At 33.6% G+C, this 72,089-nt stretch overlaps 1 protein-coding gene across 2 annotated transcripts; it reads right to left on the reverse strand.

Moving 5' to 3' along the window:
* Window positions 1-27,957: 27,957 nt before the first annotated feature.
* Window positions 27,958-31,835, reverse strand: LOC139876814 (ras-related protein RABA5a-like). Of its 2 annotated transcripts, none has more exons than XM_071864182.1 (4): window positions 31,650-31,835; window positions 30,627-30,721; window positions 29,372-29,739; window positions 27,958-28,397 (listed from the first exon to the last, which is right to left on the reverse strand). In XM_071864182.1, exons 3-4 carry the CDS (start codon window positions 29,709-29,711, stop codon window positions 28,036-28,038), a joined length of 702 nt encoding a protein of 233 aa, XP_071720283.1. In that variant the 5' UTR covers window positions 29,712-29,739; window positions 30,627-30,721; window positions 31,650-31,835; the 3' UTR covers window positions 27,958-28,035. The 2 variants fall into 2 exon arrangements, with proteins under 2 accessions (XP_071720283.1, XP_071720282.1); XM_071864181.1 differs by having other exon boundaries at window positions 29,372-29,809.
* Between the last annotated feature and the right edge of the window lie 40,254 nt (window positions 31,836-72,089).

Below are 72,089 nucleotides of genomic sequence, written 5' to 3' on the forward strand. Positions count from 1 at the left end.
TTGGTTCAATTTCTATAACTATAACAATCTTATTTCAAGTGATGATCTTACTTGAACTTGTTTTCGTGTCATGATTCTGCTTCAAGAACTTCGAGCCATCCAAGGATCCATTGAAGCTAGATCCATTTTTCTCTTTTCCAGTAGGTTTATCCAAGGAACTTAAGGTAGTAATGATGTTCATAACATCATTCGATTCATACATATAAAGCTATCTTATTCGAAGGTTTAAACTTGTAATCACTAGAACATAGTTTAGTTAATTCTAAACTTGTTCGCAAATAAAAGTTAATCCTTCTAACTTGACTTTTAAAATCAACTAAACACATGTTATATATCTATATGATATGCTAACTTAATGATTTAAAACCTGGAAACACGAAAAACACCGTAAAACCGGATTTACGCCGTCGTAGTAACACCGCGGGCTGTTTTGGGTTAGTTAATTAAAAACTATGATAAACTTTGATTTAAAAGTTGTTATTCTGAGAAAATGATTTTTATTATGAACATGAAACTATATCCAAAAATTATGGTTAAACTCAAAGTGGAAGTATGTTTTCTAAAATGGTCATCTAGACGTCGTTCTTTCGACTGAAATGACTACCTTTACAAAAATGACTTATAACTTATTTTTCCGACTATAAACCTATACTTTTCTGTTTAGATTCATAAAATAGAGTTCAATATTAAACCATAGCAATTTGATTCACTCAAAACGGATTTAAAATGAAGAAGTTATGGGTAAAACAAGATTGGATAATTTTTCTCATTTTAGCTACGTGAAAATTGGTAACAAATCTATTCCAACCATAACTTAATCAACTTGTATTGTATATTATGTAATCTTGAGATACCATAGACACGTATACAATGTTTCGACCTATCATGTCGACACATCTATATATATTTCAGAACAACCATAGACACTCTATATGTGAATGTTGGAGTTAGCTATACAGGGTTGAGGTTGATTCCAAAATATATATAGTTTGAGTTGTGATCAATACTGAGATACGTATACACTGGGTCGTGGATTGATTCAAGATAATATTTATCGATTTATTTCTGTACATCTAACTGTGGACAACTAGTTGTAGATTACTAACGAGGACAGCTGACTTAATAAACTTAAAATATCAAAATATATTAAAAGTGTTGTAAATATATTTTGAACATACTTTGATATATATGTATATATTGTTATAGGTTCGTGAATCAACCAGTGGCCAAGTCTTACTTCCTGACGAAGTAAAAATCTGTGAAAGTGAGTTATAGTCCCACTTTTAAAATCTAATATTTTTGGGATGAGAATACATGCAGGTTTTATAAATGATTTACAAAATAGACACAAGTACGTGAAACTACATTCTATGGTTGAATTATCGAAATCGAATATGCCCCTTTTTATTAAGTCTGGTAATCTAAGAATTAGGGAACAGACACCCTAATTGACGCGAATCCTAAAGATAGATCTATTGAGCCTAACAAACCCCATCCAAAGTACCGGATGCTTTAGTACTTCGAAATTTATATCATATCCGAAGGGTGTCCCGGAATGATGGGGATATTCTTATATATGCATCTTGTTAATGTCGGTTACCAGGTGTTCACCATATGAATGATTTTTATCTCTATGTATGGGATGTGTATTGAAATATGAAATCTTGTGGTCTATTGTTACGATTTGATATATATAGGTTAAACCTATAACTCACCAACATTTTTGTTGACGTTTTAAGCATGTTTATTCTCAGGTGATTATTAAGAGCTTCCGCTATCGCATAGTTAAATAAGGACGAGATTTGGAGTCCATGCTTGTATGATATTGTGTAAAAACTGCATTCAAGAAACTTATTTTGTTGTAACATATTTGTATTGTAAACCATTATGTAATGGTCGTGTGTAAACAGGATATTTTAGATTATCATTATTTGATAATCTAAGTAAAGCTTTTCAAAACCTTTATCTATGAAATAAAGGTTATGGTTTGTTTTAAAAATGAATGCAGTCTTTGAAAAACGTCTCATATAGAGGTCAAAACCTCGCAACGAAATCAATTAATATGGAACGTTTTTAATCAATAAGAACGGGACATTTCAGTATGTGTAAATTGGATTCCCGAATCATAAAATATGTTTTAGGAACTTGAAACTTTGAAAATAAACCTTTCTTGATCAATTGACGAGTTTTCGGTTATTGTAATTGATGTTTTTGCTTTTGAAAGGTAGTTAATTGTATTCCTTATCAAAAGAGCTTTCCAATGATATAAGATGCGTATTCTAAGTGTTTACGGTTTGCGTTTTGTGCTAAATTGAATTTTGGATCAAGACTTGAACTTTTGAAACTGACCAGGTACCAGGCCACGCCTAATGTCGCGGCGCGACACCTCTGGCCGCGGCGCGACAATAGGCATGGTTTGATTCTGTCTTGCTTGTCCAATATACGAAAAATGTTTGCTATGCTATGGACCTCCGATTCACATGTAACTTGTTCTAACATGCTTATATATGAATAAAAACCTCAGAAAAATAGTTCGGGACCCGACCCGACCCCGTTGACTTTTTCGTTGACTTTGACCAAGTTTGACTTTTAGTCAAACTTAACAAAACACTTATACAATCGTTCTAATCTTATTTTATACTTGATTCTTGCATGAAACTTGACAACGTGATTCACATGCTATATAATTGAGTCTTAATGAGCCATAGGACTAATTGAACACATTTCGCTCGACCTTGTGTCGTAACCGGTTAATTGATACAACTTACTTGTTTAGGTCAAGGCTAAGCAACATTCATGCACACGTTTACTTTGTGAAGTACATTTATACTCGTGCACTCGAGGTGAGATCATAGTCCCATCTTTCAACAACTTTTATACTTTTAAATCATGGAATGAGAAACATATACGGTTTTATACTACATACTTTTACACTTTGAACACACGTACGGAAACGAACATTCCACGTACGGGTTTGAACAAAAAGCCTCAATTCAATTATCATTAGTTACACTTGCAGGGTGTAAACGTGAACTTATATTATGTGATCACATGGGCTTGACGAGCCTCATTCGGACGGTTCGCTACCGTTAGCGAATGAAATATATTTTCGGGTCTAGTGTATGTTCTAACACTACGCAAAGGGTGCAAAACAGTTAAGTTTGATAATTGGGTGCTGTAACATCCCGCGTTTTTCCGTTAAATTTATTTTTTAACACTATCTTTTTTTTTAAATAAAATCTTTCGCTATTTAAATTCGTAGTTTCCGTTGACCAACGTTCTTAATTTTTCCCGTTATTTAATTATAACATCACCCGTTTACTCGAGCGTTTTTAAAATATTCGTTTGGTTAATTCCCGCACCCGCTTTGAAACTTGAGGGACCGAGGTTGCCAAGTGGGCAAACTAGTTGACTAGGTCAACTAGTCAACCCACCTTATCCATCCATTCATTTCACCTCCCACCTTCTCCCTCTTTTCTCTCTACTTCCCTTTCATGAACTCAAACACCCATCCTCACAAATTCATCATCTAAATCCGATTGGAGAAGCAAACATCAAAACAAATTACTTTTTCGTGATTCTCTCTTCATCCTCTACATTTTGGTACCAATTTCATCAAGTTTGGGTCAAGGCTAAGCAACTTTCATGCACACGTTTACTTTGTGAAGTACATTTATACTCGTGCACTCGAGGTGAGATCATAGTCCCACCTTTTCAACAACTTTTTATACTTTTAAATTGTGGGCTGAGAAATATACTTTGTTACATTTTGTACTACTTACTTTTATACTTTGAACACAAGTACAAGGAAAACAAACATTCCACAGCGAGTTAGAACAAAAATCCTCAATTCGATTATCATTAGTTACACTTGCAGGGTGTAAGCGAGAACTTATATTGTGTGACCATACGGGTTTGACAAACCCTCATTTCGGACGGTTCGCTACCGTCTACGGATGAAATATATTTTCGAGAAACAGTGTATGTTCTAACACTATTGTGATAGGGTTCTATGGAAGGAAACGTTAAGTCTTGATAATTGGGTGCTCGCGAACAATACTTTTGGAATGCAAACGATTTTGATAATCAACGTTATGGGAATACTAAATCTTGTGGTTCAAAAACAACGTTTACAAATACACCTATGATTTCACCAACGTTTTTCGTTGACAGTTTTCTATATGTTTCTCAGGTTCATACTCGGCTACTTGATACATGCTTCCACACACTTTGATTACTTGCTTGAGGTCAAGCATACATGCATACGCTAGTGATAGCACTTTTGGATTAAACCTTAAAGCATACATACTTACGCTATTTATAGCAACTGTGATTTTCAACTTATATTATGTCGCAAGTTATTTCATTTATACTTTACAATTTTTGTAATCTTAAACTTGTTGTCGAATTGTTTGTAAACTAAACTTTGCAAGTCTTGTACGTTTCAAATGAATGCGACATAATTTTGGTCAAACGAGTCTCATATAGGGACTATGACCACGCAACGGGACCTAAGTAGTCGGCGCCGTCAATGACGATTTTGCCGGGTCGCTACAGATGGTATCAGAGCGTTGGTTGTAGGGAACTAGGATGTGCATTAGTGTGTCTGACAGAGTCGTTAGGACGCATTAGTGAATCTAGACTACAACCGGATAGTTAATCATTGCATCCTGACTTGCATTTGCTATAGATAGCACTTACTTGACTATTTGTGCATATATACTTGAATCTTTCTTAGGTGAACTCCATAATGGTACCAAACATTCATCATACGAATCCGTATTCTGCCACTTCCTGGTAACACACGTAAATTCGAGATTCATGCGCGTAAGGATGACAACGACTTCATTGGTCACACTTGTCCTGGAACCCTGTCTCCCAGATTATGATTCGCCACCGTTTCAACTTACTATCGGTGTCACACCGGTGTTCCTTACTATCTAACACTTCTTGTTACTACCATCACTACTCTAGGTGAGTATCGTCATCGCTAATTATCACTACGGTTGCGTACTTTTTGTTATCATGATTCGTTACTCTTTTCGTGCCTAAGGGCATTATCGCTTGACTTGAACCGCAATGACGTGAACAATCATTTATACACTTCCCTCGGGGAACGCTTCTTTAGAGTTGCACTAATTCTTGCGATTAAATACGAGTCACGTTGGTGATGTCGCTATGCCTTGTTCATTTTAAAACTTCACGATTACACGAACCTGAATCTATGGAGTGATGTGGGGATGGAGGTATGAGTTAGCGTAATATAACGACACTCGATCAACGTGGTTATATTACGGTAATTCACACCAAAGTTCTAGTGACACGTGATGGTGATTGGACTCGATCAACCTAATCACCACCATGTGCCATGTACATGACTTCATTTTTCTTGTTTGAACATCCGACAACTCCGAGAATACTGATGACAACCATACCCAGGACACATCATCGATTATTATCGAACCATACTTATGCTTCCGAATGAATGACAAATTCCTTCGACTTCAACCATATGCTATACGTGTATACTATCTCGTTTTCGCACAATTTTATCGATGAACTACAAAATGCTTGGTATGCTCACATCGAGGCGGAAACCTCTCTTGCCTTACACTCGCACTTTCGTATAAGGAAATCTTTATTCTAAATTCTCAATGGAGGGAGAGACTCCTCACGTTATACTAGTATTCGCCTCGAGGGTGAATAGTCCTAACGAACATTTTTAGAAACCGATAAATCTTCCGCGGCGAAAAATTCTTGAGAAACAGAAACTTGTTCCAACAAACGTTTTCAAGTCCAAACAAACTTTTTCAAATATACCTTAAAGAAATGTACCTCGTTTCGGATCGAGATTCTCATTTCACTTCTAGATTTCGGAGTGCCTTACAAAAAGCCTCAGGACCACGTTTAAACATGAGTACCGCGTATCATTCACAAACCGACGGACCAAGCAAACACATGATTCAAACCTTGAAAACCATAATACGAGTTTGCGTTATCAACTTCAAATTTACTTGAGAAAAGTTTTTGCCTTTAACCAAATTCTCTTACAACGATGGTTATCATTCAAGTCTTAACGTCACACTTTTCGAGGACCCGTATAGCCGTAATTGTCATTTTCTTAAATTGTTGAACCGAAGTAGGTGACAAGCGAACCACCGGACCCGAAATCATTCATGAAACAACCGGAAAATTTTTCAATTCCAAGAAAGGCTCAAGGCGGATCGTAGTCGCCAAAAGAACTATGCCGATGTTAGACGTGAACCTCTCGAATTCCAAGTGGGTAACCGCGTAACGTTAAAGTCGCACCTTGAAAAGGCGTAGTCCGTTTCGGAAGCGTAGAAAGCTAAATCCGCGATATTTTTAATCCTTTTGAAATCTTGGGGCGTGTTGTGCCCATTGCTTACCGTTTCGAACTTCCGACTCAAACAAATTCCGTTCATCCTACATTCTGTGTATCAAACTTAAAGGTGTGTCTTGCAAAACAAGAACTTGTTATCCTCTTCGATGAACTTACTATCAACGATAAACTTCACTTTCTAGGAGGACCGGTTGAAACTATAAATCGTGAAACCAAACTTTAAAACAACGTAAAAATCCCGACTGTCAAAGTTCGTTGAAGTGCCCGAGGAAGTACCTTCACGTAACCGTAGAATTTGCAACGCAAGGTTTCAAAGAAGAAACAACAACCACTACTTCCAACTAAATTTCGGGACGAAATTTCTTTTAAGGTGTAGGTAATGTAACATCCCGCGTTTTTCCGTTAAATTTATTTTTTAACACTATCTTTTTTTTTAAATAAAATCTTTCGCTATTTAAATTCGTAGTTTCCGTTGACCAACATTCTTAATTTTTCCCGTTATTTAATTATAACATCACTCGTTTACTCGAGCGTTTTTAAAATATTCGTTTGGTTAATTCCCGCACCCGCTTTGAAACTTGAGGGACCGAGGTTGCCAAGTGGGCAAACTAGTTGACTAGGTCAACTAGTCAACCCACCTTATCCATCCATTCATTTCACCTCCCACCTTCTCCCTCTTTTCTCTCTACTTCCCTTTCATGAACTCAAACACCCATCCTCACAAATTCATCATCTAAATCCGATTGGAGAAGCAAACATCAAAACAAATTACTTTTTCGTGATTCTCTCTTCATCCTCTACATTTTGGTACCAATTTCATCAAGTTTGGGTCAAGGCTAAGCAACTTTCATGCACACGTTTACTTTGTGAAGTACATTTATACTCGTGCACTCGAGGTGAGATCATAGTCCCACCTTTTCAACAACTTTTTATACTTTTAAATTGTGGGCTGAGAAATATACTTTGTTACATTTTGTACTACTTACTTTTATACTTTGAACACAAGTACAAGGAAAACAAACATTCCACAGCGAGTTAGAACAAAAATCCTCAATTCGATTATCATTAGTTACACTTGCAGGGTGTAAGCGAGAACTTATATTGTGTGGCCATACGGGTTTGACAAACCCTCATTTCGGACGGTTCGCTACCGTCTACGGATGAAATATATTTTCGAGAAACAGTGTATGTTCTAACACTATTGTGATGGGGTTCTATGGAAGGAAACGTTAAGTCTTGATAATTGGGTGCTCGCGAACAATACTTTTGGAATGCAAACGATTTTGATAATCAACGTTATGGGAATACTAAATCTTGTGGTTCAAAAACAACATTTACAAATACACCTATGATTTCACCAACGTTTTTCGTTGACAGTTTTCTATATGTTTCTCAGGTTCATACTCGGCTACTTGATACATGCTTCCGCACACTTTGATTACTTGCTTGAGGTCAAGCATACATGCATACGCTAGTGATAGCACTTTTGGATTAAACCTTAAAGCATACATACTTACGCTATTTATAGCAACTGTGATTTTCAACTTATATTATGTCGCAAGTTATTTCATTTATACTTTACAATTTTTGTAATCTTAAACTTGTTGTCGAATTGTTTGTGTAATGACCCGCACTTTTTCGATCATTCTATATTTATAAGATTAATATTTACATAAATTAAACCTTACCAACATGATAAGCAATCCAAATTGTCGAGATTTATATTTCCGAAAAGAGTTTACACAACGTTTGACCGTCTAGTTTGACCGATGATATCACGAACTATATAACATATGATAATTATACGTTTGTGTATATATATGTATATATACATATTTAACATGATCTAAGAATGTTTTAATATCTCATTTTGTATTAATAACAATAAGTTATAAGTATATTTTAAAACTACTAACTTAAGTTTTCAAAACGATAACTATACGTAATGTTTTTCGACGTAAATACTTATAACCTATATTACTTATACATGCATCGTATAGATATGTATTTTATCACTTTTAAAGGGCTTACATACATAAAACAATATAAGTATATTTACAAAAGATAGCTATATTTGAATCCTCGTTCCGTTTCCTCAAAGATTTCTATACGTATACCTAGAGTATATGTACCCGTATCATACGCAGCTTCTAGATGTATTTACTATTGGTATATACCAATAAAAATCTGCTCCTTAGCAGCCTTAAATGATTAAGAAACATGTGGAACCAACCATTTGTCAAGTAGCATGAATTATTTAGCAAGAAAACAAAGTTAGGTATCTTTTTTTTCCTTTATAACCTAAAAACGTTTTTATGCATGCACACCATTTCTTCACCCCATTTTCTCATACTTACACTTCCATTTCTCTCTCAAAATACTCTTAACTTCATACTTGATCATCTCCAAGCATTTTCCCCATCATTTAGCTTCAAAAACCTTACTTAATCACCATAAGAAAACCATACAAAAACACTTCAAGAAATCCTTCCAAGAACACAAACTTACTTCCAATCTTTCATCCAATTCCATCACCCTTTTGGTTCTAGCTTTTTACTCCTCTTTTACAGCAACCTTGTCCAAGGAACTTGAGGTAGAATCTATGTTCATAACCTTATTCGATTCATATATATATATAGCTATCTTATTTTGTGGTATAAAATTTTAACAACAAGAACATAGTTTGAATGTTTTCAAACTTGTTTGCAAACTAAATAGATCCTTCTAACTTAACTTTTAAAATACTTCAAGACCTGTAATATATCATAAATATATGCTAATTTAACAAGGTATAACTTGGTTTTTCAAAGAACACCTTAAAAACTGAATTTACGACGTCGGAGTGCAACCGGGGGCTGTTTTGGGTTGGATAATTAAAAACCATCTTAAACTTTGAATTGGAGGTTTATTTTCTGGAAAAATGATTTTTACTATGAATATGATAACACATAAAAATTTCATGATTTAACTCAAAGTATAAGTATTTTTAGAAAAATAATCATTTAAGGTTGTTTACATGATGGAAAATGATTAACTTCATAAGTTTCACTAAAGTTTGACCTATGACCTGTGATTTCGAATACAAACTAAGGTATTTACAGTTCATAGTATTAAAGAGGGACTCGATCCAAGGAAGTGACAAGTTGAATCAACGAAAACGGAGTTGTAACGAAGAAACTATGACCAAAACGAGATCGGATATCTAAGACTTATTTAACTTCGGGATTAATTGGGAAAAATTAAATAAAATCACATATTTCTAAGATAACATGATATTTTATATATATGTACTTATAATTCAATTTTATATGGTTCAGGATCACCCGCAAACAACACGAGAAGATTAATCATAAGATCCCATGTTTGTACGCAACACGTCATTTGACAACACCGGTACTTTATGTACGCAACACGTCATTTGACAACACCGGTACCGTGGGTCAAGATTAATCTCGACCAATACATATACGATGGGGTTTTATTTATTTCGTTAGGGGGTTTTATTTATTTCATTGCGGGTATATTAAACATCTAAAAATGAACCATTAAAATTGAATTACTAACAACGAACTGCTAACTACGGACTAAGGAATTATTCAAAGTATTAAAAGTATAACAAGTATATATATGTGACGTTTGTTTAAAAAGAAAAGGTATTGATATATTATATATGGATAGGTTCGTGATATCAACCGGAGACCAAGTCAAATTATATATATCTTCAAGACAACAGTGAGTATATAGTCCCACTTTTAAACTCTAAATATTTCGGGATGAGAATACATGTATTTTATGTTTTACGATATGGACACAAGTAACTGAAAAATATATTCTACGTTGAGTTGTACCACTGGCATACTTCCCTGTAGCTTGGTAACTGTTATTTACAGCGGTATTGTAAACGCGAATCCTGTTGATAGATCTATCGGGCCTGACAACCCCAACCGGACTGGACGACCAGTATTCAACGGTTGCACAGTACTTCGTTTCGTGACTACACTTGGTACGGTGTAGTAAGATTTCATAATAAAGGGAATATGCGACGTGATTAAATGTTAAGTATGGTTACCAAGTGCTCAACCACTTAGAATATTTTTATTAAAATGTTTATATATGAAATCTTGTGGTCTATATTTATATCGCTGCCGGCATTAAACCTATATCTCACCAACTTTATGTTGACGTTTTAAACATGTCTATTCTCAGGTGATAATTAGAAGCTTCCGCTGCATCATGTTGAATCTAAGCAGGATCTTGCGTACGCATATTTGTGTCAAAAATAAGACTGCATATCCAAGAACTTGTGTTGTAAAATATGCTAGAAATCGGGTTGTTATTATCATTTGTAAAGTTTGTAAGTCGAAGATTATCGCTAAACGATAATCATCTTTATTTTGTCCAAAGCTTGTATCAAAAATAAGGATCATGGTTTGTAATGTATAATATATGCAGTTTTTCTTTAAAAAAAATGTCGCATATAGAGGTCAATACCTCGCAATGAAATCATACGTTATCTAACACGTTCTTATGGTTAAGGACGGGTTATGACATGTGGTATCAGAGCGGTGGTCTTAGTGAACCAGGTTTGCATTAGTGTGTCTAACCGATAAGTCGTTAGGATACATTAGTAAGTCTGGACTTTGACCGGGTCTGATTTAAAAACCATTGCTTATCATTGTTGGTTAAAATTTATATGTAAATATTATGTAGTACTAATGGGTTAGTTGTTGTATGATAGATGTCGGGCTCAAAACTTGTTATCACATTCAGCGACTCCGAACCAGAATCTTCAGATGGTGTTCCAGTCATTAACCTATCCGATGACGAAAATGATATCTTTGGGGAAGACTCACAAATTCCGGATGAACCAACTATAGAGAACCCGGAAAGTGAACCCGAGGAGGAAAGTGAACCCGAGGAGGAAAGTGAACCCGAGGAAGAAATACAGGAAATTACAAAAGACGAGTTCGAACTAGGAAAGAAACGAAAGGCTAATGAATTAGAAAATTCAAATCCTGAGTTTAATAAGGATGATGTGGCACCAACTCCACTAGACACTACCACCCCTATTCCCGCTATTCCTATTCGTTCTATCCCGGCATCCAGTTCTTCAGTCCCACAGCCAAAATATAGGCAGACAGCCAGGATAAGCGTTAAGCGATTCTTTGAACCTAAACGTCCTAGAAAATAGACTAAACGATGCGCTGCCGTATTAAACCATGGGATCATATAATGTTTTGTATAATATTATTAGTGTGGTTTGCTTAATGTTCGATGTAAGATAAGCATATGTAAAATAGTGAAGTGTGAAATGCAATAATTTTCCATGGTTAAGTATTATTTAGATGGTAGTAATTGATTCTGTACTAAGCTATTAAGTATGGACATTAACGGGTAGGTACTACCCTAGATATAATTATAAAACGCTAATAAGAAGAAAAGGCTTTTATAATAATACCTGGTTCATATTATTAATAAGCTATAATGTACTGTAAATATACACTACATCTATAATATTCCATGTGAATCATTATTTTCTTTTCATTCTTATAGAAGAATATGGCGCGATTGAACCGAATGACGGAACAAGAAATCCAGGAACTCATCAATCAACGAGTGAACGACAGAATGTTATGGGTCGAGGCTGCAAGAGGTGCTGCAGTTAACCCAAATCCTCGTGTGGGGTGCACTTATAAAACTTTTCAAGCTTGCAAGCCCTCATCATTCAGTGGAACAGAAGGACCGATCGGTTTAACCCGATGGATAGAAAAGATGGAGACTGTGTTTAAAATCAGTGGTTATGTTGAAAAGGACATGACCAAGTATGCATCATGCACTTTACAAGATAGTGCACTCACGTGGTGGAAAAATTATGTGAAGGCTGTAGGAGGAGATGTAGCTTATGATACTCCATGGGAAGAATTCAAAACAATGTTAATCAACGAATATTGTCCAAGGAACGAGGTTAGGAAGTTGGAAGATGAATTACGAAGTCTGAAGGTTGTTGGTACTGAAATCACCAACTACAATCAGCGATTCATGGAATTAGTTTTGCTATGTCCTGAATTGGTTCCAACCGAAGAACGGAAGATTGAAATGTACAAAGATGGTTTGCCCAAAAAGGTCAAGGCAAACGTTACAGCATCGAAACCTAAGACAATTCATGAAGCTATAACCATGGCAAACGAGCTAACGGATCAGGTCATCATGGATAAGAAAGTATCCAATACTGATGTGAAGGTATCAGGTAACAAAAGAAAGTGGAATGGAAATTATGATCTAGGTAACCAACAACAATCTTTTAAGAAACAAGAAATCACGCAAGGTGCGGGTAGTGGTTTAAGCTTTGGTTATAAAGGACAAAATCCTTTATGCAACCGATGCCACAAACATCACTCTGGTTACTGTAATGTGGTATGCAACAAATGTAATCGAAAGGGTCATCTTGCTGAAGATTGTAGGGCTCTCGTTATAAATACAAATGGTACCAAGACTCCTGCCACCAATGCAAATAGAACTGCTTTGGCTACCATTACTTGTTATGGGTGTGGAAAACAAGGTCACTATAAGAGCCAGTGCCCGAATCCAGAGAAAAATATCGGACCTGCACGAGGGAGAGCATTTGTTATTAATGCTAGAGAGGCGTGTGAAGACCCGGAGCTTGTTACGGGTACGTTTACCATTAATAACTTATCCGCATCTATTATATTTGATACTGGTGCTGATAGAAGTTACGTGTGTAGAGACTTTCACGCTAAATTGAATTGTTCATCATTACCTCTAGATGCTAAGTACATGATTGAGTTAGCTAATGGTAAACTAATTAAAGCCGATAAAATTTGCCGTGATTGTAAAATAAATTTAGCCGGAGAAACATTTAAGATTGATTTGATACCCGTAGAATTAGGAAGTTTTGATGTAATAGTCGGCATGGACTGGATGTCCAAAATAGGAGCCGAAGTTGTGTGCGCCAAGAAGGCAATTCGCATTCCTCGTAAGAATAAAACGCCAGTAATGATTTATGGAGAGAAGGGTAACTCAAAGCTAAAACTCATTAGTTATTTGAAAGCTCAAAAGTGCTTGAAGAAAGGGTTCTATGCTATCTTAGCACATGTTAATAAAGTCGAAAAGAAAGAAAAAGAGAAGTGCATCAATGACGTGCCTGTGGCAAGAGATTTTCATGAAGTATTTCCGGAAGAGTTGCCGGGATTACCTCCATTTAGATCTGTAGAATTTCAAATAGATATTGTACCAGGAGCTGCACCGGTTGCCCGTGCTCCATATAGACTTGCACCATCCGAGTTAAAAGAACTTCAGAGTCAGTTAAAAGAATTACTGGATCGTGGATTCATACGACCAAGTACTTCACCGTGGGGAGCTCCAATTTTATTCGTCAAGAAGAAAGACGGATCTTTCCGAATGTGTATAGATTATCGTGAATTAAATAAGTTAACTATCAAGAATCGGTATCCACTACTTAGAATTGACGACTTATTTGATCAACTCCAAGGATCATGTGTGTACTCGAAAATTGACCTAAGATCGGGCTATCATCAATTACGTGTCAAAGAAGAAGATATACCGAAAACTGCTTTTCGGACACGCTACGGTCATTACGAATTTTTGGTTATGCCGTTTGGATTGACGAATGCGCCAGCTGTATTCATGGACCTCATGAATCGAGTTTGTAGTCCATATTTAGATAAGTTTGTTATCGTTTTCATTGATGATATTCTTATCTATTCCAAGAGTGAGCAAGAGCATGAGCAGCATGTAAGGTTGATATTAGAGTTGTTAAGAAAAGAACAGCTATATGCTAAATTTTCTAAATGTGCTTTCTGGTTGAAAGAAGTGCAATTTCTTGGCCACGTTGTTAGTAGCAAAGGAATTCAGGTTGATCCAGCAAAAATTGAAGCCATTGAAAAATGGGAGACTCCTAAGACACCAACGCAGATACGCCAATTTTTGGGTTTAGCCGGTTATTATAGAAGGTTTATTCAAGATTTTTCCCGAATAGCTAAGCCGTTGACAGCATTAACGCAAAAAGGGAAGAAATACGAATGGACCTCGGAGCAGGAGAACGCATTTCAATTACTGAAGAAGAAGTTAACTACGGCGCCTATTTTATCGTTACCTGAAGGGAACGATGATTTTGAAATATATTGTGACGCTTCGCGACAAGGTTTTGGTTGTGTTCTTATGCAACGAAAGAAAGTTATTGCATACGCATCTCGACAATTGAAGATTCATGAGCGGAATTATACGACGCATGATCTAGAACTGGGAGCAGTCGTGTTTGCGTTAAAGATATGGAGACACTACTTATATGGGGTTAGATGCACTGTGTTTACTGATCATAAAAGTCTTCAACATATTTTCGATCAGAAACAGCTGAACATGAGGCAACGTAGGTGGGTCGAGCTGATAAACGACTACGATTGTGAGATTCGCTATCATCCCGGGAAAGCGAATGTAGTGGCTGACGCATTAAGCAGAAAGGAACGAGAACCAATTCGAGTACGAGCGATGAACATAAAAATTCGCATGAATCTCAACTCACAAATCAAAGAAGTTCAACGAGAAGCACTTACTAAAGAAAATATAGGAAATGAAATAATGAAGAAGTATGAGAAGCAACTCGTTATGCGGGAAGATGGAATTCGATATTTTGCAAATCGTATTTGGGTACCGAAGTTGGGTGGATTAAGGAAGTTGATATTGAACGAGGCACATAAGACAAGATATTCGATACATCCTGGAGTTGGAAAGATGTACCAAGATCTTAAGACGCATTATTGGTGGCCTAATTTGAAGACAGACGTTGCAACATATGTTGGGGAATGTTTAACTTGTTCCAAAGTCAAAGCAGAACACCAGAAGCCGTCAGGGTTACTTCAACAACCAGAAATTCCAGAATGGAAATGGGACGGTATTACCATAGATTTCATCACGAAGTTACCAAAGACTGCCTGGGGATACGACACCATTTGGGTAATTGTTGATCGTCTTACCAAATCTGCACATTTCTTGCCTATAAAGGAAACAGATAGAATGGAGAAATTATTACGATTATATATAAAGGAAATAGTTTCAAGGCATGGAATACCTATTTCCATTATATCTGATCGTGATAGTAGATTTACCTCAAAGTTCTGGCAATCACTACAGGAGGCACTAGGAACTCGTTTGGATATGAGTACCGCATATCATCCGCAAACGGACGGGCAGAGTGAAAGAACAATTCAGACTTTTGAAGACATGCTCAGGGCATGTGTGATCGATTTTGGAAACGGATGGGATAAGTATCTACCATTAGCAGAATTCTCGTATAATAATAGTTATCATGCGAGCATTAAAGCTGCACCATTCGAAGCATTGTACGGAAGGAAGTGTAGATCTTCTATCTGTTGGAATGAAGTAGGAGATCGACAATTAACTGGTCCCGAGATCATACATGAAACTACTGAAAAGATAGTACAAATCAAAGAGAGATTGAAAACAACCCGTAGTCGCCAAAAGAACTACGCCGATGTCCGAAGGAAACCATTTGAGTTTCAGATCGGTGACATGGTTATGCTAAAGGTTTCACCTTGGAAAGGTGTAATACGTTTCGGTAAAAGAGGTAAACTGAACCCAAGATATGTAGGCCCGTTCAAGATCATCGAACGCATTGGACCGGTAGCTTATCGACTCGAGTTACCGCAACAACTCGCCGGAGTACATAATACCTTTCACGTCTCGAACCTTAAGAAGTGTCTTGCAAAGGAAGACCTCACCATTCCTCTTGAAGAAATCCATGTCGACGAGAAACTACAATTCATCGAAGAACCAATCGAAATCATGGATCGTGAAGTTAAACGGCTCAAGCAGAGCAACATACCGATCGTTAAGGTTCGTTGGAATGCTCGAAGGGGTCCCGAGTTTACTTGGGAACGAGAGGATCAAATGAAACAAAAGTATCCACACTTGTTTCCCGATGACGCAAAATAGGTACAATTTTAAAATTTCGGGACGAAATTTATTTAACGGGTAGGTACTGTAATGACCCGCACTTTTTCGATCATTCTATATTTATAAGATTAATATTTACATAAATTAAACCTTACCAACATGATAAGCAATCCAAATTGTCGAGATTTATATTTCCGAAAAGAGTTTACACAACGTTTGACCGTCTAGTTTGACCGATGATATCACGAACTATATAACATATGATAATTATACGTTTGTGTATATATATGTATATATACATATTTAACATGATCTAAGAATGTTTTAATATCTCATTTTGTATTAATAACAATAAGTTATAAGTATATTTTAAAACTACTAACTTAAGTTTTCAAAACGATAACTATACGTAATGTTTTTCGACGTAAATACTTATAACCTATATTACTTATACATGCATCGTATAGATATGTATTTTATCACTTTTAAAGGGCTTACATACATAAAACAATATAAGTATATTTACAAAAGATAGCTATATTTGAATCCTCGTTCCGTTTCCTCAAAGATTTCTATACGTATACCTAGAGTATATGTACCCGTATCATACGCAGCTTCTAGATGTATTTACTATTGGTATATACCAATAAAAATCTGCTCCTTAGCAGCCTTAAATGATTAAGAAACATGTGGAACCAACCATTTGTCAAGTAGCATGAATTATTTAGCAAGAAAACAAAGTTAGGTATCTTTTTTTTCCTTTATAACCTAAAAACGTTTTTATGCATGCACACCATTTCTTCACCCCATTTTCTCATACTTACACTTCCATTTCTCTCTCAAAATACTCTTAACTTCATACTTGATCATCTCCAAGCATTTTCCCCATCATTTAGCTTCAAAAACCTTACTTAATCACCATAAGAAAACCATACAAAAACACTTCAAGAAATCCTTCCAAGAACACAAACTTACTTCCAATCTTTCATCCAATTCCATCACCCTTTTGGTTCTAGCTTTTTACTCCTCTTTTACAGCAACCTTGTCCAAGGAACTTGAGGTAGAATCTATGTTCATAACCTTATTCGATTCATATATATATAGCTATCTTATTTTGTGGTATAAAATTTTAACAACAAGAACATAGTTTGAATGTTTTCAAACTTGTTTGCAAACTAAATAGATCCTTCTAACTTAACTTTTAAAATACTTCAAGACCTGTAATATATCATAAATATATGCTAATTTAACAAGGTATAACTTGGTTTTTCAAAGAACACCTTAAAAACTGAATTTACGACGTCGGAGTGCAACCGGGGGCTGTTTTGGGTTGGATAATTAAAAACCATCTTAAACTTTGAATTGGAGGTTTATTTTCTGGAAAAATGATTTTTACTATGAATATGATAACACATAAAAATTTCATGATTTAACTCAAAGTATAAGTATTTTTAGAAAAATAATCATTTAAGGTTGTTTACATGATGGAAAATGATTAACTTCATAAGTTTCACTAAAGTTTGACCTATGACCTGTGATTTCGAATACAAACTAAGGTATTTACAGTTCATAGTATTAAAGAGGGACTCAATCCAAGGAAGTGACAAGTTGAATCAACGAAAACGGAGTTGTAACGAAGAAACTATGACCAAAACGAGATCGGATATCTAAGACTTATTTAACTTCGGGATTAATTGGGAAAAATTAAATAAAATCACATATTTCTAAGATAACATGATATTTTATATATATGTACTTATAATTCAATTTTATATGGTTCAGGATCACCCGCAAACAACACGAGAAGATTAATCATAAGATCCCATGTTTGTACGCAACACGTCATTTGACAACACCGGTACTTTATGTACGCAACACGTCATTTGACAACACCGGTACCGTGGGTCAAGATTAATCTCGACCAATACATATACGATGGGGTTTTATTTATTTCGTTAGGGGGTTTTATTTATTTCATTGCGGGTATATTAAACATCTAAAAATGAACCATTAAAATTGAATTACTAACAACGAACTGCTAACTACGGACTAAGGAATTATTCAAAGTATTAAAAGTATAACAAGTATATATATGTGACGTTTGTTTAAAAAGAAAAGGTATTGATATATTATATATGGATAGGTTCGTGATATCAACCGGAGACCAAGTCAAATTATATATATCTTCAAGACAACAGTGAGTATATAGTCCCACTTTTAAACTCTAAATATTTCGGGATGAGAATACATGTATTTTATGTTTTACGATATGGACACAAGTAACTGAAAAATATATTCTACGTTGAGTTGTACCACTGGCATACTTCCCTGTAGCTTGGTAACTGTTATTTACAGCGGTATTGTAAACGCGAATCCTGTTGATAGATCTATCGGGCCTGACAACCCCAACCGGACTGGACGACCAGTATTCAACGGTTGCACAGTACTTCGTTTCGTGACTACACTTGGTACGGTGTAGTAAGATTTCATAATAAAGGGAATATGCGACGTGATTAAATGTTAAGTATGGTTACCAAGTGCTCAACCACTTAGAATATTTTTATTAAAATGTTTATATATGAAATCTTGTGGTCTATATTTATATCGCTGCCGGCATTAAACCTATATCTCACCAACTTTATGTTGACGTTTTAAACATGTCTATTCTCAGGTGATAATTAGAAGCTTCCGCTGCATCATGTTGAATCTAAGCAGGATCTTGCGTACGCATATTTGTGTCAAAAATAAGACTGCATATCCAAGAACTTGTGTTGTAAAATATGCTAGAAATCGGGTTGTTATTATCATTTGTAAAGTTTGTAAGTCGAAGATTATCGCTAAACGATAATCATCTTTATTTTGTCCAAAGCTTGTATCAAAAATAAGGATCATGGTTTGTAATGTATAATATATGCAGTTTTTCTTTAAAAAAAATGTCGCATATAGAGGTCAATACCTCGCAATGAAATCATACGTTATCTAACACGTTCTTATGGTTAAGGACGGGTTATGACAGTTTGTAAACTAAACTTTGCAAGTCTTGTACGTTTCAAATGAATGCGACATAATTTTGGTCAAACGAGTCTCATATAGGGACTATGACCACGCAACGGGACCTAAGTAGTCGGCGCCGTCAATGACGATTTTGCCGGGTCGCTACAGGTGCCCGGGATACAAACAACAACTTTGGAATGCAAATGATTTTGATAATCATCTTATATTAAATCTTGTGGTTCAAAAACAACGTTTACAAACACCTATGATTTCACCAACGTTTTTCGTTGACAGTTTTCTATATGTTTCTCAGGTTCATACTTGGCTACTTGATACATGCTTCCGCACACTTTGATTACTTGCTTGGAGTCAAGCATACATACATACATACGCTAGTGATAGCACCTTTGGATTCAAACTTTTGTCTACATACTTTCGCTATTTATAGCAAACCGTGATTTTCAACTAATTATGTCACAAGTTATTTCATTTATACTTTATACTCTTGTAAACTTAAACTTGTCGTCGAACGGTTTTGTAAACTAAACCTTGTAAGCATGATACGTTTCAAATGAACGCGACATAATTTTGGTCAAACGAGTCTCATATAGGGACTACGACCACGTAACGGGACCTAAGTAGTCGGCGCCGTCAATGACGATTTGGTGGGGTTGCTACACAAAAGACAGATTCGACGAATTGAAGACGCAAACGACCAAAAAGCTCAAAAGTACAAAATACAATCAAAAAGGTTCAAATTAATGATGAAGAACGTCTAAAAATGACAAGAGTACAAGTTACAATGGATGATATTGGTTCTGGCAGTAAGCCTAGTGATGTTTCTGCATTGGCTGTTGCTGAAGCTTTTGTTGTCTCTCAAACTATTGAAAGAAGAATGAAAAGAAAACTGGAGAGACATCAGAATTTCGCTAACCAGTTTAATTTCTCGATTTCGACATATATTATCTGTTGAAATTAATTTACCATTTGCTAATTCGAGTAAAAATTTACTATCCAAAGGCGTCAATGGACAACTTAATTTAGCACAAAAATCTCTACTCATATAGCTTCTATCCGCACCCGAATCAAATAAAACGTAAGCAGGTTTATTGTCAATAAGAAACGTACCCGTAACAAGCTCCGGTTCTTCCTGTGCCTCTGCTGCATTAATATTGAAAACTCTTTCGCGGCCTTGTCCATTCGTGTTCTCCTGGTTCGGGCAATTTCTAATAATGTGGCCCGGTTTTCCACATTTATAACAAACTACATTGGCTTAACTTGCTCCGAAACTACTTGCTCCGCCATTACTCATTCCGACACCATTTGTTCCTTTTGTTCTATTAACCCCTGGTCCGTAGACCTCACACTTCGCCGCGCTATGACCATTTCTTTTACACTTGTTGCAAAATTTGGTGCAGAACCCCGAGTGATACTTTTCACACCTTTGGCATAGCTGCTTCTGATTGTTGTTGTTGTTGCGGTTATTATTGTTATTGGGATGATTGTTGTAGTTGCTGTTGTTGTTGTTGTTGTTGTTGTTGTTGTTGGGCCATTTGTTGTAGTTGCGATTGATGTTGCGATTGTTGGGATAGTTGTTGCGATTATTGTTGTAATTGCTGTTGTTGTTGTATTGGTGATTCTTATCTCCGTTTTCCTCCCACTTTCTTTTGACTTGCTTCACATTGGCCTCTTCAGCAGTCTGTTCTTTAATCCTTTCTTCAATCTGGTTCACTAGTTTGTGAGCCATTCTACATGCCTGTTGTATGGAGGCGGGCTCGTGTGAACTTATATCTTCTTGGATTCTTTCCGGTAATCCTTTCACAAACGCGTTGATCTTCTCTTCCTCATCTTCGAATGCTCCCGGACACAATAGGCACAATTCTGTGAATCGTCTTTCGTACGTGGTAATATCAAATCCTTGGGTTCGTAACCCTCTAAGTTCTGTCTTGAGCTTATTGACCTCGGTTCTGGGACGGTACTTCTCGTTCATCAAGTGCTTGAATGCTGACCACGGTAGTGCGTACGCATCGTCTTGTCCCACTTGCTCTAGATAGGTATTCCACCATGTTAACGCAGAACCTGTGAAGGTATGCGTAGTGTACTTTACTTTGTCCTCTTTAGTACACTTACTTATGGCAAACACCGATTCGACCTTCTCGGTCCACCGTTTCAATCCGATCGGTCCTTCGGTTCCATCAAATTCCAAAGGTTTGCAGGCAGTGAATTCTTTGTAGGTGCATCCTACACGATTTCCTGTACTGCTAGATCCAAGGTTATTGTTGGTATGTAGCGCAGTCTGTACTGCGGCTATGTTTAAAGCTAGAAAAGTACGGAATTCCTCTTTATTCATATTCACGGTGTGTCGAGTAGTCGGTGCCATTTCCTTCAAAATAGTCAAATGGAACAAGTTAATCATACAGAATATTAAGAGTAGTTAATAGTATTTCGTAGCATAATATGAACTCATTTATAAAAGCTTTTTCTTCATATTAGCATTTTATAAGTTTAAATTCGGGTAGTACCTACCCGTTAAGTTCATACTTAGTAGCTAATATACAATTCAACTACTACAATTCTATATGAAAAACTGATTATAATAATATTTCGCGTTCAAACTTTTACACAATATTTTACAAACTTACAATACCGCTTATTTTACATATAGCATGAAATATAGCACACAATAAATTTGATACAAGATGGTTGTGAAGATAATTCTAGCTAGTACACAAGTCGTTCAGCAAAGGCAATAAAGACACGTAATTCATACGTCCAGAAACAAGTCATGCATTCTGGTTTTACTAGGATTACTTCCCATCCTTGGTCTTGTGGAACATAACCGTTTTGGCCGTTGATAAGATAGCGTGTTGTAACGTCGTCAAAGGGACGAGGGTTACGTAATGTCCAACAGTCCCGTAACAATCTAAAAACCTCATTTCTTACCCCAATTACCGACTCCGTCACTTGTGGGAACGTTTTGTTTAATAGTTGTAGGCCGATGTTCTTGTTCTCACTTTGGTGAGAAGCGAACATTACTAATCCGTAAGCATAACATGCTTCTTTATGTTGCATGTTAGTCGCTTTTTCTAAATCACGAAGTCCAATATTCGGATATATTGAGTCAAAATAATTTCTTAACCCATTGCGTAAAATAGCATTTGGGTTCCCCGCAATATATGCGTCAAAGTAAACACATCGTAACTTATGGATTTCCCAATGTGATATCCCCCATCTTTCGAACGAAAGCCTTTTATAAACCAAGGCATTCTTGGAACGTTCTTCGAATGTCTTACAAACTGATCTCGCCTTAAATAGTTGTGCCGAAGAATTCTGACCGACTCTAGACAAGATTTCATCAATCATGTCTCCGGGTAGGTCTCTTAAAATATTGGGATGTCTATCCATTTTATGTTTTTATACTGTAAAATAGACAAGAGTTAGATTCATAAAAAAAATACTTATTAATACAAGCAATTTTTACATATATCATAAAGCATAAGCACACTATATTACATATATTACACCACACGAATACAACTATCTTATTCCAGCTTGCTTGTTTCTTCTTCTTCAGTTTTGGTTCGTTTTGCCAAGTTTCTAGGGATATATGATGTTCCCCTAATACGAGCCGTCGTTTTCCACATTGGTTTAGAAAAACCTGGTGGTTTAGAGGTTCCCGGGTCATTGTTACAACTTAAGGACTTCGGGGGTTGACGATATATATAAAGTTCATCGGGGTTGGAATTAGATTTCTATATTTTTATGCCCTTTCCCTTATTATTTTCTTTTGCCTTTTTAAATTCAATTGGGGTAATTTCTATAACATCATCGGAATTCTCGTCGGAATCCGATTCATCGGAGAATTGGTAATCCTCCCAATATTTTGCTTCCTTGGCGGAAACACCATTGACCATAATTAACCTTGGTCGGTTGGTTGAGGATTTTCTTTTACTTAACCGTTTTATTATTTTCCCCACCGGTTCTATTTCTTCATCCGGTTCCGATTCTTCTTCCGGTTCCGATTCTTCTTCCGGTTCCGACTCTTCTTCCGGTTCCTCTTCGGGAACTTGTGAATCAGTCTACGAATCATTCCAATTTACATTTGACTCTTCATTATTATTAGGTGAGTCAATGGGACTTGTTCTAGAGGTAGACATCTATCACATAATATTAAACGCGTTAAGAGATTAATATATCACATAATATTCACATGTTAAAAATATATAGTTTCCAACAAAATTTGTTAAGCAATCATTTTTCAAGTAAACACGGTCGAAGTCCAGACTCACTAATGCATCCTAACAAACTCGATAAGACACACTAATGCAAAATTCTGGTTCTCTAAGACCAACGCTCGGATACCAACTGAAATGTCCCGTTCTTATTGATTAAAAACGTTCCATATTAATTGATTTCGTTGCGAGGTTTTGACCTCTATATGAGACGTTTTTCAAAGACTGCATTCATTTTAAAACAAACCATAACCTTTATTTCATCAATAAAGGTTTAAAAAGCTTTACGTAGATTATCAAATAATGATAATCTAAAATATCTTGTTTACACACGACCATTACATAATGGTTTACAATACAAATATGTTACAACAAAATAAGTTTCTTGAATGCAGTTTTTACACAATATCATACAAGCATGGACTCCAAATCTCGTCCTTATTTAAGTATGCGACAGCAGAAGCTCTTAATAATCACCTGAGAATAAACATGCTTAAAACGTCAACAAAAATGTTGGTGAGTTATAGGTTTAACCTATATATATCAAATCATAATAATAGACCACAAGATTTCATATTTCAATACATATCCCATACATAGAGATAAAAATCATTCATATGGTGAACACCTGGTAACCGACATTAACAAGATGCATATATAAGAATATCCCCATCATTCCGGGACACCCTTCGGATATGATATAAATTTCGAAGTACTAAAGCATCCGGTACTTTGGATGGGGTTTGTTAGACCCAATAGATCTATCTTTAGGATTCGCGTCAATTAGGGTGTCTGTTCCCTAATTCTTAGATTACCAGACTTAATAAAAAGGGGCATATTCGATTTCGATAATTCAACCATAGAATGTAGTTTCACGTACTTGTGTCTATTTTGTAAATCATTTATAAAACCTGCATGTATTCTCATCCCAAAAATATTATATTTTAAAAGTGGGACTATAACTCACTTTCACAGATTTTTACTTCGTCGGGAAGTAAGACTTGGCCACTGGTTGATTCACGAACCTATAACAATATATACATATATATCAAAGTATGTTCAAAATATATTTACAACACTTTTAATATATTTTGATGTTTTAAGTTTATTAAGTCAGCTGTCCTCGTTAGTAACCTACAACTAGTTGTCCACAGTTAGATGTACAGAAATAAATCAATAAATATTATCTTGAATCAATCCACGACCCAGTGTATACGTATCTCAGTATTGATCACAACTCAAACTATATATATTTTGGAATCAACCTCAACCCTGTATAGCTAACTCCAACATTCACATATAGAGTGTCTATGGTTGTTCCGAAATATATATAGATGTGTCGACATGATAGGTCGAAACATTTTATACGTGTCTATGGTATCTCAAGATTACATAATATACAATACAAGTTGATTAAGTTATGGTTGGAATAGATTTGTTACCAATTTTCACGTAGCTAAAATGAGAAAAATTATCCAATCTTGTTTTACCCATAACTTCTTCATTTTAAATCCGTTTTGAGTGAATCAAATTGCTATGGTTTCATATTGAACTCTATTTTATGAATCTAAACAGAAAAAGTATAGGTTTATAGTCAGAAAAATAAGTTACAAGTCGTTTTTGTAAAGGTAGTCATTTCAGTCGAAAGAACGACGTCTAGATGACCATTTTAGAAAACATACTTCCACTTTGAGTTTAACCATAATTTTTGGATATAGTTTCATGTTCATAATAAAAATCATTTTCTCAGAATAACAACTTTTAAATCAAAGTTTATCATAGTTTTTAATTAACTAACCCAAAACAGCCCGCGGTGTTATTACGACGGCGTAAATCCGGTTTTACGGTGTTTTTCGTGTTTCCAGGTTTTAAATCATTAAGTTAGCATATCATATAGATATAGAACATGTGTTTAGTTGATTTTAAAAGTCAAGTTAGAAGGATTAACTTTTATTTGCGAACAAGTTTAGAATTAACTAAACTATGTTCTAGTGATTACAAGTTTAAACCTTCGAATAAGATAGCTTTATATGTATGAATCGAATGATGTTATGAACATCATTACTACCTTAAGTTCCTTGGATAAACCTACTGGAAAAGAGAAAAATGGATCTAGCTTCAATGGATCCTTGGATGGCTCAAAGTTCTTGAAGCAGAATCATGACACGAAAACAAGTTCAAGTAAGATCATCACTTGAAATAAGATTGTTATAGTTATAGAAATTGAACCAAAGTTTGAATATGATTATTACCTTGTATTAGAATGATAACCTACTGTAAGAAACAAAGATTTCTTGAGGTTGGATGATCACCTTACAAGATTGGAAGTGAGCTAGCAAACTTGAAAGTATTCTTGATTTTATGTAACTAGAACTTGTAGAATTTATGAAGAATACTTAGAACTTGAAGATAGAACTTGAGAGAGATCAATTAGATGAAGAAAATTGAAGAATGAAAGTGTTTGTAGGTGTTTTTGGTCGTTGGTGTATGGATTAGATATAAAGGATATGTAATTTTGTTTTCATGTAAATAAGTCATGAATGATTACTCATATTTTTGTAATTTTATGAGATATTTCATGCTAGTTGCCAAATGATGGTTCCCACATGTGTTAGGTGACTCACATGAGCTGCTAAGAGCTGATCATTGGAGTGTATATACCAATAGTACATACATCTAAAAGCTGTGTATTGTACGAGTACGAATACGGGTGCATACGAGTAGAATTGTTGATGAAACTGAACGAGGATGTAATTGTAAGCATTTTTGTTAAGTAGAAGTATTTTGATAAGTGTATTGAAGTCTTTCAAAAGTGTATAAATACATATTAAAACACTACATGTATATACATTTTAACTGAGTCGTTAAGTCATCGTTAGTCGTTACATGTAAGTGTTGTTTTGAAACCTTTAGGTTAACGATCTTGTTAAATGTTGTTAACCCAATGTTTATAATATCAAATGAGATTTTAAATTATTATATTATCATGATATTATCATGTATGAATATCTCTTAATATGATATATATATACATTAAATGTCTTTACAACGATAATCGTTACATATATGTCTCGTTTAAAAATCATTAAGTTAGTAGTCTTGTTTTTACATATGTAGTTCATTGTTAATATACTTAATGATATGTTTACTTATCATAGTATCATGTTAACTATATATATATCCATATATATGTCATCATATAGTTTTTACAAGTTTTAACGTTCGTGAATCACCGGTCAACTTGGGTGGTCAATTGTCTATATGAAACATATTTCAATTAATCAAGTCTTAATAAGTTTGATTGCTTAACATGTTGGAAACATTTAATCATGTAAATATCAATCTCAATTAATATATATAAACATGGAAAAGTTCGGGTCACTACATTATCTAATTCAACCCGAACCGGCAGCCGTCTTAACTTTGCACGCCATACAAATATACCGAGCTTTTTAGGCACAAAGTTGTTGCTTAAAGTTGCCGAGTGTAATGCAACATTCTGTAGCATTAAGTCATTTAGCATATCTGTTAACGCCTTTGTGCTAAAACCGCCGCTTGGGTGCATACTCCATCGCAATGAATCGCTTGGAACATCAGTGAAAGAAAATAATTCCAAACAACTATGGAGTTGTCTCAGTTCGTCCTCTGTTCTACCCGTAGGATCCCTGGACCAGTCCCAATTTACTACCCAAGAAGACCCATTTTTTAGAATTCGATCCGCCACCTTAGCATTAGGATTCGTCTCCAACCTAAATAGCCTACCAAACTTTTCGCACAAACAAACATTACCAAGCCAAATGTCTTTCCAAAACAATGTATCCTCACCGTTACTAACCGATTTAGAAAAGGATGATGATAAATCAATATTCCACTTTCTCAACAGTGAATCGGTTTTTAGAATATTTTGCCACGTCGAACATTTAGAACCCGCCCCATGATTGTCAATCATATTCATTCCCCCATCCCGACCATAAATACTCTTGATTATTCTTACCCAAAAAGCATTATTTTCTATACGAAATCGCCACCACTATTTTCCTAATAAGGCTAAGTTTTTAGCCTTAAAGGACCCAATATTAAACCCGCATTTTATAAGGCATTAACCATCTAGGGGATCTTATAAGGCATTAACCATCTAGGGGATCTATAAGGCATTAACCATCTACTTTGTTTTTTTTTTATAGATCCCCTACATTTACGCATTTTATATAGTATAACTGGTTAATGCATAAATGTAGTAGATTTATCAAAAAAACAATGTGAAAATATCAACTACTTATACAAAAGAGACGTGAATAACAAACATCGATTTAGATGTCTCTCAACGCAGGGTTTAAGTTGATATAGACAAAGCTTAAATCTTCATAACCACAAGAAATCAAAAACAAACACAAGATAGAAACATCTACTTTTCCCATTTCCAAATATTCATGTCATTTACAATATTCTAATACACTTTCACCTTATACCCAATAACTAAAAAGGTGACATTTTTAACTAAGATGAACAACACCCACTACTACTACTACTACTACCCTTATTTGGTTGCTCATCCTTTTTCTGTTCCTGATTACCATCTTGTTTCGCATCTAAAACAACCGACTTTTTGCTACCGATCGAAGGATCTTTCTTCAGTTCTTGAGATTGGATCACTTTCTTGCTCAATACGTTGTAAATCTCTTTAACAATCGTTTGAAAAGCAGCGTTTACGTTTGAAGAATCGAGAGCCGAAGTTTCCATAAAGAATAGACTTTGTGATTCTGCTAATGATTTCCCATCTGATGTTGAAACTTCTCTTGCGTCTTTAAGATCCGTTTTGTTTCCCACGAGTATTGTTATTACGTTCATATCGCAGTGAGCTGATCATCCATTTTATATATAATAAAATGTTAGTTTTTATACTCCATAAACATCATCAATTTTTTTAACTAATAGGCAAGGAAACTTTGAACTGTAATAGAGAGCAGCATTCTTATAACCAGAATTTTTCAATATTTAGAACCAATGTAATCATGACTAGAAAAATTACTGATGGGCTGCATACAATAGAGTACGGGGGTTGGATTACTCGCTTTCCCGAGTAAGACGAACAGGAAAAACCTTAGAACTTTTTTATATCATAACTAAACTGTCATTATAAAAATTTATGATTTAGTGTAACATGCCAACAATCAAGAACGGTTTTTACAACGATTTTCGAGTTTTTTTTATTTATTTAAATACTTAAAGAAATATGTCCAAGAAGCTAAAATTATGATAGTTTACAAACGGGGAGTGATTCGTACACCACCAGTTTTTAACCGTACACCACCAATCATGCATTATGATATTGTACAGTACAGTACTCTAAAGCATGTTTGATGGTGTATGACTAAAAATTAATGGTGTACGAATCATCACCCTTTACAAAAACAAAAACTTTTCTGGACAAAGAATATATCATATGATGCTTTTTCCCTTGAAAAGATTAGAAGACACTTTGACTTTTTGGTTAAAAGCATCATTAGTCAAACAACAATTTTAAAAAGTTGTGACCAAAAGAAAGGGAAAATACAACTCCTAAAAAGTAATAAAAGGCAAATCATGACTCCAAATCCAATTACCTTAATTTCTGGGAATGTTATATTGTTTATTTCATTAAAAACTTTATATTTATTATATATTAATTTTTTTAATTTTGAATTTTGATGCTTACTTGATATGAAATTTGAATTTTGAATTTTGCAACATGGAAATCAATTCTTCAGGCATTAACTTGACTTTCCTGTTTTACTACAAAAGTCAAAATGCACGATCCATTGACCACAAAAAAGAATAGTATGACGATACTTACTGTGAAGTTCACTAAGCCATCTGCCAACACTATCAAACGTTTGGCGCCTGCTGACATCATATACCACAAGCGCCCCAACAGCACCTCGATAATAAGCCGACGTAACAGCTCTAAACCGTTCTTGACCAGCAGTATCCCAAATTTGCGCCTTTACTTCTTTCCCATTGACTTCCATTTTTTGAGTTTGAAATTCGACACCTATGGTTGACTTTGAATTTGAGTAAAACTCGTTTCTTGCAAATCTAGCGAGCAAGTTTGACTTTCCAACACCCGAGTCACCGAGCAAAACAATCTTAAACAGGTACCCATCATTTGAATCTTCTTCTGAATATAACGCCATATTCTAATCTTTTACATAAGGTAACATGCTACAAAACCATGATCAAGAACGTGTACTTTTTGACAAATCGTGGTTCCATGAGCATCATCGAAGTTGACCTAAAGAAGACCACCGAAAGAAAAGGAAGAATGTTCATAACTAGTTGTGGAGCCCTCGCTTCGCGCCGGGGGCTCCGTTTTGAATGCGAGTTAAAAAAAAAGTCGATCTATTTTGTAAAAAAGAATTTTTTTCAACATCTAACATTGAAGGGTTGTTTCTTTTGTGAAAGTTGCTTCTTTTAGCGTTCGGGTTTTATTTAAAAAAAAAAAAAAGTTAGTAAAGTGGGGGTTCGATTTGTTTTTTAATAAAAGTTAGGGGGTTAAGTTTGTGAAAATTGAATATTAGTAAAAAAAAAAAAAGTTAGTAAAGTGGGGGTTCGATTTGTATTTTAATAAAAGTTAGGGGGTCAAGTTTGTGAAATTTGAGAAAAAATATACGTATAAAGTGGGGGTGCGATTTGTATTTTAATAAAAGTATAAAGTGGGGGTGCGATTTGTATTTTAATAAAAGTTGGGGGGTTAAGTTTGCGAAAAGTGAAAGAGGAATAGTACTATTCATTTGGCCTTTGCCTTTTAGATATATAAATTTACAATTGAGGGATAAAAACGTTAATGAATTTATGTTTATATTAAACATCTCTATACTAACTACGAATATGAAAATACTAGTTAACAAAGTTGCAAGCACCTAACTGACCTCGTCATTAATTATGAATACGCTAATGACAAAATTCATGCTAAATTATGAATTTTATCATTTGGGTTTTATCTCATACTACAGTATATGCTGAAAAAGATCATGTTCTACTAATAAACTTAAACCAAAAGACAAATGCCCAAATATTGTATGTCACCAATGCTAGAAAATTACGCTAACCTAACAAATTATGGCGAAGCCATGCACTTTCTGCGGGTGTTAAGTTGCTGCCATCTTTTTATTCACTTTCAGCGGGTGTTGAGTTGCTGTAAAACCTGCAAGTTTTTAAAAAAAACAAATCAAGATGTTTGTTTTAAACATTAACATGGATGACATTTATTTAATTTAACTACATCTCATCACAACTCCAAAATAAAATTCAACAAGAATGCTTGAAAAGTTCATAGGTAAAGTAAATACGTACCAAATATAACTATGCAAAAACACATATCTCGTTCGAGTTACATATAGACATATCGGTTTCACATACAATCTTCATACAAGAGCAAACAATTACTAAAAGTAGACTAAAAGAGTGCTTACGAGTTTATGGCTTCCAGCTTACAAAAGAAGTCCCCCTAAATAAGCTAAAAGGCAGCTATCTAAATGCTCAAAAGTGCATTATCGTTCTTAATAAACGCAATAAGCCATAACTTGGTATACGCAATCCAAAACATTAATCGACACAATATATCCTACCGACTTTTTTTTCATAATCATATTTCACCTACATTCTTTTTATTAAAGGCAATTCACACACTCAACACCACGAATTTAATTCGTGTATCCCAAGACTTGAACTTTCAACCTCATGGTTGAAAGGGCAACTTCGATAACACTAGTCCGATAACCCTTTGGTCTGTCACCTACATTCTTAATTATACACCAAAAAGAAGCAATTTTTTCCTCTGTGTACTATCAAGAGCTTGCAAAAAACTGTTTCAACAAAATTCACATAATAGATCTATTTAACACTTTAGCAGCACATTACAAAATACAAAGTTAACCAACATAAAATCCATAAGCCATGACTCCCTACAAACACTAGTCAACCTTAACCCACAAATTAAGTACATTAGCAATAAAGCTTACAACTACCCATAAAAAAAAATCCAAATCAATTGATTAATTTGGGCCATAAATTTATGAAATTTACATCAAGAATTGTAACATTGATCATAAAAATGAAGAATTTTAACATACCCTTGATTTGTTTTAGCGTTTAAAAGAAACCCTTTTGTCCACTTGTCCTCACTCTTAATAACAATGCAGATCAAATTAACCACTCAAAATCAAGAAACAAGAATACAGAAGGAATGATAGATATATATTGAATATGTAATTACTGATCAACGTCGATTAATTGCTTGTAGATAAGTAAGAATCGAATTATTAGGGCTCGAAAATGAAGAGTGACGAACCAGATTCAGAAGAGGCAGTCACAGCGGCTGCAATATTGGGCCGTGTAAATGGGCTTTTAAACATAAAAAGATTAAGAAAAAGAGATATTCTTGCACACCACTTTTTGATCTATTTACACTTTAATTTTATGACATAAAAATGTACATGGATTAAAAAGTGGTGCGCGAAAATCACCTCCCTTAAGAAAAATTCCCTAAAAAACACTTTAAAAAAAAAAAAAACTTATATCACAAAATACACTTTTCATCAAAAAATATTTTGACAAAATACACCATTAATTCGACGGAGAATTTGGTCGAAAAACCATTATAACCTGGTTGACTACGTAATTGACCAACCCTAACAAGGTGGTCGACCAACCATTACAAGTATATTCGAATAAAAATTGGGTCGACTACCATTATTACATGATTGACTACGTACTCGACTAACTCTAACAATGTGGTCAACTAACCATTACAAGGTGGTCAACCATGTCATTACATCGTAAAAAGTTGTTGGTAGTTCGGGTGGTTGAATGTGCACTATCAAGAAACTGGGTAACATAAGACACATCTGTCTGGTGTCAATCAGAGGATGGTAGTCCAGAACAAATGTAGGGTCGCCGAAAAGTCTAGTAGAATGCGCATCCTGATTAACGGTTGTAAATCCTTATGCGATCAACATCAAACACTCCCTTGAGGTGTATTGGATTATGAACAGGGGCACGGATCCACTTACGGTAACGGGAAGGCACCTTAATGAACCAGATTCATGAGATTCTTGGATTTATAATTATCGACTCATGTATGTGTCGTTGTCCAATACCAGGGCTAGCAGTATTTGGCACACACTTTTCATCTAACAGTTGCTTACTCATCGCCAATCCGGAAGGTAGTTTATCGAGTAGGTTAACTGCCTCGTGTCTCTTTCCTAACACCAAGGAATAGCCTTGGATGGCACACCCACTTTATATCATATTCTGGCCCGTTACAGCGTTTATTTGAGTTTTAGCGCGTCTAGGTTTGATTTGAGGATTGAAATCAGCATTTCAGACTTGTTCTAGGCCATAATGAGTTTTCTCGGCCTCGTGATCGCGAAGTTTTGGCTCGCAATCACGGGGTTAAGGTCGAGGGTTTTTCTAGCAGCTAGATATAGAGAAAAAGATCGCAAAATTCCAGTTTTAGGAACCTCAAATCGCAAGAATCTCCTTGCAATGACAATATTGAGATTTTTGTACCTCGCAATCGCGAGATTTGTTGACGGATGCAGTTTTGGTTTTTTAACCTATTTTTTTGTTTAAGAAATGGGAAATTTTCACTTTGATCGTTTTTGGAGAGCAAATAGGCGATTTTGGATGATTTTTGGGGAATTTCAAGGTCATCTAATCCATCCATTCATTCAGGAAACACACATTAATCCTATCAAGATTCGAGAATCCTCATCGTCCTCGATTAATTCAATGGTTAAAAAATATGAATTTTATTTTTTACTTTGATTATTAATCCGTCTTTGAGAATAATTGTAGGCTAAATAATTTATGTTTGTCTAGACTAATAACAATGGTGTTGAATGTAATTTTGGTTAGTTGTTTATCTTTCGTATATTAATTTGAAGTTTGGATGAACGAACGATTATAGTTAATGCTATTGTTTGATTTAATTGGTAATTGTGATGTGATTGTGTAGTAGAGTGAAAATTCATTAGAGTCTATTATAATTTTTTTGAATTGATTAATCTATTATTAATTGATGATTGTGATTGTCCGATTTAATGACGTTTAGTGGAGACCATTGCAACCATTTTAATTGATTATTTTGGGCTGGTAATTGTGCGTTTAACCGGAGACGGTAACAAGTTTTAACTTTTAGCTGATACTAGGATGGATCATACACAACGAGAGTTTGTGTGATTGTTGACGATTACGAGAGTAATGTTACTTTTCGAATCTTTATGTTAGTTGAATTATTTAGTCTCACTTAGGAGGCCTTAGGTGACAAAGAGACTTGCACCGTGTAATTCTGATTGTTGTATCTGCACTGAGAAATTTCAGGTGAACCGACTATATAATTCTCACACATTAACCTTCAATTGGGTCTTCATTTGAACGCATCCAACACTAAAGGTAATAGGTCTAGATGAACATAGTGTCCTCATTTGAATACAAATTATCTTTAGTTGTTTTCTTTACTTTTTTTTTTTAAATACCACATTGTCTTTTACTCAACTATCATCCCTTGATTTGCCGATCGTTAAACGGTAGCCTCCAGCTTGTTACTTCTTTATTTTCATTTAGTAGTTTGATCACATCTTATTTTACAATCTTGAATTGCATTTATACTCAGATGCGTCTTTGGACATAGGCAAGATAGACAACCGTCTAGGGCTCAAAAAGTTTGAAGGACTCAAAATTTTATTAATATATATATATATATATATATATATATATATATTCTATTTAGTTAAATAAAAATTGTCAATTAAAGTTGTAATATTGTTATTTTAAATAGTTAAATGCATTATAAGAATATACAAATTGATAAACTTAAGTATTATCTTTTTATATGTATTAAAAAATTAAACGTGTGTGAGGCTCATTTTTATTTTCGCCTAGGACCTCCGAATTGCTGAGACGGCCCTGTTTATACTGTCTAGAGGACAATCATCGGATTTTACCAAATGTTGTACTACTATACGATTGAGTACATTTGCCTAGTTGTATTTTAGTCTTTAAACATGTACCTTTCCATTAATAATTTACAACGCAGATTTTACACATCAACGACGGCTTCAAAGGTTGTCGTTAATATGCAAACATGGTAAGAGCATTCCTTTCACAAAAACTTACCGACCTACCCCACTTATCATGCCGGTTCAGTACATTGTAATCTTTGAGAAGATCAGTCATAATCTTTGATCAGTACTTTGTGATCTTTAGCCTCTCTTAGAATCAATTTTTTTTATTAATTTTTTTTTGAAGTGCATCAGATCGAGAAAATGAATCTGATAATCCATGAGATACTCATTATGGAGCTTATGCTCTCCATAGGGTTTTCTTTGCACGATTCATGATTCATTATGCCTTATCCAAACATATTTATCCCAATTTTAATTTAAAATCGTTTTGAAGTTTCATTACGTTTTCAAACATTAATTATTGGACCTCTAGAAACAAACCAAGTTTCTAAAATTAGCTCAACATTAATAATCTTTTACAGACAACCATAATATAGTTTATGCATGCACCCTCAACTTGGTGAAGTTACATTTACCCCCCTTCAGTTTATCGATACTTTCAATTTACTTCTTTAAAATTATACGACGAGCATGACCTATAGTTATGAGTGATCGCAAATCAATACTCCAGCTAAGTAATTAATATTCTTTCTATTTTTTTTTTTTTTTTTTTTTTTTTTTTTTTTTTTTTTTACTTTTTGATCAATTTTAAAAGATTTATGTTTTATTTTAAGATTATTTGTGGTGATGACTGTGACATGATAAAGTTGTTAGACTGATTGTATCGGGGCAGGGCAACGACCATGGGTTTCCTACGTGGCCAAAAGCAATGCCTGATTTTCAAGTAGTGGGACGTGGGATTCAAGCATTTGGTCCGTGTGGGTTGGTAACCAACGAAACAAGCAACGTAGGTTGCTTTTGTTTTTCTAATTTTTTATTATTTTGAAAATATAATATTTATCCCTTTTTAATTACTTTACCAATTATATTTTAACACATCATCACAACACTCCTAACCTACACCAAAAACCCACACCACCAATACTTCACAAAAAAAAAAAAAAAACCACACATCCTAATAATCAAAAAAGTGCAAAAAGCAACCCACACCACCAACCCACGCCCCCTACCACTACAACTAGTCTTAGTGATATACTTATATGATAAGATTATTAGAATGTGCAGTGACGATTCTATGATCAAAACTCAATGGGGTCCCAAATATTTATTCGATAACTTTCTTGCATAAAATATTGAACGTGTCGGGTCAAATCGAGTCGGGTCGGGTCGCACCCAAAACACAAATATAAAATTGAATAATACTCGTAAAATATAAGGTTGTTCATATGCAGTATCAATTAATGACATATAGAATATCAATTTCACTTATGTCAAGGTAGCAATTGTCTGGACAGTAGCAATTTTATAATAGTATTTTAATCCATATTCAATAGTTAGGTAGTTATGAGTGATGAAATTAGTGATTCATATATAGTAACTATTATAAATATATTTTCCATTACACATACATCTTAAATACAATCATATAATGAATTCACTATGAGTACTCATAATAAAACATGTATATCTCAACATAAAAATTACACATAATTATCATAATATATGTTTGATAGTTAATTTAACAAATTATGTTCGTTATTAAACAAAACTTAGTACATTACACATTATGGTGGAATAATTTTAAATTACGTCATGTTATATTACATTTATGTTTTCATTATATATTTGAAAATATTATAAGATTTCTTAAATATCCAATGGATATTTATTAACCAGCTTAATCCACTAGATATTGATATAGATGGTTGAATTAAATTTAAATAGATATTAATATGGATATGGATATGGATATGGATAAAAAAAACTAAATGAATATGGATATGACATTACGCCCTCACCCGATCCATTGACATCCTTAGGATGAATGATTGGAAATAGAACCGTAAGAAATTGTGATGTAGAAGGAAGTCAAAAAGAATTTGAATAAGAATTTGACAAGAGTTTGTTTATATTTATATCTAATATATTCAATGGCCCATACTATAAAATTATAATTGGGCTAATTTCAAACACTTTAGTAATTCAAACTATTAAACTATAATCTCTAAAAATTTATGGGGTCCTATTATTATATTTAGTGGTGTCCTATACAAAAATAATAAAAAAAATTGTGATAAATTTCGAAAAACTAGTGGTGTCACAGGAACCGTACCTCATCATCTAAAGTCGCCACTGATAATGTGTTGTGATGAAACAAAATTGTAACGACCCTGAATTTTTTCAACGTTTATTTATTAATAATTATTATTAATACTTGTGATTAAATGAATGTATTGTTTATATACATTTACTTGTTACCGCGATTAACTTTGAATGCCCGAAACGTCTTTGTGACACACGTACATTACACGAATAATATTTTTGAATATTATTTACATTCATGATTAAGTTTTATTAATCATTTTAATTAACTAAAGTTACTAGTTAATTACTTGGGCTTTTATTGGATTATTATTTATTTGGACTTGGGCTTATTTATTTAACTTGTTACTTACATACATACTTGAGCTTTATAATTGTACATGGGCTTAGAAGCCCACCCTACACCCTTAAATGGATTAGTTGGCCCATCTTTTATGTAAGTATGACATTAAGTTACAACTAGATAGATTAACTTGTAAGGAATCTTGTTACTTGTTCTTTCCCATGCAAACACCCCATAATAACCAACTTTTAAGCCTATTACATGAGATTAACTTGTGGACACTCTCTTCCTCCTTCCCTTCCCAAAGCTGTCGGCTTTTGTAGCATGGGGGAGTGGTTTTGCTTTCAAAATTTGTTAACATATCTAATAGTTTCATTCACATTTCACACACACACTTTTACTTGCAATTTTCTCTCATTTCTTTCTCTCTTTTTCTCTCTAATTCTTGTAAGTAACTTGAGCTTTTTCTCCTTCTTTTCTCTTGTAAAAACCGAAGCATACACACTCATCATCATCATCATCCTTGATTGTTGTTTTATTACTTGTTCTTGTTTATTAGTTACTTACTTTGTTGTTGTAGTTACTTACTTGTTACTAAGAACCAAACTCTTTAGTTTGTTCTTCATATTATCTTGTATTTACAAGAACACACAAGAGCTAAACTCTCTAGTTTATGTTCTACATCTAATATTTTAAAAGATTGTAAGTTCATTTGTTGTAAGTCATACTTGTAATTCATGTTGTAAACTTAAAGTTTACTTTTCTTAAAGATCAAGACTTTAGCTTGAATCTTTAAAGTATGAACAACCATGAACTAGTTACTTGTTTATTTAGATTATTTCTTCATTTCATGTACTTTATGTTGTTCTTGGTCAAGTGTTACTAGTTAACTTTGATCTCATTTTTCTTGAACTAAAGTTAACTTTAAAAGTTCAAGAATATGGAAGTCTAACTTTTTAGTTATAACGTCATACACTTGTGTTAGATTTAACTTAATAACTTTAGATCTAGACTTTTGGGTCTTGGATCTTCAAGATCTAACTAAGAACTATGTTATACAACTTAAGATCTTGATTAGTTAGTTTACTTTCAAGTTTGTAGTTCAATATTACTTTTATAGTTCATGTATGTGTTAAATCTAAGACTTTGATGTAACTTTGGTTCATCAAACTACATACAACACTTAATTGAGTTGTGCTACATATCTTAGACTTGCACTTGTGTTATGATGGACAAAACTTGGTTAAGATGATTCAAACACATCAACGAGTTGTACACTTGAAGCTATATGCATCAAGGATGAGAACCGTGATAAGCATCGAGCACCAAGAACCACCAGAACCTAATGTTTTACTGTTTCTGGGTCTGATCAGTATGACCTGCGCTACTGTAAAGATAATTTTCAGATATCTCTGTTCGATTAGATAACTTTTCATTTAGGACTCGTCTTAATCCGAGTTACGGTTTAGGATTTATGGCCCTCCGAACGTCACTATATCCTTTTAACGTTGTGCTGAAAATTCTGACCTACTCGCACTTAGACCGTCGCCACGGTCAAACGAAGACGAGTTTGCTTCTGGAATTTTTACCACAACTAAAGGACTCATATACGGAGCCATGGCTACTGGTCTCACCTTATTTCAGTAGGTATAGAGTCTGTGGTGACTGATCCAAGTCAGCCTTTGTTTTAAACTCTTTTCATGAACGAAACTTACTTTACACCTTTTGTTTGATGATGAATGATGATGACCCTTAAGACCTAATCTACATAATTTTAAACCTATTGGGACGGTCTACTGACTTAGTACTATTTGACTTAGGTTGAGGACTTTCCGGACCTACGTACTTGCTTATTTCCCGACTCGACTTTACTACTACTTTACCACTGTGAGTTATAGCATCCCTTTTTACTTTAACTATTTCGGGAACTGAGAATACATGAGCATTTTATGTTTTACATACTAGGCACGAGTACTTAAACTTTATATATGTGTGGGTTATACAACGACATAAACATTTCCTTTAGCTCGGTAACGTTTAGTCATCAGTTTTTGAACCGGTGAACGCGAATCTTAGATATGGATCTATAGGGTTTGACATCCCCACTCGGGCTAGTAGCGCTAGCATTTAACGGGTGTTTAATACTTCGTAAATATACGCACTTGCCAAGTGTACTTTCAGGGGGTATAAACATTAAGTTAGTTACCAAGTGCCCACGGTTAAACATATACTTTATCATACTGTTTTGAAACGCTCTTTGTAGCACTGAAATCTCGTGGCCTACCTTACATACTGTTATACTTAAACTATAGCTCACCAACCTTTGTGTTGACGTTTTTAAGCATGTTTTTCTCAGGTGCTTAAGGTTAGCTGCTTTCGCTGTGTACTAGTTGAAATGTCCCGTTCTTATTGATTAAAAACGTTCCATATTAATTGATTTCGTTGCGAGGTTTTGACCTCTATATGAGACGTTTTTCAAAGACTGCATTCATTTTAAAACAAACCATAACCTTTATTTCATCAATAAAGGTTTAAAAAGCTTTACGTAGATTATCAAATAATGATAATCTAAAATATCCTGTTTACATACGACCATTATATAATGGTTTACAATACAAATATGTTACAACAAAATAAGTTTCTTGAATGCTGTTTTTACACAATATCATACAAGCATGGACTCCAAATCTCGTCCTTATTTAAGTATGCGACAGCGGAAGCTCTTAATAATCACCTGAAAATAAACATGCTTAAAACGTCAACAAAAATGTTGGTGAGTTATAGGTTTAACCTATATATATCAAATCATAATAATAGACCACAAGATTTCATATTTCAATACACATCCCATACATAGAGATAAAAATCATTCATATGGTGAACACCTGGTAACCGACATTAACAAGATGCATATATAAGAATATCCCCATCATTCCGGGACACCCTTCGGATATGATATAAATTTCGAAGTACTAAAGCATCCGGTACTTTGGATGGGGTTTGTTAGGCCCAATAGATCTATCTTTAGGATTCGCGTCAATTAGGGTGTCTGTTCCCTAATTCTTAGATTACCAAACTTAATAAAAAGGGGCATATTCGATTTTGATAATTCAACCATAGAATGTAGTTTCACGTACTTGTGTCTATTTTGTAAATCATTTATAAAACCTGCATGTATTCTCATCCCAAAAATATTAGATTTTAAAAGTGGGACTATAACTCACTTTCACAGATTTTTACTTCGTCGGGAAGTAAGATTTGGCCACTGGTTGATTCACGAACCTATAACAATATATACATATATATCAAAGTATGTTCAAAATATATTTACAACACTTTTAATATATTTTGATGTTTTAAGTTTATTAAGTCAGCTGTCCTCGTTAGTAACCTACAACTAGTTGTCCACAGTTAGATGTACAGAAATAAATCGATAAATATTATCTTGAATCAATCTACGACCCAGTGTATACGTATCTCAGTATTGATCACAACTCAAACTATATATATTTAGGAATCAACCTCAACCCTGTATAGCTAACTCCAACATTCACATATAGAGTGTCTATGGTTGTTCACTAATATATATAGATGTGTCGACATGATAGGTCGAAACATTATATACGTGTCTATGGTATCTCAAGATTACATAATATACAATACAAGTTGATTAATTTATGGTTGGAATAGATTTGTTACCAATTTTCACGTAGCTAAAATGAGAAAAATTATCCAATCTTGTTTTACCCATAACTTCTTCATTTTAAATCCGTTTTGAGTGAATCAAATTGCTATGGTTTCATATTGAACTCTATTTTATGAATCTAAACAGAAAAAATATAGGTTTATAGTCGGAAAAATAAGTTACAAGTCGTTTTTGTAAAGGTAGTCATTTCAGTCGAAAGAACGACGTCTAGATGACCATTTTAGAAAACATACTTCCACTTTGAGTTTAACCATAATTTTTAGATATAGTTTCATGTTCATAATAAAAATCATTTTCTCAGAATAACAACTTTTAAATCAAAGTTTATCATAGTTTTTAATTAACTAACCCAAAACAGCCCGCGGTGTTACTACGACGGCGTAAATCCGGTTTTACGGTGTTTTTCGTGTTTCCAGGTTTTAAATCATTAAGTTAGCATATCATATAGATATAGAACATGTGTTTAGTTGATTTTAAAAGTCAAGTTAGAAGGATTAACTTTTGTTTGCGAACAAGTTTAGAATTAACTAAACTATGTTCTAGTGATTACAAGTTTAAACCTTCGAATAAGATAGCTTTATATGTATGAATCGAATGATGTTATGAACATCATTACTACCTTAAGTTCCTTGGATAAACCTACTGGAAAAGAGAAAAATGGATCTAGCTTCAACGGATCCTTGGATGGCTCGAAGTTCTTGAAGCAGAATCATGACACGAAAACAAGTTCAAGTAAGATCATCACTTGAAATAAGATTGTTATAGTTATAGAAATTGAACCAAAGTTTGAATATGATTATTACATTGTATTAGAATGATAACCTACTGTAAGAAACAAAGATTTCTTGAGGTTAGATGATCACCTTACAAGATTGGAAGTGAGCTAGCAAACTTGAAAGTATTCTTGATTTTATGTAACTAGAACTTGTAGAATTTATGAAGAACACTTAGAACTTGAAGATAGAACTTGAGAGAGATCAATTAGATGAAGAAAATTGAAGAATGAAAGTGTTTGTAGGTGTTTTTGGTCGTTGGTGTATGGATTAGATATAAAGGATATGTAATTTTGTTTTCATGTAAATAAGTCATGAATGATTACTCATATTTTTGTAATTTTATGAGATATTTTATGCTAGTTGCCAAATGATGGTTCCCAAATGTGTTAGGTGACTCACATGGGCTGCTAAGAGTTGATCATTGGAGTGTATATACCAATAGTACATACATCTAAAAGCTGTGTATTGTACGAGTACGAATACGGGTGCATACGAGTAGAATTGTTGATGAAACTGAACGAGGATGTAATTGTAAGCATTTTTGTTAAGTAGAAGTATTTTGATAAGTGTATTGAAGTCTTTCAAAAGTGTATAAATACATATTAAAACACTACATGTATATACATTTTAACTGAGTCGTTAAGTCATCGTTAGTCGTTACATGTAAGTGTTGTTTTGAAACCTTTAGGTTAACGATCTTGTTAAATGTTGTTAACCCAATGTTTATAATATCAAATAAGATTTTAAATTATTATATTATCATGATATTATCATGTATGAATATCTCTTAATATGATATATATACATTAAATGTCTTTACAACGATAATCATTACATATATGTCTCGTTTAAAAATCATTAAGTTAGTAGTCTTGTTTTTACATATGTAGTTCATTGTTAATATACTTAATGATATGTTTACTTATCATAGTATCATGTTAACTATATATATATATCCATATATATGTCATCATATAGTTTTTACAAGTTTTAACGTTCGTGAATCACCGGTCAACTTGGGTGGTCAATTGTCTATATGAAACATATTTCAATTAATCAAGTCTTAACAAGTTTGATTGCTTAACATGTTGGAAACATTTAATCATGTAAATATCAATCTCAATTAATATATATAAACATGGAAAAGTTCGGGTCACTACAGTACCTACCCGTTAAATAAATTTCGTCCCGAAATTTTAAGCTGTTGAAGGTGTTGACGAATCTTCTGGAAATAGATGCGGGTATTTCTTCTTCATCTGATCTTCATGCTCCCAGGTGAACTCGGGTCCTCTATGAGCATTCCATCGAACCTTAACAATTGGTATCTTGTTTTGCTTAAGTCTTTTAACCTCACGATCCATTATTTCGACGGGTTCTTCGATGAATTGAAGTTTTTCGTTGATTTGGATTTCATCTAACGGAATAGTGAGATCTTCTTTAGCAAAACATTTCTTCAAATTCGAGACGTGAAAAGTGTTATGTACAGCCACGAGTTGTTGAGGTAACTCAAGTCGGTAAGCTACTAGTCCGACACGATCAATAATCTTGAATGGTCCAATATACCTTGGATTTAATTTCCCTCGTTTACCAAATCGAACAACGCCTTTCCAAGGTGCAACTTTAAGCATGACCATCTCTCCAATTTCAAATTCTATATCTTTTCTTTTAATGTCAGCGTAGCTCTTTTGTCGACTTTGGGCGGTTTTCAACCGTTGTTGAATTTGGATGATCTTCTCGGTAGTTTCTTGTATAATCTCCGGAACCGTAATCTGTCTATCCCCCACTTCACTCCAACAAATCGGAGACCTGCACTTTCTACCATAAAGTGCTTCAAACGGCGCCATCTCAATGCTTAAATGGTAGCTGTTGTTGTAGGAAAATTCTGCTAACGGTAGATGTCGATCCCAACTGTTTCCGAAATCAATAACACATGCTCGTAGCATGTCTTCAAGCATTTGTATCGTCCTTTCGCTCTGCCCATCAGTTTGTGGATGATAGGCAGTACTCATGTCTAGACGAGTTCCTAATGCTTGCTGTAATGTCTGCCAGAATCTTGAAATAAATCTTCCATCCCTATCAGAGATAATAGAGATTGGTATTCCATGTCTGGAGACTACTTCCTTCAAATACAGTCGTGCTAACTTCTCCATCTTGTCATCTTCTCTTATTGGCAGGAAGTGTGCTGATTTGGTGAGACGATCAACTATTACCCAAATAGTATCAAAACCACTTGCAGTCCTTGGCAATTTAGTGATGAAATCCATGGTTATGTTTTCCCATTTCCATTCCGGGATTTTTGGGTTGTTGAAGTAGACCTGATGATTTCTGATGCTCAGCTTTGACCTTAGAACACGTCAAACATTCTCCTACGTATTTAGCAACATCGGCTTTCATACCCGACCACCAAAAATGTTTCTTGAGATCCTTGTACATCTTCCCCGTTCCAGGATGTATTGAGTATCTGGTTTTATGAGCTTCTATAAGTACCATTTCTATCATATCTCCAAATTTTGGTACCCAAATCCTTTCAGCCCTATACCGGGTTCCGTCTTCCCGAATATTAAGATGCTTCTCCGATCTTTTGGGTATTTCATCCTTTAAATTTCCCTCTTTTAAAACTCCTTGTTGCGCCTCCTTTATTTGAGTAGTAATGTTATTATGAATCATTATATTCATAGATTTTACTCGAATGGGTTCTCTGTCCTTCCCGCTCAAGGCATCGGCTACCACATTTGCCTTCCCCGGGTGGTAACGAATCTCAAAGTCGTAATCATTCAACAATTCAATCCACCTACGCTGCGTCATATTCAGTTGTTTCTGATTAAATATGTGTTGAAGACTTTTGTGGTCGGTATATATAATACTTTTGATCCCATATAAGTAGTTCCTCCAAGTCTTTAATGCAAAAACAACCGTGCCTAATTCCAAATCATGCGTCGTATAATTTTGTTCGTGAATCTTCAATTGTCTAGACGCATAAGCAATCACCTTCGTTCGTTGCATTAATACACAACCGAGACCTTGCTTTGATGCGTCACAATAAATCACAAAATCATCATTCCCTTCAGGCAATGACAATATAGGTGCCGTAGTTAGCTTTTTCTTCAATAACTGAAACGCTTTCTCTTGTTCATCATTCCATTCAAATTTCTTCCCTTTATGCTTTAATGTAGTCAAGGGTTTTGCTATTCTGGAAAAGTCTTGGATGAACCTTCTGTAGTAACCAGCTAGTCCTAAAAACTGGCGTATGTGTTTCGGAGTTTTCGGGGTTTCCCACTTTTCAACAGTTTCTATCTTTGCCGGATCCACCTTAATACCTTCTTTGTTCACTATGTGACCGAGGAATTGAACTTCTTCCAACCAAAATGCACACTTTGAAAACTTAGCGTACAATTCTTCCTTCCTCAATACTTCTAACACCTTTCTCAAATGTTCACCGTGTTCTTGGTCATTCTTTGAGTAAATAAGTATGTCATCAATGAAAACAATGACAAACTTGTCAAGGTATGGTCCACACACTTGGTTCATAAGGTCCATGAACATAGCTGGTGCATTAGTTAAACCAAACGGCATGACCATAAACTCGTAATGACCGTAACGTGTTCTGAAAGCAGTCTTTGGAATATCATCTTCTTTCACCCGCATTTGATGATACCCGGAACGTAAGTCAATCTTTGAATAAACAGACGAGCCTTGTAGTTGATTAAATAACTCATCGATTCTCGGTAGTGGGTAGCGGTTCTTGATGGTAAGTTTGTTCAACTCTCGGTAGTCGATACACAACCTGAATGTACCATCTTTCTTCTTGACAAACAAAACAGGAGCTCCCCACGGTGATGTGCTTGGTCGAATGAAGCCACGCTCTAAAAGTTCTTGTAATTGGCTTTGCAGTTCTTTCATCTCGCTGGGTGCGAGTCTGTAAGGAGCATGAGCTATTGGTGCAGCTCCTGGTACAAGATCTATTTGAAATTCAACGGATCGATGTGGGGGTAATCCCGGTAATTTTTTCGGAAATACATCGGGAAATTCTTTTGCAATGGGAACATCATTAATGCTCTTTTCTTCAGTTTGTACTTTCTCGACGTGTGCTAGAACAGCATAGCAACCTTTTCTTATTAGTTTTTGTGCCTTCAAATTACTAATAAGATGTAGCTTCGTGTTGCCCTTTTCTCCGTACACCATTAAGGGTTTTCCTTTTTCTCGTATAATGCGAATTGCATTTTTGTAACAAACGATCTCTGCTTTCACTTCTTTCTACCAGTCCATACCGATTATCACATCAAAACTCCCTAACTCTACTGGTATCAAATCAATCTTAAATGTTTCGCTAACCAGTTTAATTTCTCGATTCCGACATATATTATCTGCTGAAATTAATTTACCATTTGCTAATTCGAGTAAAAATTTACTATCCAAAGGCGTCAATGGACAACTTAATTTAGCACAAAAATCTCTACTCATATAGCTTCTATCCGCACCCGAATCAAATAAAACGTAAGCAGATTTATTGTCAATAAGAAACGTACCCGTAACAAGCTCCGGGTCTTCCTGTGCCTCTGCCGCATTAATATTGAAAACTCTTCCGCAGCCTTGTCCATTCGTGTTCTCCTGGTTCGGGAAATTTCTAATAATGTGGCCCGGTTTTCCACATTTATAACAAACTACATTGGACTTGCTCCGACACTACTAGCTCCGCCATTACTCGTTCCAACACCATTTGTTCCTTTCGTTCTATTAACCCCTGGTCCGTAGACCTCACACTTCACCGCGCTATGACCATTTCTTTTACACTTGTTGCAAAATTTGGTGCAGAACCCCGAGTGATACTTTTCACACCTTTGGCATAGCTGCTTCTGATTGTTGTTGTTGTTGGGATGATTGTTGTAGTTGCTGTTGTTGTTGTTGTTGTTGTTGTTGTTGTTGGGCCATTTGTTGTAATTGCGATTGATGTTGCGATTGTTGGGATAATTGTTGCGATTATTGTTGTAATTGCTGTTGTTGTTGTATTGGTGATTCTTATCACCGTTTTCCTCCCACTTTCTTTTGACTTGCTTCACATTGGCCTCTTCAGCAGTCTGTTCTTTAATTCTTTCTTCAATCAGGTTCACTAGTTTGTGAGCCATTCTACATGCCTGTTGTATGGAGGTGGGCTCGTGTGAACTTATATCTTCTTGGATTCTTTCCGGTAATCCTTTCTCAAACACGCCGATCTTCTCTTTCTCATCTTCGAATGCTCCCGGACACAATAGGCACAATTCTGTGAATCGTCTTTCGTACGTGGTAATATCAAATCCTTGGGTTCGTAACCCTCTAAGTTCTGTCTTGAGCTTATTGACCTCGGTTCTGGGACGGTACTTCTCGTTCATCAAGTGCTTGAATGCTGACCACGGTAGTGTGTACGCATCGTCTTGTCCCACTTGCTCTAGATAGGTATTCCACCATGTTAACACAGAACCTGTGAAGGTATGCGTAGCGTACTTCACTTTTTCCTCTTCAGTACACTTACTTATGGCAAATACCGATTCGACCTTCTCGGTCCACCGTTTCAATCCGATCGGTCCTTCGGTTCCATCAAATTCCAAAGGTTTGCAGGCAGTGAATTCTTTGTAGGTGCATCCTACACGATTTCCTGTACTGCTAGATCCAAGGTTATTGTTGGTATGTAGCGCAGCCTGTACTGTGGCTATGTTTGAAGCTAGAAAAGTACGGAATTCCTCTTCATTCATATTCACGGTGTGTCGAGTAGTCGGTGCCATTTCCTTCAAAATAGTCAAATGGAACAAGTTAATCATACAGAATATTAAGAGTAGTTAATAGTATTTCGTAGCATAATATGAACTCATTTATAAAAGCTTTTTCTTCATATTAGCATTTTATAAGTTTAAATTCGGGTAATACCTACCCGTTAAGTTCATACTAAGTAGCTAATATACAATTCAACTACTACAATTCTATATGAAAAACTGATTATAATAATATTTCGCGTTCAAACTTTTACACAATATTTTACAAACTTACAATACCGCTTATTTTACATATAGCATGAAATATAGCACACAATAAATTTGTTACAAGATGGTTGTGAAGATAATTCTAGCTAGTACACAAGTCGTTCAGCAAAGGTAATAAAGACACGTAATTCATACGTCCAGAAACAAGCCATGCATTCTGGTTTTACTAGGATTACTTCCCATCCTTGGTCTTGTGGAACATAACCGTTATGGCCATTGATAAGACAGCGTGTTGTAACGTCGTCAAAGGGACGAGGGTTACGTAATGTCTAACACTCTCGTAACAATCTAAAAACCTCATTTCTTACCCCAATTACCGACTCCGTCACTTGTGGGAACGTTTTGTTTAATAGTTGTAGCCCGATGTTCTTGTTCTCACTTTGGTGAGAAGCGAACATTACTAATCCGTAAGCATAACATGCTTCTTTATGTTGCATGTTAGCCGCTTTTTCTAAATCACGAAGTCCAATATTCGAATATATTGAGTCAAAATAATTTCTTAACCCATTGCGTAAAATAGCATTTGGGTTCCCCGCAATATATGCGTCAAAGTAAACACATCGTAACTTATGGATTTCCCAATGTGATATCCCCCATCTTTCGAACGAAAGCCTTTTTATAAACCAAGGCATTCTTGGAACGTTCTTCGAATGTCTTACAAACTGAACTCGCCTTAAATAGTTGTGCCGAAGAATACTGACCGACTCTAGACAAGATTTCATCAATCATGTCTCCGGGTAGGTCTCTTAAAATATTGGTTTGTCTATCCATTTTGTGTTTTTATACTGTAAAATAGACAAGAGTTAGATTCATAAAAAAAATACTTATTAATACAAGCAATTTTTACATATATCATAAAGCATAAGCACACTATATTACATATATTACACCACACGAATACAACTATCTTATTCCGACTCGCTTGTTTCTTCTTCTTCTTCTTCAGTTTTGGTTTGTTTTGCCAAGTTTCTAGGGATATATGATGTTCCCCTAATACGAGCCATCGTTTTCCACATTGGTTTAGAAAAACCTGGTGGTTTAGAGGTTCCCGGGTCATTGTTACAACTTAAGGACTTCGGGGGTTGACGATACATATAAAGTTCATCGGGGTTGGAATTAGATTTCTCTATTTTTATGCCCTTTCCCTTATTATTTTCTTTTGCCTTTTTAAATTCAGTTGGGGTAATTTCTATAACATCATCGGAATTCTCGTCGGAATCCGATTCATCGGAGAATTGGTAATCCTCCCAATATTTTGCTTCCTTTGCGGAAACACCATTGACCATAATTAACCCTGGTCAGTTGGTTGAGGATTTTCTTTTACTTAACCGTTTTATTATTTCCCCCACCGGTTCTATTTCTTCATCCGGTTCCGATTCTTCTTCCTGTTCTGATTCTTCTTCCGGTTCCGACTCTTCTTCCGGTTCCTCTTCGGAAACTTGTGAATCAGTCCACGAATCATTCCAATTTACATTTGACTCTTCATTATTATTAGGTGAATCAATGGGACTTGTTCTAGAGGTAGACATCTATCACATAATATCAAACGCGTTAAGAGATTAATATATCACATAATATTCACATGTTAAAAATATATAGTTTCCAACAAAATTTGTTAAGCAATCATTTTTCAAGTAAACACGGTCGAAGTCCAGACTCACTAATGCATCCTAACAAACTCGATAAGACACACTAATACAAAATTCTGGTTTTCTAAGACCAACGCTCGGATAGCAACTAAAATGTCCCGTTCTTATTGATTAAAAACGTTCCATATTAATTGATTTCGTTGCGAGGTTTTGACCTCTATAAGAGACGTTTTTCAAAGACTGCATTCATTTTAAAACAAACCATAACCTTTATTTCATCAATAAAGGTTTAAAAAGCTTTACGTAGATTATCAAATAATGATAATCTAAAATATCCTGTTTACATACGACCATTATATAATGGTTTACAATACAAATATGTTACAACAAAATAAGTTTCTTGAATGCAGTTTTTACACAATATCATACAAGCATGGACTCCAAATCTCGTCCTTATTTAAGTATGCGACAGCGGAAGCTCTTAATAATCACCTGAAAATAAACATGCTTAAAACGTCAACAAAAATGTTGGTGAGTTATATGTTTAACCTATATATATCAAATCATAATAATAGACCACAAGATTTCATATTTCAATACACATCCCATACATAGAGATAAAAATCATTCATATGGTGAACACCTGGTAACCGACATTAACAAGATGCATATATAAGAATATCCCCATCATTCCGGGACACCCTTCGGATATGATATAAATTTCGAAGTACTAAAGCATCCGGTACTTTGGATGGGGTTTGTTAGGCCCAATAGATCTATCTTTAGGATTCGCGTCAATTAGGGTGTCTGTTCCCTAATTCTTAGATTACCAAACTTAATAAAAAGGGGCATATTCGATTTTGATAATTCAACCATAGAATGTAGCTTCACGTACTTGTGTCTATTTTGTAAATCATTTATAAAACCTGCATGTATTCTCATCCCAAAAATATTAGATTTTAAAAGTGGGACTATAACTCACTTTCACAGATTTTTACTTCGTCAGGAAGTAAGACTTGGCCACTGGTTGATTCACGAACCTATAACAATATATACATATATATCAAAGTATGTTCAAAATATATTTACAACACTTTTAATATATTTTGATGTTTTAAGTTTATTAAGTCAGCTGTCCTCGTTAGTAACCTACAACTGGTTGTCCACAGTTAGATGTACATAAATAAATCGATAAATATTATCTTGAATCAATCCACGACCCAGTGTATACGTATCTCAGTATTGATCACAACTCAAACTATATATATTTTGGAATCAACCTCAACCCTGTATAGCTAACTCCAACATTCACATATAGAGTGTCTATGGTTGTTCATTAATATATATAGATGTGTCGACATGATAGGTCAAAACATTGTATACGTGTCTATGGTATCTCAAGATTACATAATATACAATACAAGTTGATTAATTTATGGTTGGAATAGATTTGTTACCAATTTTCACGTAGCTAAAATGAGAAAAATTATCCAATCTTGTTTTACCCATAACTTCTTCATTTTAAATCCGTTTTGAGTGAATCAAATTGCTATGGTTTCATATTGAACTCTATTTTATGAATCTAAACAGAAAAAGTATAGGTTTATAGTCGGAAAAATAAGTTACAAGTCGTTTTTGTAAAGGTAGTCATTTCAGTCGAAAGAACGACGTCTAGATGACCATTTTAGAAAACATACTTCCACTTTGAGTTTAACCATAATTTTTGGATATAGTTTCATGTTCATAATAAAAATCATTTTCTCAGAATAACAACTTTTAAATCAAAGTTTATCATAGTTTTTAATTAACTAACCCAAAACAGCCCGCGGTGTTACTACGACGGCGTAAATCCGGTTTTACGGTGTTTTTCGTGTTTCCAGGTTTTAAATCATTAAGTTAGCATATCATATAGATATAGAACATGTGTTTAGTTGATTTTAAAAGTCAAGTTAGAAGGATTAACTTTTGTTTGCGAACAAGTTTAGAATTAACTAAACTATGTTCTAGTGATTACAAGTTTAAACCTTCGAATAAGATAGCTTTATATGTATGAATCGAATGATGTTATGAACATCATTACTACCTTAAGTTCCTTGGATAAACCTACTGTAAAATATAAAAATGGATCTAGCTTCAACGGATCCTTGGATGGCTCGAAGTTCTTGAAGCAGAATCATGACACGAAAACAAGTTCAAGTAAGATCATCACTTGAAATAAGATTGTTATAGTTATAGAAATTGAACCAAAGTTTGAATATGATTATTACCTTGTATTAGAATGATAACCTACTGTAAGAAACAAAGATTTCTTGAGGTTGGATGATCACCTTACAAGATTGGAAGTGAGCTAGCAAACTTGAAAGTATTCTTGATTTTATGTAACTAGAACTTGTAGAATTTATGAAGAACACTTAGAACTTGAAGATAGAACTTGAGAGAGATCAATTAGAAGAAGAAAATTTAAGAATGAAAGTGTTTGTAGGTGTTTTTGGTCGTTGGTGTATGGATTAGATATAAAGGATATGTAATTTTGTTTTCATGTAAATAAGTCATGAATGATTACTCATATTTTTGTAATTTTATGAGATATTTCATGCTAGTTGCCAAATGATGGTTCCCACATGTGTTAGGTGACTCACATGGGCTGCTAAGAGCTGATCATTGGAGTGTATATACCAATAGTACATACATCTAAAAGCTGTGTATTATACGAGTACGAATACGAGTGCATACGAGTAGAATTGTTGATGAAACTGAACGAGGATGTAATTGTAAGCATTTTTGTTAAGTAGAAGTATTTTGATAAGTGTATTGAAGTCTTTCAAAAGTGTATAAATACATATTAAAACACTACATGTATATACATTTTAACTGAGTCGTTAAGTCATCGTTAGTCATTACATGTAAGTGTTGTTTTGAAACCTTTAGGTTAACGATCTTGTTAAATGTTGTTAACCCAATGTTTATAATATCAAATTAGATTTTAAATTATTATATTATCATGATATTATCATGTATGAATATCTCTTAATATGATATATATACATTAAATGTCTTTACAACGATAATCGTTACATATATGTCTCGTTTAAAAATCATTAAGTTAGTAGTCTTGTTTTTACATATGTAGTTCATTGTTAATATACTTAATGATATGTTTACTTATAATAGTATCATGTTAACTATATATATATCCATATATATGTCATCATATAGTTTTTACAAGTTTTAACGTTCGTGAATCACCGGTCAACTTGGGTGGTCAATTGTCTATATGAAACATATTTCAATTAATCAAGTCTTAACAAGTTTGATTGCTTAACATGTTGGAAACATTTAATCATGTAAATATCAATCTCAATTAATATATATAAACATGGAAAAGTTCGGGTCACTACACTAGTCTTGCGGTAGACACCCGCTGCTTTAGAGATGTCACTGCATGAACGTTATCTTGCATTCATAAACATTATTACTTTTGAAATTATGATTTGTAACGACCCAAGGGTCACGCACTATTATATTTACTTCTGTTCATAGAAGCATACTTTGGTTGTAAACCATTCGATGTTAGTTATGACGTTACCTTTTATCATGAATGCAAACTTGTTTTAAAAACGCATATAGTGTTTGACCTTATAATGATCCTGTTGTTGATGATTCGTGCACGGTGGTTTTGTACGGGGCATCACATTTGGTATCAGAGCATTGGTTGTAGGGAATTAGGTTGCATTAGTGAGTCTAAGACCGACCCGAGTAGGATTCACTAATAGGACTAATCTACAACTTGCTAGTTTACTTGTGTCCGCTGAACTTACTGTATGCTGCTGCTTACTTTTACTGCTATATGCCGTATGCTATTACATGATTTCACTACTGCATGCTATTATCTACTTTCGATTGCATGATACTTGCCGTTATTGCCATGCTATTTACTATTACACATGATCTAGACTGTTTTAGTTACTTCGCCTAATACGTGCTTGCTTTATGACTTACTGACATGGAAAATTAATTTTTCCTTGTTCAGATGTCGGATATTCCACCTGCTATCATTTTGGGCAGCGACATAGACACTTCAGCCACTTCACCTGTCACTGTTGCCGATCCACCGATCTCGTCGGCGACACCCTCTAGTGACCCAGGCGCTTCGACTTCCGGAGCTAGCAGCCATACTCCTGCCCCAGTGGTTACTGCAGACGGAGCCTAGGACCTCCCAGAGATTCCAGCTCCACTTGCCCCGGTACCTCAGGAGCCACAGCACCATCCCGGTGGTGTTGTGATTCCCGCGGAATTTGGGGAAGGTCCATTCCGTAATCAGTATCGTCATTGGTGCCGACGCGCTCCTGATGGACGTTTGGTGCCGATCCCGCCTTTTAGATACCGACAGATGATGGCCGCCCGAGGAGAGCCAGTACAGCCACCCGTGCAGCCACCTCCACATGATTCAGATGACCCCTCATCCAACGACACATCCTCAGACGACTCTAGTGGCGAGGATTCCACCGATGAATCCGACGAGGAGGACCCCGCTGATGCACCTGTTCAGCCACCCTCCACCCCGCCGAAGAAGCGGTACCGTTTCGATGGTACCGTCATTCCAGGGCTCAACGGAGGTCGAGCATTCACTGACGCATATGGTCGGCGTCGTAGGGTTACTGCCCGTAAGCGGCTTGTGCCGTATCCTGCTGATCCCTTCATCCGTAAGCCTTACCACTTTGCAGCCTCTACTTCTGGAGCCGGACCGTCTGCACCACCAGCTCCAACAGCACCACCCGTACCGAATGCACCGCCTGCCCCACCCATTCCCTCTGTTGAGGAACTGATGAGGGAGGTGGAGATCCTCCGTGCTCGGGTAACTGAGCTCGAGGACCAGATGTCCCATGTATTGGATATCCTACACCCACCATCACCGTAGGGCTTTTGTAGTAGATTTCATTATTTAATCTAGTTGTAGTTTTATGTTTCACTTATGTATTGTACGAACCTTTACAGATGTATGCAACTTATTATTATTAATGAATGGAACTTTGCGTTATTTAATTCTTGCACGATGTTCTATTTACGTTACTGTATGATGATTCTGTGGTATTTGTACCTAGATGCGTTACTTAATAAACATGTGATGTGTTGATTCCATGTTGGTTACCATATACTGTATTATTACTATTTGAATACTGGATTTTGACTTGAGTCAAAATTTTTGTTTAGAATACCATGGCCAATGGACAATCAACATCAACACCAACCGCAGCCCAAATCGAGGAGATGATTGCCAAAAGGGTAGCCGCAGCCATTGTTGAAATGCAACCTCAAGCTCCACCGCCACCGCCACCGGTTATTCAACCCATTCGTAATGGGTGCACGTACAAAGAGTTCCAAAGCTGCAAACCCACAACTTCAGTGGAACATAGGGGCCGGTTGGTCTCACTAGATGGTTCGAGAAATTAGAATCCGTGTTTCGAGTTAGTAACTGCTCGAAAGTGAATAAAACCAAGTTTGCTTCATGCACTCTGTCTGACAGCGCACTAACGTGGTGGAACACGTTGGCTCAAGCAAAAGGTATTGATGAGGCATTTGCTACCCCATGGGAGGAATTCAAAGGGGCCCTGATTGAGGAATATTGCCCTAGGACCGAGATCCAGAAGATGGAGATTGAATTTATGCAGTTAAAGGCTGTTGGGAACTACCTTGATAGTTACAACCGGAGGTTTTTGGAATTAGCCTTGATGTGTTCGACAATGGTCACCCCGGAATTCAAGCGTATGGAAAGGTACTTCTGGGGACTTCCTAAGAGCATTAAGGGAAACGTCACCTCGTCCAAGCCACCTAATGTCCCGGAGGCAATGCACATGGCGCATACTTTAATGAATCAAATTATCATCGATGAACCAGAGAAGGCTAAGTCTGAAGCGGGTAGCAGTGAGAAGCGCAAATGGGATAACAACAGGGGAAGGACCTATGATCAAAACCCGGCAAAACGACATGAGGGTTTCAAAGGAAACAACAACGGTGGAAACCTCAATCCGTATACCAAATCAAACCCCAACTACAAGGGAACCTTACCACAATGCAAGCGGTGCTACAAGCACCATACTGGGTATTGTAACGTTGTTTGTGAAAAGTGCCAACGGACTGGGCATATCGATAAAGACTGCAAGGTCACCACCATGACTGGGAAGCCAAACCCCAATGGACCGAAAAAGTGCTACGAATGCGGACAAACGGGCCATTTCAGAAATACGTGCCCCAATAAAAGAAAAGACGGTGGACCAGCCCGTGGTAGAGCTTTCAACGTTAATGCAAGGGATGCACGAGAGAATCCCGACTTGGTGACAAGTATATTCACTATCAACAATTTATTAGCTTCTGTCCTATTTGATACTGGTGTCGATAGAAGTTATGTATGTAGACACTTTTGCGATAAGATTAATTGGTCGTTAGTCCCTTTAAAAGAAAGTATGCTTGTGATAATGCTAAAAACGAACATATATTTCATAGCATTATTCCTCAAGAAAGACAAGCTTTTAGTTGCAATTGTTCTATTTAAAAGTGATATTCGTTTAAATAATAAAAGGTGAAGACAAAAGACAGATTCGACGAATTGAAGACGCAAACAACCAAAAAGCTCAAAAGTACAAAATACAATCAAAGAAGTTCCAATTATTGATAAGAAACGTCTAGAAATTACAAGAGTACAAGATTCAAAACGCAAAGTACAAAATATAAAATTGTACGCAAGGACGTTCGAAAATCCGGAACCGGGACCAGAGTCAACTCTCAACGCTCGACGCAATGGACTAAAAATTACAAGTCAACTATGCACATAAATATAATATAATATTTAAATAATTCTTATAATTATTTATATATTATATAATATATTATAAACCGTCGGCAAGAAAGGCTCCAAACTTGTGTGAGCTGTAAAAGCAAACTCCGCGACTCGCGGAGTTTGAAGGCAAAAAGGGCCGCGAGTCGCAGAGACCTAAATTCTGAAACTCCCTATAAAAGCAAACGAATTCTGATCGCAAAAACAACTCATATATCCTGAAATGTCCCGTTCTTATTGATTAAAAACGTTCCATATTAATTGATTTCGTTGCGAGGTTTTGACCTCTATATGAGACGTTTTTCAAAGACTGCATTCATTTTTAAAACAAACCATAACCTTTATTTCATAAATAAAGGTTTAAAAAGCTTTACGTAGATTATCAAATAATGATAATCTAAAATATCCTGTTTACACACGACCATTACATAATGGTTTACAATACAAATATGTTACATCGAAATCAGTTTCTTGAATGCAGTTTTTACACAATATCATACAAACATGGACTCCAAATCTTGTCCTTATTTTAGTATGCAACAGCGGAAGCTCTTAATATTCACCTGAGAATAAACATGCTTTAAACGTCAACAAAAATGTTGGTGAGTTATAGGTTTAACCTATATATCAAATCGTAACAATAGACCACAAGATTTCATATTTCAATACACATCCCATACATAGAGATAAAAATCATTCATATGGTGAACACCTGGTAACCGACAATAACAAGATGCATATATAAGAATATCCCCATCATTCCGGGACACCCTTCGGATATGATATAAATTTCGAAGTACTAAAGCATCCGGTACTTTGGATGGGGTTTGTTAGGCCCAATAGATCTATCTTTAGGATTCGCGTCAATTAGGGTGTCTGTTCCCTAATTCTTAGATTACCAGACTTAATAAAAAAGGGCATATTCGATTTCGATAATTCAACCATAGAATGTAGTTTCACGTACTTGTGTCTATTTTGTAAATCATTTATAAAACCTGCATGTATTCTCATCCCAAAAATATTAGATTTTAAAAGTGGGACTATAACTCACTTTCACAGATTTTTACTTCGTCGGGAAGTAAGACTTGGCCACTGGTTGATTCACGAACCTATAACAATATATACATATATATCAAAGTATGTTCAAAATATATTTACAACACTTTTAATATATTTTGATGTTTTAAGTTTATTAAGTCAGCTGTCCTCGTTAGTAACCTACAACTAGTTGTCCACAGTTAGATGTACAGAAATAAATCGATAAATATTATCTTGAATCAATCCACGACCCAGTGTATACGTATCTCAGTATTGATCACAACTCAAACTATATATATTTTGGAATCAACCTCAACCCTGTATAGCTAACTCCAACATTCACATATAGAGTGTCTATGGTTGTTCCGAAATATATATAGATGTGTCGACATGATAGGTCGAAACATTGTATACGTGTCTATGGTATCTCAAGATTACATAATATATAATACAAGTTGATTAAGTTATGGTTGGAATAGATTTGTTACCAATTTTCACGTAGCTAAAATGAGAAAAATTATCCAATCTTGTTTTACCCATAACTTCTTCATTTTAAATCCGTTTTGAGTGAATCAAATTGCTATGGTTTCATATTGAACTCTATTTTATGAATCTAAACAAAAAAAGTATAGGTTTCTAGTCGGAAAAATAAGTTACAAGTCGTTTTTGTAAAGGTAGTCATTTCAGTCGAAAGAACGACGTCTAGATGACCATTTTAGAAAACATACTTCCACTTTGAGTTTAACCATAATTTTTGGATATAGTTTCATGTTCATAATAAAAATCATTTTCTCAGAATAACAACTTTTAAATCAAAGTTTATCATAGTTTTTAATTAACTAACCCAAAACAGCCCGCGGTGTTACTACGACGGCGTAAATCCGGTTTTACGGTGTTTTTCGTGTTTCCAGGTTTTAAATAATTAAGTTAGCATATCATATAGATATAGAACATGTGTTTAGTTGATTTTAAAAGTCAAGTTAGAAGGATTAACTTTTGTTTGCGAACAAGTTTAGAATTAACTAAACTATGTTCTAGTGATTACAAGTTTAAACCTTCGAATAAGATAGCTTTATATGTATGGATCGAATGATGTTATGAACATCATTACTACCTTAAGTTCCTTGGATGAACCTACTGGAAAAGAGAAAAATGGATCTAGCTTCAATGGATCCTTGGATGGCTCAAAGTTCTTGAAGCAAAATCATGACACGAAAACAAGTTCAAGTAAGATCATCACTTGAAATAAGATTGTTATAGTTATAGAAATTGAACCAAAGTTTGAATATGATTATTACCTTGTATTAGAATGATAACCTACTGTAAGAAACAAAGATTTCTTGAGGTTGGATGATATAACAACCCTCACTTTTCGACTTCCGATTTTACTAAAATACCTAGAGTTGTTATATACGAATAAATTTAACGTTGACCGAATAAACGTACGCTTAAAATAAATAATATAATTATAAATATTATAAATAAGATTATGATATATAATATAACATAATTACATCAATGAATATATATATAATATTTATATTACTTTTGTTATTTAGTTAATAGAATATATAATTAACTAAATAATACATAATATTATAACATTTATAAAACTAATAAAAACTATAAATTAATAATCATAAATTTTAATTTTTATAAAAACTAAATATAATAATAATTTTTATATAAAATTTGTATTTAATAATTAAATAAATATAGAAATAAAATGTTAAATGTTCTTAGAAATATATTAAACAAATTTTTTTTTAGAATTTTATACAAAAAAAAAAATCAAAACTATATCTACTTTTAATAAATAAATACAAAAATACAAACTACTTTTTCTTTTAAGATTTACTTTTAATAAAAATACAAACTACTTTGTTTACTTTTAATAAAAATACAAACTACTTTTTCTTATTTTAACTTTTAAGATTTACTTTTAATAAAAATACAAACTACTTTTTCTTATTTTAACTTTTAAGATTTTACTTTTAATAAAAATACAAACTACTTTTTCTTATTTTAACTTTTAAGATTTTACTTTTAATAAAAATACAAACTACTTTTTTTTATTTTAACTTTTAAAATTTACTTTTAATAAAAATACAAAATACTTTTTCTTATTTTAACTTTTAAGATTTTACTTTTAATAAAAATACAAACTACTTTTTCTTATTTTAACTTTTATGATTTTACTTTTAATAAAAATACAAACTATTTTTCTTATTTTAACTTTTAAGATTTACTTTTAATAAAAATACAAAATACTTTTTCTTATTTTAACTTTTAAGATTTTATTTTTAATAAAAATACAAACTACTTTTTCTTATTTTAACTTTTATGATTTTACTTTTAATAAAAATACAAACTACTTTTTCTTATTTTAACTTTTAAGATTTACTTTTAATAAAAATACAAAATACTTTTTCTTATTTTAACTTTTAAGATTTTACTTTTAATAAAAATACAAACTACTTTTTCTTATTTTAACTTTTAAGATTTTACTTTTAATAAAAATACAAACTACTTTTTCTTATTTTAACTTTTAAGATTTACTTTTAATAAAAATACAAAATACTTTTTGTTATTTTAACTTTTAAGATTTTACTTTTAATAAAAATACAAACTACTTTTTCTTTTTTTAACTTTTAAGATTTTACTTTTAATAAAAATACAAACTACTTTTTCTTATTTTAACTTTTAAGATTTACTTTTAATAAAAATACAAAATAATTTTTCTTATTTTAACTTTTAAGATTTACTTATTTTATTTTAATTTTTTTTTTACCTAACATTTTCAACTATAAATACCACATACATTTCTCATTTCAAACTTACACCTTAATCTCTCATTTCTCTCTTAAAGAACTACTTCTAGTTGATATCTCGGTCACTTACTTGCTTTACTTTCCTTTCTTGCGTGGAATACTTCAACTGCTATTTAAGGTGAGTTTCATTTGCTCCCTTTTTATATATATTTTTGGGCTGAGAATACATGCGCTGATTTATAAATGTTTTACGAAATAGGCACAAGTACTAAAACTAATTCTATGTGGGTTTAAACCAGAAATATACCCTTAGCTTGGTAACATTAAACTACTTGTCTATGTACGGTAGGCGCGAATCCTAAAGATAGATCTATTGGGTCTGACAAACCCCATCCTGACTATGGGATGCTTTAGTACTTCGAGGTTATTTTAAACACACCTGATCTGGTGTACTTCAGAGGGTAAAACATGAACGTTAAGGCTTGTTATCGGGTGCCTACAACTTATAGAATGCTTTTATACACTTGCTAGTGTACGAATATTTATGAAACTGAAATCTTGTGGCCTATTATTATAATGGAAATGATTGATTTTGATAAACTAATGAACTCACCAACCTTTTTGGTTGACACTTTAAGCATGTTTTGTCTCAGGTGACGAATAAGATGATTGCCATGATTGCTACCTGATGAATTGAATGCTGCTACATGGAGTCTTCATTTCATTACATTTACTTTGCATTAAGACTATTATTATTATTTCAGTTTAAATTTGATGTAAAACTTTTAATACTTCCGCTGTTTTATTAATAAATGTTTTATTCAAAACGTCTCATATAGAGTCGTTCTCGTTTATACAACTGTGATTTGATATAATTAGTCACAAATACCCTAGGCCCTAATTTGGGGGTGTGACAGATTGGTATCAGAGCAGGTTGTTGTAGAGAACCAGGATTGCATTTTATGTGTGCCTTATACAATTAGGTACCTTAGCAATGTAGGACTACAACTTTCCTTGACCATAGTGCCTTTAATTGTTGCCTTTAATTGATAAATGCTACACTATACCTTAGAAACTATACTTAAATCTTAAGATTATAACATACACGATAATGTGAAATTACTCGAACGTCAACGCTACTTAAGGCCTAGGGTGATCCTTGGTACCACTATGGGACGCTTGTGGATTTCGAATGCCAAACTTAGATTTTGGTCGAGAATTCCTGGGCCAACCGGTAACAATTGATCATTCAAGTGACTCGGCGGTGGCATAGATGTTTGGGTATGGTGCACAATATCAAACCTGACTATAGTGATCATACAACACTTAGTCACTTACGCACTTAATAAGTGGTGAACTTATTAAAGAACAACTCACCTAGTCATCTATCCTGGTTTTGTGTATTACATATGTATTACATGAAATATTATCCAAGATTTTTGAAACTCCTATAATTCATACTCAAACGTATATAACTCCCTGTTATATCACGAACCTATATGCCTTATGCCTTTATGCATCGGTTTGTGAACCGGGAAATGTCATTGGGTTATCACAGTATACGAATTGAAAGTCTTTAATCGAAAGATTATTAGATTACATACTTATCATTTTATAATCTCGACACGTCATACTGCCATTATTAGAGTATAGACAAATCATATCTTAGCATATCTATTCCCAATAGACCTTGTCTAACACTTTTCCTAAATTTCCTCCGTAAATTACGGAAATCTTTCTGCTATATATACGTATTCAAGGAGATGAATATATCATTCAATATTCAACACCCATTTCATATCAAACCCTATTCCAAACACATAATATGGATTTCTCACCTAATTCCTCAAGTTCTTCTAGCTCCAAAGATAGCGTGACAGGAGCACACCCACCGATCAATTACCGTGATTTCTTTAGAAAATGGGGATGGGTTCGCGAAATACTCACCCTATGGAGAAATGAAGAAGGTACTCTTTATCACGAGCCAAACTTACCACCAAACGTCGGAGTACTAGATCCTCTTACTGGCGAACCTGTTCGCAATACCGTTTTCACTCTTTTCGCAAGGATTTTCCGCCTCGAAGGTCGACTCGATGTAACCAACGACAATATTCGTCCTCTACTCTCGAATTCTAACCAGAAAGGGTTATTAGAAGAAGTTAGAAGACTTCGAACTAAATATCAAGAATTGACAAACCTTACAGAGAAATGGGTAGAACAAATCCATAGACTCGAGCGTAAAGTAGAAACCCTGGAGGAAATAGTGCGCGATTTGGTAGCTAGGCTCACACTTACTAACCAAGTACCACAAGCAGCACCAACAGCAGCACCAGCACCAGCACCAGCACCACCAGTACTATCAGCATCAGCATCACCACCAACAGCATCAGCTTCACCAACAACAACATCAGCATCCCACGTCTCAACATCATAATCGGTACCTCAAACATCGACATCATACGCCCATAGATACTAAGGAATATTAGTAATAATGAGTTAAGATGTATTGACTCATTCTTCCTGAAGAATTATATATGTATACTTTATATATATATGGTTTGGAACAATAATAAATCTTTTCGTACTAAACTATTACGTGTGAATCTTAACTAGTATGTACTACTTGGTTAATTCATATCACTAATACGCTATGATGTACATCCTTCGTTAATGACTTAACAATCATTAATCACTGCTTCAGTACAATAAACTCCATTTCATAATAAACTAAGTGTATTATTCAAATGCATGTGTGATTTTACACTCCTATTTTTCGATGTACTCGAAAATTTCTCGAAAACATCATTTGTGCCTTATGAATTTCACAAGAAATCCACGAGCATCAACATCATTTACTGAGGTATATTAATAACAATGAACGATGAAGTATTGATTCATAACTTCATTAAAGAAATATTCCGCGACGATTATGTAATCTCTAAAGTTTTGGAGATTATTTATTCTCGTTTCAATCGTAAATCAAATGAGTTTAATATTATATTAACTTATTAAATCCATAATTACATCTGAAGAAAATATATATGTATGTATATTTTCATAAAGATTGTATTTAAAAATTCTTTTGTACAAACTGTTAATTGTGAAAATATTTTAACGGGTAGGTAATACCCAAGAAATATCTAACATTCACATTAATATATTACATTGTACATTCTTCAAAATCCTTGAAAACATATCAGATTGATAATCAATGATTCAGATCAGTTAACCTTGAGAATGCTGATGAAGCAGCAAAAGCTGTAGATGGCCTTAATGACCAGAAGCTTGATAATAAAGAATTGTGTGTTGGAAAAGCTCAAAAGAATATCTGGTATTGAAAGACGGATTGAGCAAAACATGAAGGAGACCAAGGACAAATCCCAAGGACTAAACCTATAACCAAAGAATCTAGATGATTCGATTTCTGAAGGAAATCACAGAAGATCTTTTTACGCATTCTAAATCCTTACAGAATAATTTCTTCATTATCCATCGATTTTAGAAATTCTAAAATATCATCATATCTTTCGTTATAAATATCTCGATATTTCTAAAGATATCTTCATAACGATTCTTGTCCGCAATTAATTATCTCTTTGCAATATCTTTATTACATCATAAAGGAAAACTGTTTAAGTTTCTATATTCTGTAAAATTTAAATTCAAATTTTGAATGATTTGAAGTAGTGTTGAGAATTGAAGCATGAGTTAGTATAATATAATGACGTCAGGCCAACATGATTATATTACAGTAAGTCATGCTAAATTTTTAATGGAAGATGATGATTCATAGACTTTATAATCATCATTTGCCATGTTACATGACTCTTACATTCTACTTAATCTCTGAACATATCAAGCAAATATATTCTTGATAGTTCTATCCTCAGTAATTCTGGTAATTTACCAAATCAAATCGTGATATTACGCTTAGAACAGTAGGTCCATTCGAAACTTCATACCTACAAATTCTGGACCATTACTCGCTTTACTTAGAGTCGAGAGGAGAATAAAAAGGCAAAGAGCTCCGGCATATAAGGAAAAATATGTAGCCCGATAACGATACCGAAATTACAAACCGTGTATATCAATACGTATTGCAACGTAAAGACATGGAAGAATTAAAAACACTATAACCCCAAGGTAATAGTAGAAGAAAACAAATTCCTCTAGTGGTAAATGAAAAAGAAGAATGACTGAAATGATAGTCAGAAAAATATCCAGGATAAGAACTGGATGGAGCATTCTCACAATCTTTGGAAGTATGAATTGAGGAAGAAAGTATAGAAGTGGTGAAGATAATGAAACGGAAGAAGCTAATTTATAGCAAAATTCCAAACACAGTAATTGAAGCAATTCACCTCATTTAATCAAAGAAAATTTCAAATTCCTTAATTACCGGAGAATCAAATCTTATGGATTACGAAGATTTCCTTTAATCCCTTGAATTCCAAAAATCAATCGTGACTACGTCAAAAGTTAAGGCGAACATTTAATTTCTCATTCACTCTTTTACAATAGCTTCGTTTATACGCTTCCTATAATCAAATCGTTTTATCCATATTATTCAGTAGTGATAAAACTTTATTTTTTTCAACTTATATTCATCATTACAATATTCTTGTTGTAAACAATGATGATCTCTATCAAACTTCATGACTATAATTTTCATGACCTACTCTCTGTTTTGTCTACCCTAATATTGTGACATAAACACTCAAAGTTTTAAATAAGCTCAATACTATTCATAACACATTTCATGTGTTCAGTTTACTAAAATGCTCGTATAACACCATCATCCCTTTTGAGGATAACCTAGTCAAATGACACTCTTATTAATCCTTTAGATAACCTCCGCATTAATGATAAAATGCACTTTATAGAAGAACCTGTAAGAAATTAGGGTTCGTATTATTTAAATGCATGAAAGAGAACAATATTCTATCCGTTGGAATTCACGAAAGGCCCCGAACCTACCTGGGAACGTGAAAACCAGATAAAACGTAAATATCCTCGTTTAGGTACGAACAACGCTGATTGATGGCAAAAACTAAATTTCGGGACGAAATTTCTTTTAACGGGTAGGTACTATAACAACCCTCACTTTTCGACTTCCGATTTTACTAAAATACCTAGAGTTGTTATATACGAATAAATTTAACGTTGACCGAATAAACGTACGCTTAAAATAAATAATATAATTATAAATATTATAAATAAGATTATGATATATAATATAACATAATTACATCAATGAATATATATATAATATTTATATTACTTTTGTTATTTAGTTAATAGAATATATAATTAACTAAATAATACATAATATTATAACATTTATAAAACTAATAAAAACTATAAATTAATAATCATAAATTTTAATTTTTATAAAAACTAAATATAATAATAATTTTTATATAAAATTTGTATTTAATAATTAAATAAATATAGAAATAAAATGTTAAATGTTCTTAGAAATATATTAAACAAATTTTTTTTTAGAATTTTATACAAAAAAAAAAATCAAAACTATATCTACTTTTAATAAATAAATACAAAAATACAAACTACTTTTTCTTTTAAGATTTACTTTTAATAAAAATACAAACTACTTTGTTTACTTTTAATAAAAATACAAACTACTTTTTCTTATTTTAACTTTTAAGATTTACTTTTAATAAAAATACTAACTACTTTTTCTTATTTTAACTTTTAAGATTTTACTTTTAATAAAAATACAAACTACTTTTTCTTATTTTAACTTTTAAGATTTTACTTTTAATAAAAATACAAACTACTTTTTTTTATTTTAACTTTTAAAATTTACTTTTAATAAAAATACAAAATACTTTTTCTTATTTTAACTTTTAAGATTTTACTTTTAATAAAAATACAAACTACTTTTTCTTATTTTAACTTTTAAGATTTTACTTTTAATAAAAATACAAACTATTTTTCTTATTTTAACTTTTAAGATTTACTTTTAATAAAAATACAAAATACTTTTTCTTATTTTAACTTTTAAGATTTTATTTTTAATAAAAATACAAACTACTTTTTCTTATTTTAACTTTTATGATTTTACTTTTAATAAAAATACAAACTACTTTTTCTTATTTTAACTTTTAAGATTTACTTTTAATAAAAATACAAAATACTTTTTCTTATTTTAACTTTTAAGATTTTACTTTTAATAAAAATACAAACTACTTTTTCTTATTTTAACTTTTAAGATTTTACTTTTAATAAAAATACAAACTACTTTTTCTTATTTTAACTTTTAAGATTTACTTTTAATAAAAATACAAAATACTTTTTGTTATTTTAACTTTTAAGATTTTACTTTTAATAAAAATACAAACTACTTTTTCTTTTTTTAACTTTTAAGATTTTACTTTTAATAAAAATACAAACTACTTTTTCTTATTTTAACTTTTAAGATTTACTTTTAATAAAAATACAAAATAATTTTTCTTATTTTAACTTTTAAGATTTACTTATTTTATTTTAATTTTTTTTTACCTAACATTTTCAACTATAAATACCACATACATTTCTCATTTCAAACTTACACCTTAATCTCTCATTTCTCTCTTAAAGAACTACTTCTAGTTGATATCTCGGTCACTTACTTGCTTTACTTTCCTTTCTTGCGTGGAATACTTCAACTGCTATTTAAGGTGAGTTTCATTTGCTCCCTTTTTATATATATTTTTGGGCTGAGAATACATGCGCTGATTTATAAATGTTTTACGAAATAGGCACAAGTACTAAAACTAATTCTATGTGGGTTTAAACCAGAAATATACCCTTAGCTTGGTAACATTAAACTACTTGTCTATGTACGGTAGGCGCGAATCCTAAAGATAGATCTATTGGGTCTGACAAACCCCATCCTGACTATGGGATGCTTTAGTACTTCGAGGTTATTTTAAACACACCTGATCTGGTGTACTTCAGAGGGTAAAACATGAACGTTAAGGCTTGTTATCGGGTGCCTACAACTTATAGAATGCTTTTATACACTTGCTAGTGTACGAATATTTATGAAACTGAAATCTTGTGGCCTATTATTATAATGGAAATGATTGATTTTGATAAACTAATGAACTCACCAACCTTTTTGGTTGACACTTTAAGCATGTTTTGTCTCAGGTGACGAATAAGATGATTGCCATGATTGCTACCTGATGAATTGAATGCTGCTACATGGAGTCTTCATTTCATTACATTTACTTTGCATTAAGACTATTATTATTATTTCAGTTTAAATTTGATGTAAAACTTTTAATACTTCCGCTGTTTTATTAATAAATGTTTTATTCAAAACGTCTCATATAGAGTCGTTCTCGTTTATACAACTGTGATTTGATATAATTAGTCACAAATACCCTAGGCCCTAATTTGGGGGTGTGACAGATGATCACCTTACAAGATTGGAAGTGAGCTAGCAAACTTGAAAGTATTCTTGATTTTATGAAACTAGAACTTTTGGAATTTATGAAGAACACTTAGAACTTGAAGATAGAACTTGAGAGAGTTCAATTAGATGAAGAAAATTGAAGAATGAAAGTGTTTGTAGGTGTTTTTGGTCGTTGGTGTATGGATTAGATATAAAGGATATGTAATTTTGTTTTCATGTAAATAAGTCATGAATGATTACTCATATTTTTGTAATCTTATGAGATATTTCATGCTAGTTGCCAAATGATGGTTCCCACATGTGTTAGGTGACTCACATGGGCTGCTAAGAGCTGATCATTGGAGTGTATATACCAATAGTACATACATCTAAAAGCTGTGTATTGTACGAGTACGAATACGGGTGCATACGAGTAGAATTGTTGATGAAACTGAACGAGAATGTAATTGTAAGCATTTTTGTTAAGTAGAAGTATTTTGATAAGTGTATTGAAGTCTTTCAAAAGTGTATAAATACATATTAAAACACTACATGTATATACATTTTAACTGAGTCGTTAAGTCATCGTTAGTCGTTACATGTAAGTGTTGTTTTGAAACCTTTAGGTTAACGATCTTGTTAAATGTTGTTAACCCAATGTTTATAATAACAAAAGAGATTTTAAATTATTATATTATCATGATATTATGATGTACGAATATCTCTTAATATGATATATATACATTAAATGTCGTTACAACGATAAACGTTACATATATGTCTCGTTTCAAAATCATTAAGTTAGTAGTCTTGTTTTTACATATGTAGTTCATTGTTAATATAATTAATGATATGTTTACTTATCATAATATCATGTTAACTATATATATAACCATATATATGTCATCATATAGTTTTTTTACAAGTTTTAACGTTCGTGAATCACCGGTCAACTTGGGTGGTCAATTGTCTATATGAAACCTATTTCAATTAATCAAGTCTTAACAAGTTTGATTGCTTAACATGTTGGAAACATTTAATCATGTAAACATCAATCTCAATTAATATATATAAACATGGAAAAGTTCGGGTCACTACAGTACCTACCCGTTAAATAAATTTCGTCCCGAAATTTTAAGCTGTTGAAGGTGTTGACGAGTCTTCTGGAAATAGATGCGGGTATTTCTTCTTCATCTGATCTTCACGCTCCCAGGTGAACTCGGGTCCTCTACGAGCATTCCATCGAACCTTAACAATTGGTATCTTGTTTTGCTTAAGTCTTTTAACCTCACGATCCATTATTTCGACGGGTTCTTCGATGAATTGAAGTTTTTCGTTGATTTGGATTTCATCTAACGGAATAGTGAGATCTTCTTTAGCAAAACATTTCTTCAAATTCGAGACGTGGAAAGTGTTATGTACAGCCGCGAGTTGTTGAGGTAACTCAAGTCTGTAAGCTACTGGTCCGACACGATCAATAATCTTGAATGGTCCAATATACCTTGGATTTAATTTCCCTCGTTTACCAAATCGAACAACGCCTTTCCAAGGTGCAACTTTAAGCATGACCATCTCTCCAATTTCAAATTCTATATCTTTTCTTTTAATGTCAGCGTAGCTCTTTTGTCGACTTTGGGCGGTTTTCAACCGTTGTTGAATTTGGATGATCTTCTCGGTAGTTTCTTGTATAATCTCCGGACCCGTAATCTGTCTATCCCCCACTTCACTCCAACAAATCGGAGACCTGCACTTTCTACCATAAAGTGCTTCAAACGGCGCCATCTCAATGCTTGAATGGTAGCTGTTGTTGTAGGAAAATTCTGCTAACGGTAGATGTCGATCCCAACTGTTTCCGAAATCAATAACACATGCTCGTAGCATGTCTTCAAGCGTTTGTATCGTCCTTTCGCTCTGCCCATCAGTTTGTGGATGATAGGCAGTACTCATGTCTAGACGAGTTCCTAATGCTTGCTGTAATGTCTGCCAGAATCTTGAAATAAATCTGCCATCCCTATCAGAGATAATAGAGATTGGTATTCCATGTCTGGAGACGACTTCCTTCAAATACAGTCGTGCTAACTTCTCCATCTTGTCATCTTCTCTTATTGGCAGGAAGTGTGCTGATTTGGTGAGACGATCAACTATTACCCAAATAGTATCAAAACCACTTGCAGTCCTTGGCAATTTAGTGATGAAATCCATGGTAATGTTTTCCCATTTCCATTCCGGGATTTCGGGTTGTTGAAGTAGACCTGATGGTTTCTGATGCTCAGCTTTGACCTTAGAACACGTCAAACATTCTCCTACGTATTTAGCAACATCGGCTTTCATACCTAAAACGTCCGCGACTAATCCTTCCGGACGGAATCTTCAACAGTTGGTCCCATTGCGTTGATCAACTCCAAGTAATGTCCTTAAAATGAGCAAATGCACAGCGGAAGACTTAATTCGTACCTGAGAATAACATGCTTTAAAACGTCAACATAAAGTTGGTGAGATATATAGGTTTAATGCTAGCAGCGTAATAACTATGGACCACAAGATTTCATATATAAAAATATAATACACTCGCAAGTGTATAAAATCATTTTTAAACATTTGTGTCCATAACGTAAATCATTTATAAAAACAGCGCATGTATTCTCAGCCCAAAATATTTAAAGTTTAAAAGGGACTATATACTCACCTAATGTATTTTGTAGTAAAAATACATATAACATCATTGAACACATATAAGGTTGGCCTCGGATTCACGAACCTATATCATTGAATATATATATTAACATATAATCGTAACATAACCAATTTATTTATAATAACTTATTTTATATATTATATAATTAGCTTGTATATGTTTTTAATTTGATTAATATTTATATAGTTATATTAATATATGTTTGATTGGTATTACATAAAATACCAAACTTGTTACATATGCAGATTTATTTGGTTATAAAAATACAGATAAATGAAAAGTCGTAATATTTTTATAATAATTTTTGTAGTGCTAATAATAATAATAATAATATTAATGGTTCTTTTAATGATAATAATAATTTTAAATTTTAATTTTAAAAGTAATCTTACTAAATAAATAATTTTAATATAAATGATAATTTTAATATTTTTGACAATAGAAATGATAATAATAATAATAATAATAATAATAATAATAATAATAATAATAATAATAATAATAATAATAATTACAATAATATTAATTCTTTTACTAATAATAATGATAATGATTTATATTAAAAACAAAATTATAATATTAATAATAACAAGTATTAATAATAAGAATATAAGTGTGTGTACCCTTTAAAAGCTTATTGAAAAAGAAGTGCCCGTGACGGGACTCAAACCCATGACCTCTCGAACACATGCACCAACACTTAACCGTCCAAGCTAACGCTATTTTTCTGATTAAAACCCAAACGAAATGTTTATAACCCGTACTAAATTATTTCCCCAACTTCTTCTTCTTCATAACACTTGAATCGACTTAAAACTTGAGACCAGCAAATTCCGTTTTTCAAACTTAATTTTAGGATTCAAAATAGATACGAAAACGATTTCTGATTAATCAATTTAATTCAAACAAAATAAAATAAAACTAGAACAGATAAAAAAAATATATACACGTTTTTAAACTCAGAATCAATCTCGACTTTAGGTATGTTTTTAGACCACGATTTCTTCTTGAAAAAGGTTATAAATCATCATTAGAAACTTTATGAGTTATCAATTTTATCGGAAACATCTAAACGAATTCCAATTTTCCTCAGGAACAATTCGGTTAACTTTTTGAAATTAAGATTTAGCTCAAAAATTCGAAGTCGATTTAACGAATTGGGTCATGATGTTTTGAAGAAAGTTTGAGCAATATAATCCTTACACTACCTCATTTACAGTTTTTGAAATTGATTGAAAAATCTTATTTTCCAAAACTTGAAACACGAACAGGGTATACAGCGGTTTCTTGTTTTTTCTTTTTTTTTTTTTTTTCTGTTTCGATTTCTAACAAACTCAGCAATAATAAAAGCGTGTGATTTTTCAGAAACCAGAAGTGATAGTTACGTGTTTATATCCTGCAATAATTCGACCGTGCCTCACATGTAAACAGAAAGCAGAGGAAAAATAATAAAGGTTTGATAGGGATGGAATGGATGTTTTACTTTTTTTTTTTTTTTTTTATCTGACCCTAATTTTATAAATCCGTATGTATATATATATTTATAATTCAGTGTTTTATAAATGTAAATGTATTTATATAAATATATATTTTAAATATATATGTTTATCTGTATTTTCATAATTTGATTAACTATATCTGTATTTATATATGTATATATATTCAATTCTTTACTTATTGATGTTTAACAAGTATTAATATCAATAAAGTAATTAGTACTATTAATTTATATATAACATTATTACATAGAAATTATGATGATAATAATAAAGAAATGACAATACTATTAGTTATAACGATATTAATATTGATAATATTATTACTACTGATATTATTAATAATTTGTATTTATTTTTATGATATCTATAAAAATAATAAAGAATATAAAAATAATAATAATAATGACCAAAAATCATAATCTTATTACTAAGTATAATAATAATTATATTACTGATGACAATAATAATATTAGTAATAATAATTTTATAATAATTTAAATATATCAACTTCCATATTTATTATTAACAATACTGATATTAATATTAACATTAATAATCTTAATGAAACAATGTTAAAAATTTTCGTATGATAATTATATTTATATTTATATACATATATGTATTTATTTACAACAATTGGTCGTGAATCGTCGGCGATAGTCAAGGGTACTGGTTATC

The sequence above is a fragment of the Rutidosis leptorrhynchoides genome, chromosome 11, assembly GCF_046630445.1.
Source record: "Rutidosis leptorrhynchoides isolate AG116_Rl617_1_P2 chromosome 11, CSIRO_AGI_Rlap_v1, whole genome shotgun sequence".
NCBI classification, from domain to species: Eukaryota; Viridiplantae; Streptophyta; class Magnoliopsida; order Asterales; family Asteraceae; genus Rutidosis; species Rutidosis leptorrhynchoides.

Coding starts and splice junctions, on each gene's coding strand:
- LOC139876814 (XM_071864182.1), bottom strand. CDS start 29,711: ATGGCGTTATATTCAGAAGAAGATTCAAATGATGGGTACCTGTTTAAG. Junction 28,398..29,371: donor ATGGCTTAGTGAACTTCACA/GTAAGTATCGTC, acceptor ATGGATGATCAG/CTCACTGCGATATGAACGTA.